At 44.9% G+C, this 58,869-nt stretch overlaps 3 protein-coding genes across 3 annotated transcripts; all 3 read left to right on the top strand.

Annotated features, from left to right (window-relative positions):
* The first annotated feature begins 8,226 nt into the window (after positions 1-8,226).
* Positions 8,227-15,755, top strand: LOC141246646 (histone H3-like centromeric protein A). Its single transcript, XM_073669136.1, has 5 exons — positions 8,227-8,313; positions 10,480-10,793; positions 13,343-13,470; positions 13,561-13,638; positions 15,621-15,755. The coding sequence occupies exons 2-5, from the start codon at positions 10,508-10,510 to the stop codon at positions 15,753-15,755; spliced, it is 627 nt and encodes a 208-aa protein (XP_073525237.1). The 5' UTR covers positions 8,227-8,313; positions 10,480-10,507.
* Positions 15,756-26,701: 10,946 nt separating this feature from the next.
* Positions 26,702-34,590, top strand: LOC141252901 (histone H3-like centromeric protein A). Its single transcript, XM_073670664.1, has 5 exons — positions 26,702-26,788; positions 28,955-29,268; positions 31,818-31,945; positions 32,036-32,113; positions 34,096-34,590. The coding sequence occupies exons 2-5, from the start codon at positions 28,983-28,985 to the stop codon at positions 34,228-34,230; spliced, it is 627 nt and encodes a 208-aa protein (XP_073526765.1). The 5' UTR covers positions 26,702-26,788; positions 28,955-28,982; the 3' UTR covers positions 34,231-34,590.
* Positions 34,591-43,525: 8,935 nt separating this feature from the next.
* Positions 43,526-55,794, top strand: LOC141252900 (histone H3-like centromeric protein A). Its single transcript, XM_073670663.1, has 5 exons — positions 43,526-43,612; positions 50,165-50,478; positions 53,028-53,155; positions 53,246-53,323; positions 55,306-55,794. The coding sequence occupies exons 2-5, from the start codon at positions 50,193-50,195 to the stop codon at positions 55,438-55,440; spliced, it is 627 nt and encodes a 208-aa protein (XP_073526764.1). The 5' UTR covers positions 43,526-43,612; positions 50,165-50,192; the 3' UTR covers positions 55,441-55,794.
* The last annotated feature ends 3,075 nt before the right edge of the window (positions 55,795-58,869 follow it).

The following is a 58,869-nucleotide window of genomic DNA, read 5'->3' as shown; positions in this document are numbered from 1 at the left end:
CTGTCTGGAGGAGGGAACTAGGTAGAGGAAGTGGGTGGAGGAAGTAGTTTAAGGGAGCACACAAGGAATGACTGAAGGTAGAGGGGACCACGTAGAGTGACAGTTAGTGACGTGGGTCACATGACAGACAGTATAAAAAGACAGGTAGAAACATCTAGAAGCGCCCAGTGAGTGAGGACCATTGAGGAGTAGGGTCCAGACAGAGTGAGGACCCAGTTAGAGGGGCCCAGTAGGAGAGAGAATGAGAGGAGCGAGGGAGTCAGAGAAGGGCTCCAGAGACAGAGAAGGGATCCTAGGGCCACGGGAAGTGCGGAGTCCACCTGTGCGCCCGAACTCACACCGACCGTAGTCGGGAGAAGGGATCAGGTCACAGTAGGGGACCGGCCCCAGACTAGTGGAGGACTGCAAGACTCAACTAGCAAACCGGAGGCTGCGGTATCTCTAAGTGCCGTAGCCAAAACCACACACATTCGCTGAAAAGGTGGCCATATAGGACAGAGAGGACAAGGCCTGCGGCCACTGGCTCGGGACACTGTGTGTGAGGCGCAGGGCAGGAGGGCGAAAGCCAGCGCAGAGAGAGACGACCCGAGAAAGGTACACAAGAATGGGGTCCCGATCAAGTGCACTCAAGTTACCTGAGAGTTGGCTGGATCACTTCCCCGGAGGACACAGGACTCGGTGGGCTGTTATAACCTGCTGGCAGTTGTAACATGACTACAAGATGGGGACCGGTATGGGCACATTACTACAAGATGGGGACCGGTATGGGCACATTACTACAAGATGGGGACCAAGATGGAGGACATTATTACAAGATGCGGACAAGGATGGGGACATTACTGCAAGATGGGGACCAGGATGGGGACATTACTACAAGATGGGGAAACTACTACAAGATGGATACATTACTACAAGATGGGGACCAGAATGGGCACATTACTACAAGATGGGGACCAAGATGGAGGACATTATTACAAGATGGGGACATTACTGCAAGATGGGGACCAAGATGGAGGACATTATTACAAGATGCGGACAAGGATGGGGACATTACTGCAAGATGGGGACCAGGATGGGGACATTACCACGAGATGGGGAAACTACTACACGATGGAGACATTACTATGAGAAGTTGGTCAGAATTACTATATGGTGCAAATTGTAAGAACACAAATCACTGTATGTTACCAATTAGGGGAAATAAAAATTGTAAAAACTGTAAAACTGTACCATAGCCCATAAAATGAATGCCATGTAAAAGAATAAAATAAAAAAGCCCAAAAATGATCCAAAAGGTGTATAGAAAAAACAATTTGGTACCATTAAAAATTTAATATCACTCTGCAATGAATGTGGCCCTTCAAATTCACATTTTTTCTGTGCGGCCCATATACTTAGCCGAGTTTGAGACCCCTGATATACAGTATATGGGTTGGTATATATCTACACATGATATGGATATATACAGTTATATGAAAAAGTTTGGGCACCCCTATTAATCTTAAGCTTAATGTTTTATAAAAATTGGTGTTTTTGCAACAGCTATTTCAGTTTGATATATGTAATAACTGTTGGACACAGTAATGTTGCTGCCTTGAAATGAGGTTTATTGTACTAACAGAAAATGTGCACTCTGCATTCAAACAAAATTTGACAGGTGCATAAGTATGGGCACCTCACCAGAAAAGTGACATTAATATTTAGTAGATCCTCCTTTTGCAAAAATAGCAGCCTCTGGTCGCTTCCTGTAGCTTTTAATGAGTTCCTGGATCCTGGATGAAGGTATTTTTGACCATTTCTCTTTACAAAACAATTCCAGTTCAGTTAAGTTTGATGGTCGCCGAGCATGGACAGCCCTCTTCAAATGATCCCACAGATGTTCAATGATATTCAGGTCTGGGGACTGGAATGGCCATTCCAGAACATTGTAATTGTTCCTCTGCATGAATGCCTGAGTAGATTTTGAGCGGTGTTTTGGATCATTGTCTTGCTGAAAGATCCATCCCCTGCGTAACTTCAACTTTATCACTGATTCTTGAACATTATTGTCAAGAATCTGCTGATACTGAGTGGAATCCATGCGTCCCTCAACTTTAACAAGATTCCCGGTGCCGGCATTGGCCACACAGCCCCAAAGCATGATGGAACCTCCACCAAATTTTACTGTGGGTAGCAAGTGTTTTTCTTGGAATGCTGTGTTTTTTTGCCGCCATGCATAACTCCTTTTTGTATGACCAAACAACTCAATCTTGGTTTCATCAGTCCACAGGACCTTCTTCCAAAAAAAAATTGGCTTCTCCAATTGTGCTTTTGCATACCTCAGCCGACTCTGTTTGTGGCGTGCTTGCAGAAACGGCTTCTTTCGCATCACTCTCCCATACAGCTTCTCCTTGTGCAAAGTGCGTTGTATAGTTGACCGATGCACAGTGACACCATCTGCAGCAAGTTGATGCTGCAGCTCTCTGGAGATGGTCTGAGGATTGTCCTTGACTGATCTCACCATTCTTCTTCTCTGCCTTTCTGATGTTTTTCTTGGCCTGCCACTTCTGGCCTTAACAAGAACTGTGCCTGTGTTCTTCCATTTACTTACTATGTTCCTTACAGTGGAAACTGACAGGTTAAATCTCTGAGACAGTTTTTGTATCCTTCACCTGAACAACTATGTTGAATAATCTTTGTTTTCAGATCATTTGACAGTTGTTTTGAGGAGCCCATGATGCCACTCTTCAGAGGAGATTCAAACAGGAGAACAACTTGCAAGTGGCCACTTTAAGTAGCTTTTCTCATGATTGCATACACCTGGCTATGAAGTTCAAAGCTCAATGAGGTTACAAAACCCCAAAAAGTGCTTTAGTAAGTCAGTAAAAAGTAGGTAGGAGTATTTAATACAAGAAAATGATAAGGGTGCCCATACTTATGCACCTGTCAAATTTTGTTTGAATGCAGATTGCACATTTTCTGTTAGTACAATAAACCTCATTTCAAGGCAGAAACATTACTGTGTCCAACAGTTATTACATATATCAAACTGAAATAGCTGTTGCATAAACACCAATTTTTATAAAACATTAAGCTTAAGATTAATAGGGGTGCCCAAACTTTTTCATATGACTGTATATTCAAGTTAAATATCTTATGCGTCTTAAAGTGTTTTATTCTTATGCTGTATAGGGCCTGTGGTTAGGCCCTAAGGGGGATGTTACCCTCTTTAGAAAGCTCGCTTCCGCTAAGGGGATCTATGCTGTGCTGGACGGATGTGGAATTTTTTTTCTCCCCTCCATTGTCTTTCCATTTTTGGGGAATTCCCTGGTGGTTAGGGAGACTATTCTCCATTGGTTTCTGGAGGGAGTCATTCCTGATTGGTTAGGGATTCTGTTCTTTTCTTACTTCTTTCCTTTTTTTCTCTCCTTTTTTACTTTCCCTACTTTTTTCCCTGGTCCCAGATATGACCTCTGTTAAAATCAGTTCACTTAATGTTCGAGGCTTTAATATTCCTCAAAAACGCTCACAGATCCTCTATACTATGCATAAAAAAGGGTTCATATTCTTTTATTACAAGAGACACACTTTAAATCTGAACATAGTCCTAAAATAAAGAACAGATATTTCACTAATTGGTTCCATAGTACTAATGCAGAGTAAAAATCTAATGGTGTTTCAATTGCAGTCCATAAGTCACTAGGATTTTCTCTCATTGATACACTTACAGAAGATCAAGGCAGATACATATTTCACAAATTAAAGACTGCAAATTCATTTTATACCACAGCTAATTGGTACCTTCCTAATAAGGGTCAGATCTCTTCCTGCCGCTCCTTCCTAGCATCACTCTCTAATTTTACAGAGGGTACGTCACGTTGATTGCAGGTGGAGACTTCAAGTTCACTTTTAATCTGCCGGAGGATTCTTCCTCTGGGAGGGGAATAGTTCCAGTAAGACATCTGCGTTCTCTCAAGCGGGTCCTCCATTCCCTCCGACTGACAGATGTGTGGCAGATAATGAATCCTCGGAGTAAGGATTATACATATTTTTCACCTGTGAATAATTCATACAGTCGCATAGACTTTTTTTCTTTTGAGTCATCATGCTTTGTCCTGGCACCCTGAGGCATCAATCGGAGATATATTGTGGTCAGATCATGCTCCGATTTTTTTTTATCCCTTTCTCTTCCTGATTTCTCTCCCAGGGAAGATGGGACGCTGTCTTCCCCGGTTGCCAGGCAACACAGGACGCTGTTTTGTCCTGTACTAAGCAATGGTGAAATTTTGTCCAGTCGGCTGTTGAAGCTAGCAGGAAGTGGTTGTCTGGGGATAATTGGGAGGTATTCAGTACCTGATCATTAAGCAGGCTATATAACCCTGCTCCCTGCTCAGTCCTTTGCTGTTTATTTCAGTTCCCTATGTGCATGGTGGTGAGTGGTGCTAGCATTAGTCTTGCTAACTTTTCAGGGGTTTTCTCATTTTCTCGTCTGGTTTTACTTCCTCGGGTTCTTGCAGTGGTACTCACCTTGGTTCTTGACTAGTCACCAGCTGCGTCACCAGATTCCAGCTGTCTGGCAACAGTAGGCCTAGGGAAGGGCTCTGCCGAAGTCCCTCTTCCATTTACTGCGAGCTGGGAAAAGAGTACTCCCAACCCTAAAGGGCTCGCCTAGCGGGGCAGTTTGAGCCAAGTGCATCTGTGGCCACGCCTTTGCTGGTTCTGTACCAGTATTGCTGAGTCCCTCTGCGAAGCGCATAACAATTATGGTCTCCCACAGCCCTCTGTGTATACAGATGATGGTCTCCTATGGCCCCCTCTGTATACATTATCATGGTCCCACACAGCCTCTTGTGTATACTGATGGTCTCCCACAGCCCCCTCTGTATATAGACGATGGTCTCCCACAGCTCCCTAATATACAGGTAATGTTCTCCCACAACGCAATAATATGAAAAACAATAAAGATTATACTCACCTCATCCAGACTCCCAGCACCGCAGCCTGTGTCTCTGCTTCTGGCTTCTATAGTGGACCTGCAGAAGTGGCGCCTCGTGAGCTGCAGGCTTATAGCACTCTGGGGCTTAGGAAATGGGCAGCAATAGAGAAGGGATATTTTGTTCCCTGCTCTATCACGGGATTCAACTGTATAGGCATCATGTTGACACAGTTCAATGCGGCGGTCACAGGTGATCCGGAGTTCCGGCTAAGAAGTGTAGGGCCAGAGCCACGGATCTTTGATGCTAGCAACACCCCCCTAATTACAATACTCCACCGTGTAAAATAATAACAGCCTGTACTTACTGGCTTGGGTCTATAGTGACGTTATGTTACGTGAGCCCAGCAGCCTATCAGCGACTGATAATGGATCGCTTCACGCTCACTTAGTTCAGACGAAACTGACACACAGAATAAGTGAGAGCTGCTGATACTCTCTCACTCCCTCTGGATATCAGTTATGAACCATCACCGATGTCACTTTAACGGCGCCGGCACTGGATGTGAGTAAAGGCTATTATTATTTTATATGAGAAAATATGGTGATTGAGAAGGAGTTGTCTGAGTAGTGGACAATCCCATTAATAATGACCAATCAATCTGACAACTCCGGTGACTTCGGATCTTGACTGCAATTTGCTGGCATCCAACGGTAGCTTTGTGGGACTGCATCCAAACTGTGGCCTAAAGTACTGGAGGCAAGTAATTCTCGTCTATGAAAAGTGGCAACATTTTTTATATAGACTTTGAATGACAATCCTTAAAGGGTTATTCCCATCTTCACAGATGAACACTGTCAGATAGTGATGGGCCCACAGCAGCCACATGTAATGCAGTGGCAGCAGCTGGATTTGTGTGGGGAAGATGAAGAGCTGGAATGGCTGGTGGAAAATTGGAGACATTACACTGAGGGCTCTTTCACACATCCTGATATTTCGGTACCGGAAAAAAACAGTACCGAAGATATCCAGGTGCACCTGTGTGGCATATGACGCGCCCCCGGGGCCGTGGGGTACTCGGTGCCGGGCCGGTCGTGGCTATGGGAGATGTCACAGTCGCAGTGACCCGGTCCGTGACCCAGAGCGGTCAATCAAAAGCGGGATATTTACAGGGGATTTATAGTTTTTATATATATAGTTTGTGGCGCCACCTGTGGTATGCGGCTATGTGGAGCCGCAGCTGCGGTGCAGAACCTCTGGAGCTGATGTTAGTGCAGCAGGGTTGGTTCAGCTCTCCACAGGCAGAGCTTAGCTCGAGGGCAGTGTAGATGTTGTAGGTGATGCAGATGATGCTGGGCGTTGTAGTGCAGGGGTGATGGCGCACATAATAATCACAGAGAGAGGGGGGTGCAGTCTTCCGAGTTTATTCACAGTTATTAAGTTCCTCAGGTTACAGGTTCCAGACTACAACCTCCCACGTCGTGCTGCGTTCACCAGGCAGGGGTTCAGCAATCCCTCAGGTAATTCAAGAGTGCCTGACAGGACCCCTTTCTATGTGCCTTCCTCAGTCGTCTTCCTGCGCTGGCTCTCGCCCTCCTGCCCTGCGCCTCGCAACCAGTGTCCCAATCTGGTAGCCTCGGGTCTTGTCGGGCGACCTGCAGTCCCCTGGACCCTCTGTGGCCACCTTTTCAGCGATATAATTGCGGATGTGGCCACTGCACCTTACAAGTACAGCAGCCTCCGGTTCCTAGCTGAGCCTTGTAGTTCTCCACTAGTTTAGGGGCCGGTCCCCTCTGCGGCTCGATCCCTCCACCGCCTGGCAGATTTGGGCGTACGAGTGGCCTCCAGCACTTCCCTTACCCCTGGGATCCCTTCTGTTCCTGGAGCCTTTCTCCTGCTCCCTCTCCTCTCTCAGTCCTGGGCCTCTCGGGCTAGGCCCGCCTCCCGAGCAGAGCTCCTGCAGAGCCCCTGATCCTTTCACTTCTCCTCCTCTGACTGGCTTGTCTGCCTAAGATGGCTCCCCTTTTTATACAGCTACTGAAGTGCTTCCCTAAACTACGTCCTCCACCCACACCCACTATATGGTTCCCCCTCACTTGGTTCCCCTCCACTCCAGCCAGGGACCAGGGACTGTGCTCTCCCTTAGGAGCAAACTCGCCCTGCCCTACTGAAGTGGACGTGTTGGATGCAGGTGTTAGGGTCCTGGGCAGCACTCTATCCTTACCTGAGAGTGGGATACCACACCTCTGGGTGAGATGCAATACCTCTGTGGCGACTGTACCCTCAGGGGCGCCACACATACACGTGGCAACCATGTGCCGCATCAGGAACACATGTATTGACGCCTGGGAATCAGTGGTACAGTTAGCGCTGTTTCCAAGTGCCGAACACTGCCCTCATCATTGTCCCCTGCTTGCGCTGCAATCAGCACCAGCAGGGACAATGAGGAGAGAAGTATTCTGCTCCCGCTGTGACCTGGTGTAGAAATAAGAATAAAATCCTAAGTGTCCCCCGCTGTAATCCATACGATCGCTCACACCGAGGAGACTGACTCCTGCAGTGAGTGGACCCCGAAGCTGCGCTGAGCTCATTGAGCGCTATCCTGTCACTCGCAGAGCACAGCTGCGGGGCCCGCTCACTGCAGGGATGGATTACAGCAGGGGACACTTAGGACAGGTGAGTAATTTAAATTTTGTTCTTATTTTTACAGTTGGACACTGCGGGAGCAGACACTACTACTCTCATCATTGTCCCTGTTGGTGCTGATCGCAGGGAACCATGATGAGGGCAGCGTTCAGCACCCAGCGCTCGGGAACAGCGCTAACTGTACGCTGATTCTCAGGTGCCGGTACGTGTCACACAGAAGAAATCCATGTGCGGTACGTGTTTACACGGAGTTATTGACTTGAATGGGTCCGTGTGACCCGTGCTGCCGGCCAAAAACGGACATGTCTATGTGTGGGACATACGGTCCGTGGAAACGCACTGACATGAGCGCAGACCATAGATTAGAATGGGTCTACGTGTGTCAGTGTCTCCGGTATGTGTGGAAACTGTCACCACTCGTACCGGAAATACTGACGTGTGAAAGAGGCCTGAGGCATTCTGGGGGAGAATGTGTGCCCCCCATAGAAGCGTGCACCTTCCTTCCCTGACCTGTGCCACAGCAGGCAACTCTCTGGGCCCCCGCCCTGCCAGTCACCCCCATAGGCTCAGTGTATTTTTGTATCTCCTCTTCCAGAATAATGTTCTCATTGTCTTGTACAATAAAGTCTATTGAGACGAGAGAAAAAATGGGCCGCAGCTATTGGCTGGATGTAAGCCCCTCCCCGTTTCCTAAGCAGCAGCGCGCGGGCCGTAGGTGGAAACTTGTCGGCAGGAGATAGACGCGTCCTGACTGGTGAGGGGGGATTACCGGGGGGATTGCCTGTACGTGCCCACCACTCTATGCAGCAGAGGTCTGCAGCGTGTGGGACTACAACTCCCACCCGACTCCTCACAGATAAGCTGTCATTTTACACTGGAGCTGCTGGGCCTCGCTCAGGCTGTGGCGGCCTCTGCTGGCCTCCCGTGGTTACTGCAGCGCACAAAGCAGTGGTTCCCGGCAGCGGCCGCAACTCCGCCCCCAGATCTGCGCTCAGCGGCTCCGTTCACACTGTACATCCACAGCAAACAATCGTGGGTGTCAGCACCGCCTACTGGTGTTATTCTGCTACATGAGGCTTTATATGTGATGCCAGATATTAGCATTGGGCAAAATAGTGTCAGGGCCGTGCTGTAGAGGCTCCATGCCAGCCCCCCTACCTGCTCCACCCCCGGGTCTCTGCAATGGCTGTTCTGGCCTACTAGTCCTAAGAGGCTCCAGGGATGCCGGCAGCTAGTGAGGCAGTAGCCGGGCCACTACTCCGGGGTCCTGGGAATGGTTTTGCTCAGTGTTACCAGATATTCTTCTTATTTTTCATAACTTGGGGATTTTTAAACAAGGAAAATGGAGGCGGTGGGAATTTATTACTTACTTTTCTATCCCTTCCATCTGTGCTCATGAAATGTTGTATATAGTGCGGGACTTCAGTATGTGGCGATCACGGCCTCGTATGTGGCCCTTGTGGCTCAGCTGTACACGAGTATCAAGAAGGCGGCAACAGTGGCATCAGCAGGGCCCCAGCTGCCATGGTGGCACATCAGCTCTCCGATATCGGATCATGGGGAAGGAACGGAGACGGCCCCAGGACTGTGCCACATAAATGCCTGTCAGGGGTTACAGTGCCATTTAATGGTTAACCAGCAGTGATTGGATCAAGCTACCATCCGCATGGTTCCCACTGTACGTGGTGCTGGCTGTGTGGTGCCCACTTTTAACCTAACACATTTGTAGGGCATTGTTTACTTTCAGACATTGGTAGGACACTCACACATTGGTAGGGCATTGAGTTGGTCAGACATTGTTTAATTAAATTTGTGGTATGTGTTAAAGTAAACTGTACTAATACTAACAACCATGCTCATTTGAGGATACCAAGACACAAATTTAAGAAAATCCCCAAAATAAATGTGTTTCACATCTTGCTGTACCTGTATATATTTTTTTCAAACAAAATCACTACAAAAACTGATTGCTTTATATGGATGAAAAAATGCTGAAAGAATTGACATGCTGCAGTTTTAAAAAACGCAGCAGTTTTCCAATATAGTTGTGGAAAAAAACAAGCCTGTGAATTATATTTCTGAAATCTTTTAACTTTGCTGATACCGTGAAAAGCAGCCTTTTAATTTGAATAAAAAACACAGCAAAAGTTACGCAACATGTGAACATAGCCTCTCAGTGAGATAATCCCATGTGACGTGGCCCTGCGTGTCTTATCTCATCTTCTCTGCTCCTTATTAGAGGATGGGCCAGACTTCTGACAATTCTTACAACTCCTCCAGACAGGAGACCTGAGAACTTTTGCAAAGGTATATGAGGTTAAACAGTTTCACAAACAGATTCGCTGCACCTTAGTGCCTGCTGGACCACAACCCTGCAAGCCTTCTGCTACTCGTGACATTCCCAACACCTCTTCTGCTTAGGAGTCCCCCTCAACATCATGCCTACATTGCGACACAATGTAATTACCCCACAGGGCCTACTAATTAGAAGAGGTAGTTCACAGGACTCTGGTCTAGTGGCCACTGATTACCGAGATTTCTTCCGTGTATCTCCCTTACTCTGGAACACTCTACCCCAACATATCAGACTCTCGCCTACCATGGAAACCTACAAAAGGAACCTGAAGACCCACTTCCGACAAGCGTACAACCTGCTGTAACCACCGCTCCACCATAACGCTGCACTACCAACTCTACCCTCATCTACTGTATCCTCTCCCATCCCTTGTAGATTGTGAGCCCTCGCGGGCAGGGTCCTCTCTCCTCCTGTACCAGTCGCTGACTCTTTTTTTCAATATTATTGGAAGTGTTTTTATTACGTATACCCCTTTTTCACATGTAAGCGCCATTTATTCCATGGCGCTTATAATAATAAATAATAATAATAATTTATGATCCTGTTGAATTGTCTTGTTTGCAGCTTTGATTGTGTCTCAACATTTTACATCATGAAAAATCAGCAGAGCCCTCAACACCGCAGAAAGTTGAAGCAGCCACAAAAGAGGACTGCAGCTTCTCCATCCTCCCAAAGTACAAGGCCTTCAACCTCTCAGTCTCCTCAGAGAAAGAGTTCTGCAACTTCTCAATCTCCCCAGAGTAAAATGCGCCTGTCCTTCCGTAAAGCACCAGAATTTGAAGGGCCCTCAACTTCTCAATCTCCCCAGAGTAAAATGCGCCTGTCCTTCCGTAAAGCACCAGAATTTGAAGGGCCCTCAACTTCTCAGTTGTCCCCAGGTAAAACACAATTGCATCTTTTTTAAATCCTAATGTCTATGCACGCAGATGCAAACTTTTCTGCAGCCACTAGGGGGAGCAGGTTGTGCTGATGTATGCAGGATGACCGTGCTCGTATATAGGAAACATAACTTTGTACCATGTAGCTAGAAAAATATTAAAGATTGAGAGTCCTCAGTGGTTAATATCTTTTAATGGCAGCTTTCTAGATTACTCAGGTCTCTTCATCAGGCTCAGTAGAACATAAAATCTGAGGAGTCACATATTTATACACAGCAGGACACAATAATAATGCAGAAATAAGACAAGTGACGGGAAGCAGAACTACCAATGTGGGACGCAGAGATACTGCTGTGGCAGTAAATAATGGAGTAGATCATGGATAAGGAGTGTGATAGTTTTATTGCGTTCTGATTGTGGTCTGGTCCAGGGTTGTGATTCCCCCAAATAGTTTGAGGAACACATTCCTTAATTGATGTAGAAAGATATAAATTCATGTGACACATTCATTCCTGCTCTCAGTTTGTCATTTGTTATAAGTTTCTACTCCCAGACTCTTCAGGGAGATGCTGGTATTGAACGGTAACTTCACATTTCCCACCACAGAGAGACAAGAGAGTCTGGGAGTACAAACTTATGACAACAAGTGACACACTCAGAGCAGGCATGAATGTGTCGCATGAATTTATGTCTTTCTACATCGTTTAAGAAATGTGCCCCTCAGACCATTTGGGGGTATCACAACTCTGGAACAGACCTCAATCAGAGGACAATAAAACTATCACGCTCCTTATCTATGATCTGCCTCAATATTTACTGCCACAACTGTTTCTCACATTGATAGTTCTGCTTCCCATCACTTGTCTTATTTCTGCATTATCCCTGTTTTCTGTTGTGTATAAATATGTGAGTTAAAAAATCATGGGAGAGGGGAAAAGGAAATGTTCAGCTCTTCAAGTACAGATGGTTTGAAGCCTCCATATGAAGAATGTGGTGTACGGACTTCAGAGCGGCAGCTGGGCAGTAGCAGAGGAAAAAACGAGAGGGTTCCAGCATCCACCAATGATTAGAAATGTAAAACAAGACTTTTAATGAAAAAGGACAAAAAAAGGTTTTTTTTGCAAAAACATATCAATGAAGTTGGGGAAGGGGATGGGGGAGACATGGGGGAGGAAGATAAAAAGGACACTGGTCTATGCGTTTCAAGCTGTGAAATCTTAGTTTTCATGAAAAGTCATGTTTTAAGCTTCTAATCATTGGCGGATGCTGGAACCCTCTCGGTTTTTGCTATTTGTCACCATCTTTTTAGTTAGCCATTAAAAGGTATGAACCACTGAGGACTCTCATTATTTAATACTTTCCTGAGCTCATGTATGAATCTAGAATCAATATCATCCAAAACAGATTCACAATTGTCATGAATATATTAATACAGCCTATTGCCCAAATGATGCAGGCTGTAGTAGATATTCCACTAGAAAACTTCAGTTCTGATAAGAGATATGGAGTCATAATCCAAAAATCTGATCATAATTATTTTTTTTGTACCAATAAACTTTAAACAAAATTGGGCCAAAGACGTATATCACACAATATAAAAAAGCCAGAAATGGCACAAAATCAATCATTCAGTATATCTACACATATCTCATTAAATTGCAGTACCCTATAATGTGCTGGTGCATTTAAAGGGGTTGTCCACTACTTTATATGATCCCCCAATGTATTCCCCCAGGGCCCATAAGTGTTTCTCTAAATACCTTGTGGTGCCTTTTCTGCCTGTGAGCGGCGCTATCACTAACCGCTCACAGGTATCACGTGACCCGCCGCTCAGAGGCACAAAAGGTATTGCAAGGTATTTATAAAAATACTTCTGGACCCCGGGGGGATACATTGGGGGGTTCATATAAAGTAGTGGACAACTTCTTTAAAGTAAATTAGCTGTTAGCTTGTGTCCACTGGGTTACATTATGGGTAAGGTTGCCTCCTTGACTTGTGACTATGGTTCCCCCATTTGATTGTGTGAACAACACTATCTGTGTGCTGCTGCATGTGACCCTGGCCGGGGCTACATGGATCAGCTTATTGGCGTATGTGTTGTGATATATGTCCTAATTTACTTTAAATGCACCAGCACTTTATAGGGTAGAGCAATTTAATGAGATATTTGTAGATATACTAAATGATGATTGATCTTTTGTCAGTACTCCGAAGTGATATAATGGTGATGTAATCTAATCACCGGCTCATGCCACTAATTGGGGATGTGACGATTTTTGACACTAAGGTTGCATACCACCCCTGCCCAATATAATAAGTGGACCAGAAGCTACAAACACCTGTGTCCTTGCTATTTCTGAATGTTTTTATATTGTGTGATATATGTCTTTGACCCGATTTTGTTTCAATTTTTTTGTACCAATAAACTTTAATATTGATCCGATTTTTGGATTATAACTCTATGTCATGTATGAATCTGTATAAAGTGCCCCCCTGTGATAATTGCAAGAAGCATTAAAGCTGTGATGTATTCTTTTCGAACAAACTAGGAAGGGGTGAAGAGGTGGCTCCTACACGGAGAAGACGCTGCTCTCAGCGAACTCGAGCGCTGATGGAAATAAGAAAGTACCAGAAGTCGACGGAGCTGCTCATCCGGAGACTCCCATTTGCCAAACTGGTGAGTGGATTTGATCTTGGTGGCTGCTGTAATGGGTCTTTCGTTTTTAGTGATCAGTAGGAAAAGTCTTATTTCCTTTCATTCCTTTAGGTGAGAGAGATCTGCCTGGAGTATTCCTGCGGCATGCCGTACTCCTGGCAAAGCACAGCACTAACAGCGCTACAGCAGGTCAGTATACCGTCCTAATGCTTGGACACGATAAGTAATTGGGGGCTGAGTAGGGCCACCCTCCATTATACCAATATGCTTATGAATAGGGTTGTTAAGTACTGCATATAAAGCATCCTATAAAATACACTCAACATTGAAATTGTAGCACGAAGAAGGAAAAGTGGTGGAGTCATGGAAATCACAGGATGGATACACGTTACTGATGTGCAAATGATGAAAAAATCAAAGCAAAAGTTTCAAAACATCTCAACTTATGCAGCATCTAGTCTGAGCACAGGAACCCATGTTCCTAAAGCCTTGGCTGCTTTCAATGAGGTTATTAAAGAGAATCTGTCCCCAGAAAAAAACGCTATTAACCTGTAGATATGGGGTTAATTAACCTGCCGGTGCCCGCACTTGGCCGAACACCGCAGGGAGAAATTTGATTTTATTACCCCCGGCAGCGTTCCGGGTTCAGTCACTGCTCTGAGTGCACAGAGCGGCGGCTGTAATCATGTTCTTGGCCCTGACTGACACTCACTCTGCATTGAGGCCGGCTGTCAGGCAGTGCCGAGGGCACGGTTACAGCCGCTTCCCTGTATGCTCAGAGCTGTGACTAAACTGGCGTCACCCCTGTCACTGAAACCTGAATGCTGTGGGGGGAATAAAGTTAAATTTCTCCCCTTAGCGTTCGGCTAAGTGCTTGCACAGGGCAGGTTAATAACTTTATTAACCTGCAGATATCCTCATGGGAAGAGGCCTTCATGAGTGTAAGGTCACACTGGTCCTACTTCAGGGATTATGGTGTGGGATGGCATAATGTACACTATCCAGACACTTGTAGTCTTCATTACACGTAAACTAACAGCTCAGTGTTACATTGATTTGGTTATGGAACCAGTGGTACAGTCATTTCTCAATAAAGCTTCTCATGAGACATTTTTTCAACATTACAAAGCCAGGCCACATTTTGCTTGGAGTAACCCAAAAATGCTGCGTTGGCCTGCAGCGTCTCCAGACTTGTCTCCCATTGAGCACATCTGAGACATCATTAGTTGACAATTGCAAGGAGATCTGCCAGCAGTGGACTTTGATGATTTGCCGAAGAGCATTCTGCTTTGGCAGAACATTCCTGAGACAACTATTAATAACCTTATTGATAGCAGCCAATAGGTGTAAGTTCGGGAATTTCTGGATATGGCGCTCAATACTGAATAAACTGAGATGTCTGCATATCTGTCATGTGTCTATCCATCCTTTCATTTCTATAATTCCACAACTTTTCTGTTTTGGTGTTGCAATTTCAATTTTGAGGAATGTAGATTTATTTTTCCTTGCCATCATCTTTCGCAGTACTTTACATACATCATCACTGTCCCCACTGGGGCTCACAATCTAAATCCCTTATCATTGTGTCTTTGGAGTGTCGGAGGAAACTGGAGGACCCAGAAGAAACCCACGCAAAGACAGGAAGAACATACAAATACAAGAAACAAACATACAAATTCTTTGCAAATGGAGTCTCTGGTGGGATTTAAACCCAGGAGCTCAGCACTGTAAGGCTGCAGTGCTAACCACTGAGCCATCACGCTGCATGTATTTGTTGAGGGATCAGATTACAGCTACTCTTGGAATATATAAAAAGGGGAGGCAGAGAATGTGATGCTGCTTTCTAGTGCAGTACTGGATTCACAGCTGCACTGCTTAGTACTGCATTTTAATATCCTGCATGTTGCTGATGCTTTTTAACATGTTCTGTATATATAAACAGGAGAGCAGGAATTCCTCATGTCTGTATCTGCTGTGTATGTGAGGCATCATAGCAGCTAATCTCCACCCACCAGCTCAGCAAAAACTGAAAATCAGAGAAACCTCAGAGGGGAAACCAGTGAAAATGCTGCATAAAAGTTATATAATGGCCTAAACTAGTGTTAATCCTCATGTGTACACATTCATTATTCAGAATGCTTTAATGCTCATACCTTTTCCTGTATCCGCAGGCAGCTGAGGCCTTCCTCGTGCGGCTCCTTGAAGACTCCTACCAGTGCAGTCTCCATGCCAAGAGAGTCACTCTCTACGCAAAGGACATACAGCTTGCACGCAGAATCCGCGGCATCACGCGTGACATGGGATAATATGTCATGTTACAATCATCATTTCCAAAGTTGTTAATCTTCCCAATGAAAAGTCCCCATGAATAAAAACGTTATTTTCCCAAGTTTCATAAAAATACAGAAGTTTGAAGGTAAGCCAGCTTTAGTGCCCCCTTCTGGCATTAGTTCGGTGCTGGCATGTTTCCATTTATTATGGGGGTAAATGCTATGTGATTTGTAACCAAAGATTTTGCTGGTAGCAATGAGGAATTCTAATGGGATTGGTGTAAAGACTGATGTTAGTCTAATGTGTATGGGGGGCTCTAACACTCATGCGGGGAGGTGCGTTCCGTTCATAAAGTTATTTGTTATTTTGTATCACTTTAATGCTTTATTTTATTCAGTTGTGTTTTGTATATTAATAAAATAAGGATGTTTGTTTATTACTTTGTTGTTACACTTCTGTCTGTTAGGACTCAGCTGTGATCATTGAATGGAGCTTAGCTGCATTGTCCTTTGGAGCAGTAGACAGTGTGAAATCCACCGACTGAGTGATTCAGACTTTTGCTCTTTCCATCCCTTATGCTTTACACTGCCTCTTTGTTTGTTCAGATTGTGCTTATTGAGGTCATTATCTGCAGAGCTTATTTTGGTTGCAGTTGTTACTGTACCATTATACAATACAACAAATTATACCTCCAGTCAAAAAAAGTTCATGAACCCAATAGCATCTTATGAGAGCCTTAACCGCTTGTTTCCTAATCTGTTTCCCTCATTCTGTTGCAGAATCTGCTCCATACTAGGCCTTGTCATATCAAAAGGCTGCAAAAGATACTTTAGGAGAGAAACTGCTCCAACAGCTTCCTAGAAAAGGAGTTTTCTGAGGTGGTTTTTGCATGAAAAACATCATTTTCTAATGGCTCAAAAATCTCCATAATAAATTAGGGACATAGGGCTTTAACCAGATAACATGTGGTTTTAACACCTTAATGACTTAATGACCACCGATACGCATTAGAAAAGGTGATTGTTAAGGGGCCTTATTCCTGATCGCCATTTTAAAACGGCGATTGGGAATAAGGAAATACCGGCAGCTGCAGTTTCTGTGGGTGTCAGCTGTGCATGTTGCAAGACCCTCTTAGTAACCGTCGGAACCTCGCAGTGAGAATCGCGGATCTTAATGGTTACCATTTTACCCTGAGGTCATGTGATGACCCCAGGGTATGGTGGCCTGTGAGATCCAACTATAAGCTGGGTCTCACAGGGTGAGTCAGTGACTCGCTGACTGCTCTCATGCACTGCAGTGTATGAGACCAGAAATCAAAGTAAAAATTATACATGTCCCACAGGGAAAAATTTTAAAAAAGTTAAAATATGTAAAAAAAAAAACGTACACAAATCACGAAAAACCATTTTGGCACTCAAAACGCAGCGTTTGTAATTAAAAAAAACTAAACAAAAAAGTACACCTAATTGGTATCGCCGTGTCTGTAAGATATAAAGTGAAGCAAAATATTCTTAATAAGGCCCGTGGGATGGATTCTATAACCTACCAGGAACATGTTAAACATGATCTATCACACCACGCTCTACAAAAGAGAAGAGCTCTGAGACCTTTATTGGACATATTGCGACATCAAGAAATTCTTTATTCATGGGGTTTTCCCTTCTGTCTACAAGTACGTCATTCTGGTACTTTACATGTTCAGCTCTGCATGGGAGATTTACGGCGTTTACTGCAGGACTTGGTTTGCCTCTTGTTTCAGTGTCATCATCGGACTGGCCAGACCTACCTGTAGGCCCTGGGATGGAAGATGTGCCTCGTCCCCAGCAAAAATTGAGTCACAATTCTAGAGATAATCTGACCCTTCTCCTCCAGACTGATTGGTCTTTTGTATTTGAGTGATTTTTTATTTCCCTCTTCATTCCAATACCTCTCAAACAGGAATAAGCTATGTTGTATAGGAGGTTGATAGTCCTCTATAGTAATCAGTTCAGAACATCTATCTAGTTTCAAGTTCACTGTTTGGTAACAGGCCTAGGTTTGCTTGTATGTATGTTCATATACAGCAAGGGACTCAAATATGCGGCCCGAGGGCCGCATACGGCCCCTGAGGCTGCTTAATGAGGCCAGCAGGCACCGGAGCCCCCGTAATGATTACGACCTGGTTCTGAGGGCCGCCGAAATCCGTGATTCTTTTCAGTTGAATGTTCTACAAGTTAAGGACCAGCATTGGCCTGTAAGGTGCCCCAGCGAGGTAGTCGTGGGCGAGTTGTGGCCCCTGCTCTTTTTGGCTCCTTGCAGACAATTCGTGTCCTCCCTCTGATGTGTGGCAGTGCATGTGACATTCTTCACTTACTTCACACCATCCGGTCGTGGCTGTCTCCAAACATTTCTCTTCTGGGACCAGGGCAGTCATAATTTCAGAGGACACAAAGTTATTAACCATAACTGGGGTTTTACTTGGGGGAAAGGAGTAATTACAATATTTACAGTCTGGTAGATTGGATAAGGCCCAACAGGTTCTTGTCTCCCATACAGTTGCTAAAATCATCTTCAGCCCTGGTGCCCTCTTTAGGTGAGTGTGGCGCCCCTGCGGGTCCAGTCGCCACAGAGGTACTGCATCTCAGCCAGAGGTGTGGTACCCCACTCTCGGGTAAGGAGGGAGCACTACCCAGGACCCACACACCCACATCCAACACCACATCACTCCAGTAGGGAAGGGCGAGATTGTTCTTGAGGGAGAGCACAGTCCCTGTCCCTGTCTGGAGGAGGGAACTAGGTAGAGGAAGTGGGTGGAGGAAGTAGTTTAAGGGAGCACACAAGGAATGACTGAAGGTAGAGGGGACCACGTAGAGTGACAGTTAGTGACGTGGGTCACATGACAGACAGTATAAAAAGACAGGTAGAAACATCTAGAAGCGCCCAGTGAGTGAGGACCATTGAGGAGTAGAGTCCAGACAGAGTGAGGACCCAGTTAGAGGGGCCCAGTAGGAGAGAGAATGAGAGGAGCGAGGGAGTCAGAGAAGGGCTCCAGAGACAGAGAAGGGATCCTAGGGCCACGGGAAGTGCGGAGTCCACCCGTGCGCCCGAACTCACACCGACCGTAGTCGGGAGAAGGGATCAGGTCACAGTAGGGGACCGGCCCCAGACTAGTGGAGGACTGCAAGACTCAACTAGCAAACCGGAGGCTGCGGTATCTCTAAGTGCCGTAGCCAAAACCACACACATTCGCTGAAAAGGTGGCCATATAGGACAGAGAGGACAAGGCCTGCGGCCACTGGCTCGGGACACTGTGTGTGAGGCGCAGGGCAGGAGGGCGAAAGCCAGCGCAGAGAGAGACGACCCGAGAAAGGTACACAAGAATGGGGTCCCGATCAAGTGCACTCAAGTTACCTGAGAGTTGGCTGGATCACTTCCCCGGAGGACACAGGACTCGGTGGGCTGTTATAACCTGCTGGCAGTTGTAACATGACTACAAGATGGGGACCGGTATGGGCACATTACTACAAGATGGGGACCGGTATGGGCACATTACTACAAGATGGGGACCAAGATGGAGGACATTATTACAAGATGCGGACAAGGATGGGGACATTACTGCAAGATGGGGACCAGGATGGGGACATTACTACAAGATGGGGAAACTACTACAAGATGGATACATTACTACAAGATGGGGACCAGAATGGGCACATTACTACAAGATGGGGACCAAGATGGAGGACATTATTACAAGATGGGGACATTACTGCAAGATGGGGACCAAGATGGAGGACATTATTACAAGATGCGGACAAGGATGGGGACATTACTGCAAGATGGGGACCAGGATGGGGACATTACCACGAGATGGGAAAACTACTACACGATGGAGACATTACTATGAGAAGTTGGTCAGAATTACTATATGGTGCAAATTGTAAGAACACAAATCACTGTATGTTACCAATTAGGGGAAATAAAAATTGTAAAAACTGTAAAACTGTACCATAGCCCATAAAATGAATGCCATGTAAAAGAATAAAATAAAAAAGCCCAAAAATGATCCAAAAGGTGTATAGAAAAAACAATTTGGTACCATTAAAAATTTAATATCACTCTGCAATGAATGTGGCCCTTCAAATTCACATTTTTTCTGTGCGGCCCATATACTTAGCCGAGTTTGAGACCCCTGATATACAGTATATGGGTTGGTATATATCTACACATGATATGGATATATACAGTTATATGAAAAAGTTTGGGCACCCCTATTAATCTTAAGCTTAATGTTTTATAAAAATTGGTGTTTTTGCAACAGCTATTTCAGTTTGATATATGTAATAACTGTTGGACACAGTAATGTTTCTGCCTTGAAATGAGGTTTATTGTACTAACAGAAAATGTGCACTCTGCATTCAAACAAAATTTGACAGGTGCATAAGTATGGGCACCTCACCAGAAAAGTGACATTAATATTTAGTAGATCCTCCTTTTGCAAAAATAGCAGCCTCTGGTCGCTTCCTGTAGCTTTTAATGAGTTCCTGGATCCTGGATGAAGGTATTTTTGACCATTTCTCTTTACAAAACAATTCCAGTTCAGTTAAGTTTGATGGTCGCCGAGCATGGACAGCCCTCTTCAAATGATCCCACAGATGTTCAATGATATTCAGGTCTGGGGACTGGAATGGCCATTCCAGAACATTGTAATTGTTCCTCTGCATGAATGCCTGAGTAGATTTTGAGCGGTGTTTTGGATCATTGTCTTGCTGAAAGATCCATCCCCTGCGTAACTTCAACTTTATCACTGATTCTTGAACATTATTGTCAAGAATCTGCTGATACTGAGTGGAATCCATGCGTCCCTCAACTTTAACAAGATTCCCGGTGCCGGCATTGGCCACACAGCCCCAAAGCATGATGGAACCTCCACCAAATTTTACTGTGGGTAGCAAGTGTTTTTCTTGGAATGCTGTGTTTTTTTGCCGCCATGCATAACTCCTTTTTGTATGACCAAACAACTCAATCTTGGTTTCATCAGTCCACAGGACCTTCTTCCAAAAAAAAATTGGCTTCTCCAATTGTGCTTTTGCATACCTCAGCCGACTCTGTTTGTGGCGTGCTTGCAGAAACGGCTTCTTTCGCATCACTCTCCCATACAGCTTCTCCTTGTGCAAAGTGCGTTGTATAGTTGACCGATGTACAGTGACACCATCTGCAGCAAGTTGATGCTGCAGCTCTCTGGAGATGGTCTGAGGATTGTCCTTGACTGATCTCACCATTCTTCTTCTCTGCCTTTCTGATGTTTTTCTTGGCCTGCCACTTCTGGCCTTAACAAGAACTGTGCCTGTGTTCTTCCATTTACTTACTATGTTCCTTACAGTGGAAACTGACAGGTTAAATCTCTGAGACAGTTTTTGTATCCTTCACCTGAACAACTATGTTGAATAATCTTTGTTTTCAGATCATTTGACAGTTGTTTTGAGGAGCCCATGATGCCACTCTTCAGAGGAGATTCAAACAGGAGAACAACTTGCAAGTGGCCACTTTAAGTAGCTTTTCTCATGATTGCATACACCTGGCTATGAAGTTCAAAGCTCAATGAGGTTACAAAACCCCAAAAAGTGCTTTAGTAAGTCAGTAAAAAGTAGGTAGGAGTATTTAATACAAGAAAATGATAAGGGTGCCCATACTTATGCACCTGTCAAATTTTGTTTGAATGCAGATTGCACATTTTCTGTTAGTACAATAAACCTCATTTCAAGGCAGAAACATTACTGTGTCCAACAGTTATTACATATATCAAACTGAAATAGCTGTTGCAAAAACACCAATTTTTATAAAACATTAAGCTTAAGATTAATAGGGGTGCCCAAACTTTTTCATATGACTGTATATTCAAGTTAAATATCTTATGCGTCTTAAAGTGTTTTATTCTTATGCTGTATAGGGCCTGTGGTTAGGCCCTAAGGGGGATGTTACCCTCTTTAGAAAGCTCGCTTCCGCTAAGGGGATCTATGCTGTGCTGGACGGATGTGGAATTTTTTTTCTCCCCTCCATTGTCTTTCCATTTTTGGGGAATTCCCTGGTGGTTAGGGAGACTATTCTCCATTGGTTTCTGGAGGGAGTCATTCCTGATTGGTTAGGGATTCTGTTCTTTTCTTACTTCTTTCCTTTTTTTCTCTCCTTTTTTACTTTCCCTACTTTTTTCCCTGGTCCCAGATATGACCTCTGTTAAAATCAGTTCACTTAATGTTCGAGGCTTTAATATTCCTCAAAAACGCTCACAGATCCTCTATACTATGCATAAAAAAGGGTTCATATTCTTTTATTACAAGAGACACACTTTAAATCTGAACATAGTCCTAAAATAAAGAACAGATATTTCACTAATTGGTTCCATAGTACTAATGCAGAGTAAAAATCTAATGGTGTTTCAATTGCAGTCCATAAGTCACTAGGATTTTCTCTCATTGATACACTTACAGAAGATCAAGGCAGATACATATTTCACAAATTAAAGACTGCAAATTCATTTTATACCACAGCTAATTGGTACCTTCCTAATAAGGGTCAGATCTCTTCCTGCCGCTCCTTCCTAGCATCACTCTCTAATTTTACAGAGGGTACGTCACGTTGATTGCAGGTGGAGACTTCAAGTTCACTTTTAATCTGCCGGAGGATTCTTCCTCTGGGAGGGGAATAGTTCCAGTAAGACATCTGCGTTCTCTCAAGCGGGTCCTCCATTCCCTCCGACTGACAGATGTGTGGCAGATAATGAATCCTCGGAGTAAGGATTATACATATTTTTCACCTGTGAATAATTCATACAGTCGCATAGACTTTTTTTCTTTTGAGTCATCATGCTTTGTCCTGGCACCCTGAGGCATCAATCGGAGATATATTGTGGTCAGATCATGCTCCGATTTTTTTTTATCCCTTTCTCTTCCTGATTTCTCTCCCAGGGAAGATGGGACGCTGTCTTCCCCGGTTGCCAGGCAACACAGGACGCTGTTTTGTCCTGTACTAAGCAATGGTGAAATTTTGTCCAGTCGGCTGTTGAAGCTAGCAGGAAGTGGTTGTCTGGGGATAATTGGGAGGTATTCAGTACCTGATCATTAAGCAGGCTATATAACCCTGCTCCCTGCTCAGTCCTTTGCTGTTTATTTCAGTTCCCTATGTGCATGGTGGTGAGTGGTGCTAGCATTAGTCTTGCTAACTTTTCAGGGGTTTTCTCATTTTCTCGTCTGGTTTTACTTCCTCGGGTTCTTGCAGTGGTACTCACCTTGGTTCTTGACTAGTCACCAGCTGCGTCACCAGATTCCAGCTGTCTGGCAACAGTAGGCCTAGGGAAGGGCTCTGCCGAAGTCCCTCTTCCATTTACTGCGAGCTGGGAAAAGAGTACTCCCAACCCTAAAGGGCTCGCCTAGCGGGGCAGTTTGAGCCAAGTGCATCTGTGGCCACGCCTTTGCTGGTTCTGTACCAGTATTGCTGAGTCCCTCTGCGAAGCGCATAACAATTATGGTCTCCCACAGCCCTCTGTGTATACAGATGATGGTCTCCTATGGCCCCCTCTGTATACATTATCATGGTCCCACACAGCCTCTTGTGTATACTGATGGTCTCCCACAGCCCCCTCTGTATATAGACGATGGTCTCCCACAGCTCCCTAATATACAGGTAATGTTCTCCCACAACGCAATAATATGAAAAACAATAAAGATTATACTCACCTCATCCAGACTCCCAGCACCGCAGCCTGTGTCTCTGCTTCTGGCTTCTATAGTGGACCTGCAGAAGTGGCGCCTCGTGAGCTGCAGGCTTATAGCACTCTGGGGCTTAGGAAATGGGCAGCAATAGAGAAGGGATATTTTGTTCCCTGCTCTATCACGGGATTTAACTGTATAGGCATCATGTTGACACAGTTCAATGCGGCGGTCACAGGTAATCCGGAGTTCCGGCTAAGAAGTGTAGGGCCAGAGCCACGGATCTTTGATGCTAGCAACACCCCCCTAATTACAATACTCCACCGTGTAAAATAATAACAGCCTGTACTTACTGGCTTGGGTCTATAGTGACGTTATGTTACGTGAGCCCAGCAGCCTATCAGCGACTGATAATGGATCGCTTCACGCTCACTTAGTTCAGACGAAACTGACACACAGAATAAGTGAGAGCTGCTGATACTCTCTCACTCCCTCTGGATATCAGTTATGAACCATCACCGATGTCACTTTAACGGCGCCGGCACTGGATGTGAGTAAAGGCTATTATTATTTTATATGAGAAAATATGGTGATTGAGAAGGAGTTGTCTGAGTAGTGGACAATCCCATTAATAATGACCAATCAATCTGACAACTCCGGTGACTTCGGATCTTGACTGCAATTTGCTGGCATCCGACGGTAGCTTTGTGGGACTGCATCCAAACTGTGGCCTAAAGTACTGGAGGCAAGTAATTCTCGTCTATGAAAAGTGGCAACATTTTTTATATAGACTTTGAATGACAATCCTTAAAGGGTTATTCCCATCTTCACAGATGAACACTGTCAGATAGTGATGGGCCCACAGCAGCCACATGTAATGCAGTGGCAGCAGCTGGATTTGTGTGGGGAAGATGAAGAGCTGGAATGGCTGGTGGAAAATTGGAGACATTACACTGAGGGCTCTTTCACACATCCTGATATTTCGGTACCGGAAAAAAACAGTACCGAAGATATCCAGGTGCACCTGTGTGGCATATGACGCGCCCCCGGGGCCGTGGGGTACTCGGTGCCGGGCCGGTCGTGGCTATGGGAGATGTCACAGTCGCAGTGACCCGGTCCGTGACCCAGAGCGGTCAATCAAAAGCGGGATATTTACAGGGGATTTATAGTTTTTATATATATAGTTTGTGACGCCACCTGTGGTATGCGGCTATGTGGAGCCGCAGCTGCGGTGCAGAACCTCTGGAGCTGATGTTAGTGCAGCAGGGTTGGTTCAGCTCTCCACAGGCAGAGCTTAGCTCGAGGGCAGTGTAGATGTTGTAGGTGATGCAGATGATGCTGGGCGTTGTAGTGCAGGGGTGATGGCGCACATAATAATCACAGAGAGAGGGGGGTGCAGTCTTCCGAGTTTATTCACAGTTATTAAGTTCCTCAGGTTACAGGTTCCAGACTACAACCTCCCACGTCGTGCTGCGTTCACCAGGCAGGGGTTCAGCAATCCCTCAGGTAATTCAAGAGTGCCTGACAGGACCCCTTTCTATGTGCCTTCCTCAGTCGTCTTCCTGCGCTGGCTCTCGCCCTCCTGCCCTGCGCCTCGCAACCAGTGTCCCAATCTGGTAGCCTCGGGTCTTGTCGGGCGACCTGCAGTCCCCTGGACCCTCTGTGGCCACCTTTTCAGCGATATAATTGCGGATGTGGCCACTGCACCTTACAAGTACAGCAGCCTCCGGTTCCTAGCTGAGCCTTGTAGTTCTCCACTAGTTTAGGGGCCGGTCCCCTCTGCGGCTCGATCCCTCCACCGCCTGGCAGATTTGGGCGTACGAGTGGCCTCCAGCACTTCCCTTACCCCTGGGATCCCTTCTGTTCCTGGAGCCTTTCTCCTGCTCCCTCTCCTCTCTCAGTCCTGGGCCTCTCGGGCTAGGCCCGCCTCCCGAGCAGAGCTCCTGCAGAGCCCCTGATCCTTTCACTTCTCCTCCTCTGACTGGCTTGTCTGCCTAAGATGGCTCCCCTTTTTATACAGCTACTGAAGTGCTTCCCTAAACTACGTCCTCCACCCACACCCACTATATGGTTCCCCCTCACTTGGTTCCCCTCCACTCCAGCCAGGGACCAGGGACTGTGCTCTCCCTTAGGAGCAAACTCGCCCTGCCCTACTGAAGTGGACGTGTTGGATGCAGGTGTTAGGGTCCTGGGCAGCACTCTATCCTTACCTGAGAGTGGGATACCACACCTCTGGGTGAGATGCAATACCTCTGTGGCGACTGTACCCTCAGGGGCGCCACACATACACGTGGCAACCATGTGCCGCATCAGGAACACATGTATTGACGCCTGGGAATCAGTGGTACAGTTAGCGCTGTTTCCAAGTGCCGAACACTGCCCTCATCATTGTCCCCTGCTTGCGCTGCAATCAGCACCAGCAGGGACAATGAGGAGAGAAGTATTCTGCTCCCGCTGTGACCTGGTGTAGAAATAAGAATAAAATCCTAAGTGTCCCCCGCTGTAATCCATACGATCGCTCACACCGAGGAGACTGACTCCTGCAGTGAGTGGACCCCGAAGCTGCGCTGAGCTCATTGAGCGCTATCCTGTCACTCGCAGAGCACAGCTGCGGGGCCCGCTCACTGCAGGGATGGATTACAGCAGGGGACACTTAGGACAGGTGAGTAATTTAAATTTTGTTCTTATTTTTACAGTTGGACACTGCGGGAGCAGACACTACTACTCTCATCATTGTCCCTGTTGGTGCTGATCGCAGGGAACCATGATGAGGGCAGCGTTCAGCACCCAGCGCTCGGGAACAGCGCTAACTGTACGCTGATTCTCAGGTGCCGGTACGTGTCACACAGAAGAAATCCATGTGCGGTACGTGTTTACACGGAGTTATTGACTTGAATGGGTCCGTGTGACCCGTGCTGCCGGCCAAAAACGGACATGTCTATGTGTGGGACATACGGTCCGTGGAAACGCACTGACATGAGCGCAGACCATAGATTAGAATGGGTCTACGTGTGTCAGTGTCTCCGGTATGTGTGGAAACTGTCACCACTCGTACCGGAAATACTGACGTGTGAAAGAGGCCTGAGGCATTCTGGGGGAGAATGTGTGCCCCCCATAGAAGCGTGCACCTTCCTTCCCTGACCTGTGCCACAGCAGGCAACTCTCTGGGCCCCCGCCCTGCCAGTCACCCCCATAGGCTCAGTGTATTTTTGTATCTCCTCTTCCAGAATAATGTTCTCATTGTCTTGTACAATAAAGTCTATTGAGACGAGAGAAAAAATGGGCCGCAGCTATTGGCTGGATGTAAGCCCCTCCCCGTTTCCTAAGCAGCAGCGCGCGGGCCGTAGGTGGAAACTTGTCGGCAGGAGATAGACGCGTCCTGACTGGTGAGGGGGGATTACCGGGGGGATTGCCTGTACGTGCCCACCACTCTATGCAGCAGAGGTCTGCAGCGTGTGGGACTACAACTCCCACCCGACTCCTCACAGATAAGCTGTCATTTTACACTGGAGCTGCTGGGCCTCGCTCAGGCTGTGGCGGCCTCTGCTGGCCTCCCGTGGTTACTGCAGCGCACAAAGCAGTGGTTCCCGGCAGCGGCCGCAACTCCGCCCCCAGATCTGCGCTCAGCGGCTCCGTTCACACTGTACATCCACAGCAAACAATCGTGGGTGTCAGCACCGCCTACTGGTGTTATTCTGCTACATGAGGCTTTATATGTGATGCCAGATATTAGCATTGGGCAAAATAGTGTCAGGGCCGTGCTGTAGAGGCTCCATGCCAGCCCCCCTACCTGCTCCACCCCCGGGTCTCTGCAATGGCTGTTCTGGCCTACTAGTCCTAAGAGGCTCCAGGGATGCCGGCAGCTAGTGAGGCAGTAGCCGGGCCACTACTCCGGGGTCCTGGGAATGGTTTTGCTCAGTGTTACCAGATATTCTTCTTATTTTTCATAACTTGGGGATTTTTAAACAAGGAAAATGGAGGCGGTGGGAATTTATTACTTACTTTTCTATCCCTTCCATCTGTGCTCATGAAATGTTGTATATAGTGCGGGACTTCAGTATGTGGCGATCACGGCCTCGTATGTGGCCCTTGTGGCTCAGCTGTACACGAGTATCAAGAAGGCGGCAACAGTGGCATCAGCAGGGCCCCAGCTGCCATGGTGGCACATCAGCTCTCCGATATCGGATCATGGGGAAGGAACGGAGACGGCCCCAGGACTGTGCCACATAAATGCCTGTCAGGGGTTACAGTGCCATTTAATGGTTAACCAGCAGTGATTGGATCAAGCTACCATCCGCATGGTTCCCACTGTACGTGGTGCTGGCTGTGTGGTGCCCACTTTTAACCTAACACATTTGTAGGGCATTGTTTACTTTCAGACATTGGTAGGACACTCACACATTGGTAGGGCATTGAGTTGGTCAGACATTGTTTAATTAAATTTGTGGTATGTGTTAAAGTAAACTGTACTAATACTAACAACCATGCTCATTTGAGGATACCAAGACACAAATTTAAGAAAATCCCCAAAATAAATGTGTTTCACATCTTGCTGTACCTGTATATATTTTTTTCAAACAAAATCACTACAAAAACTGATTGCTTTATATGGATGAAAAAATGCTGAAAGAATTGACATGCTGCAGTTTTAAAAAACGCAGCAGTTTTCCAATATAGTTGTGGAAAAAAACAAGCCTGTGAATTATATTTCTGAAATCTTTTAACTTTGCTGATACCGTGAAAAGCAGCCTTTTAATTTGAATAAAAAACACAGCAAAAGTTACGCAACATGTGAACATAGCCTCTCAGTGAGATAATCCCATGTGACGTGGCCCTGCGTGTCTTATCTCATCTTCTCTGCTCCTTATTAGAGGATGGGCCAGACTTCTGACAATTCTTACAACTCCTCCAGACAGGAGACCTGAGAACTTTTGCAAAGGTATATGAGGTTAAACAGTTTCACAAACAGATTCGCTGCACCTTAGTGCCTGCTGGACCACAACCCTGCAAGCCTTCTGCTACTCGTGACATTCCCAACACCTCTTCTGCTTAGGAGTCCCCCTCAACATCATGCCTACATTGCGACACAATGTAATTACCCCACAGGGCCTACTAATTAGAAGAGGTAGTTCACAGGACTCTGGTCTAGTGGCCACTGATTACCGAGATTTCTTCCGTGTATCTCCCTTACTCTGGAACACTCTACCCCAACATATCAGACTCTCGCCTACCATGGAAACCTACAAAAGGAACCTGAAGACCCACTTCCGACAAGCGTACAACCTGCTGTAACCACCGCTCCACCATAACGCTGCACTACCAACTCTACCCTCATCTACTGTATCCTCTCCCATCCCTTGTAGATTGTGAGCCCTCGCGGGCAGGGTCCTCTCTCCTCCTGTACCAGTCGCTGACTCTTTTTTTCAATATTATTGGAAGTGTTTTTATTACGTATACCCCTTTTTCACATGTAAGCGCCATTTATTCCATGGCGCTTATAATAATAAATAATAATAATAATTTATGATCCTGTTGAATTGTCTTGTTTGCAGCTTTGATTGTGTCTCAACATTTTACATCATGAAAAATCAGCAGAGCCCTCAACACCGCAGAAAGTTGAAGCAGCCACAAAAGAGGACTGCAGCTTCTCCATCCTCCCAAAGTACAAGGCCTTCAACCTCTCAGTCTCCTCAGAGAAAGAGTTCTGCAACTTCTCAATCTCCCCAGAGTAAAATGCGCCTGTCCTTCCGTAAAGCACCAGAATTTGAAGGGCCCTCAACTTCTCAATCTCCCCAGAGTAAAATGCGCCTGTCCTTCCGTAAAGCACCAGAATTTGAAGGGCCCTCAACTTCTCAGTTGTCCCCAGGTAAAACACAATTGCATCTTTTTTAAATCCTAATGTCTATGCACGCAGATGCAAACTTTTCTGCAGCCACTAGGGGGAGCAGGTTGTGCTGATGTATGCAGGATGACCGTGCTCGTATATAGGAAACATAACTTTGTACCATGTAGCTAGAAAAATATTAAAGATTGAGAGTCCTCAGTGGTTAATATCTTTTAATGGCAGCTTTCTAGATTACTCAGGTCTCTTCATCAGGCTCAGTAGAACATAAAATCTGAGGAGTCACATATTTATACACAGCAGGACACAATAATAATGCAGAAATAAGACAAGTGACGGGAAGCAGAACTACCAATGTGGGACGCAGAGATACTGCTGTGGCAGTAAATAATGGAGTAGATCATGGATAAGGAGTGTGATAGTTTTATTGCGTTCTGATTGTGGTCTGGTCCAGGGTTGTGATTCCCCCAAATAGTTTGAGGAACACATTCCTTAATTGATGTAGAAAGATATAAATTCATGTGACACATTCATTCCTGCTCTCAGTTTGTCATTTGTTATAAGTTTCTACTCCCAGACTCTTCAGGGAGATGCTGGTATTGAACGGTAACTTCACATTTCCCACCACAGAGAGACAAGAGAGTCTGGGAGTACAAACTTATGACAACAAGTGACACACTCAGAGCAGGCATGAATGTGTCGCATGAATTTATGTCTTTCTACATCGTTTAAGAAATGTGCCCCTCAGACCATTTGGGGGTATCACAACTCTGGAACAGACCTCAATCAGAGGACAATAAAACTATCACGCTCCTTATCTATGATCTGCCTCAATATTTACTGCCACAACTGTTTCTCACATTGATAGTTCTGCTTCCCATCACTTGTCTTATTTCTGCATTATCCCTGTTTTCTGTTGTGTATAAATATGTGAGTTAAAAAATCATGGGAGAGGGGAAAAGGAAATGTTCAGCTCTTCAAGTACAGATGGTTTGAAGCCTCCATATGAAGAATGTGGTGTACGGACTTCAGAGCGGCAGCTGGGCAGTAGCAGAGGAAAAAACGAGAGGGTTCCAGCATCCACCAATGATTAGAAATGTAAAACAAGACTTTTAATGAAAAAGGACAAAAAAAGGTTTTTTTTGCAAAAACATATCAATGAAGTTGGGGAAGGGGATGGGGGAGACATGGGGGAGGAAGATAAAAAGGACACTGGTCTATGCGTTTCAAGCTGTGAAATCTTAGTTTTCATGAAAAGTCATGTTTTAAGCTTCTAATCATTGGCGGATGCTGGAACCCTCTCGGTTTTTGCTATTTGTCACCATCTTTTTAGTTAGCCATTAAAAGGTATGAACCACTGAGGACTCTCATTATTTAATACTTTCCTGAGCTCATGTATGAATCTAGAATCAATATCATCCAAAACAGATTCACAATTGTCATGAATATATTAATACAGCCTATTGCCCAAATGATGCAGGCTGTAGTGGATATTCCACTAGAAAACTTCAGTTCTGATAAGAGATATGGAGTCATAATCCAAAAATCTGATCATAATTATTTTTTTTGTACCAATAAACTTTAAACAAAATTGGGCCAAAGACGTATATCACACAATATAAAAAAGCCAGAAATGGCACAAAATCAATCATTCAGTATATCTACACATATCTCATTAAATTGCAGTACCCTATAATGTGCTGGTGCATTTAAAGGGGTTGTCCACTACTTTATATGATCCCCCAATGTATTCCCCCAGGGCCCATAAGTGTTTCTCTAAATACCTTGTGGTGCCTTTTCTGCCTGTGAGCGGCGCTATCACTAACCGCTCACAGGTATCACGTGACCCGCCGCTCAGAGGCACAAAAGGTATTGCAAGGTATTTATAAAAATACTTCTGGACCCCGGGGGGATACATTGGGGGGTTCATATAAAGTAGTGGACAACTTCTTTAAAGTAAATTAGCTGTTAGCTTGTGTCCACTGGGTTACATTATGGGTAAGGTTGCCTCCTTGACTTGTGACTATGGTTCCCCCATTTGATTGTGTGAACAACACTATCTGTGTGCTGCTGCATGTGACCCTGGCCGGGGCTACATGGATCAGCTTATTGGCGTATGTGTTGTGATATATGTCCTAATTTACTTTAAATGCACCAGCACTTTATAGGGTAGAGCAATTTAATGAGATATTTGTAGATATACTAAATGATGATTGATCTTTTGTCAGTACTCCGAAGTGATATAATGGTGATGTAATCTAATCACCGGCTCATGCCACTAATTGGGGATGTGACGATTTTTGACACTAAGGTTGCATACCACCCCTGCCCAATATAATAAGTGGACCAGAAGCTACAAACACCTGTGTCCTTGCTATTTCTGAATGTTTTTATATTGTGTGATATATGTCTTTGACCCGATTTTGTTTCAATTTTTTTGTACCAATAAACTTTAATATTGATCCGATTTTTGGATTATAACTCTATGTCATGTATGAATCTGTATAAAGTGCCCCCCTGTGATAATTGCAAGAAGCATTAAAGCTGTGATGTATTCTTTTCGAACAAACTAGGAAGGGGTGAAGAGGTGGCTCCTACACGGAGAAGACGCTGCTCTCAGCGAACTCGAGCGCTGATGGAAATAAGAAAGTACCAGAAGTCGACGGAGCTGCTCATCCGGAGACTCCCATTTGCCAAACTGGTGAGTGGATTTGATCTTGGTGGCTGCTGTAATGGGTCTTTCGTTTTTAGTGATCAGTAGGAAAAGTCTTATTTCCTTTCATTCCTTTAGGTGAGAGAGATCTGCCTGGAGTATTCCTGCGGCATGCCGTACTCCTGGCAAAGCACAGCACTAACAGCGCTACAGGAGGTCAGTATACCGTCCTAATGCTTGGACACGATAAGTAATTGGGGGCTGAGTAGGGCCACCCTCCATTATACCAATATGCTTATGAATAGGGTTGTTAAGTACTGCATATAAAGCATCCTATAAAATACACTCAACATTGAAATTGTAGCACGAAGAAGGAAAAGTGGTGGAGTCATGGAAATCACAGGATGGATACACGTTACTGATGTGCAAATGATGAAAAAATCAAAGCAAAAGTTTCAAAACATCTCAACTTATGCAGCATCTAGTCTGAGCACAGGAACCCATGTTCCTAAAGCCTTGGCTGCTTTCAATGAGGTTATTAAAGAGAATCTGTCCCCAGAAAAAAACGCTATTAACCTGTAGATATGGGGTTAATTAACCTGCCGGTGCCCGCACTTGGCCGAACACCGCAGGGAGAAATTTGATTTTATTACCCCCGGCAGCGTTCCGGGTTCAGTCACTGCTCTGAGTGCACAGAGCGGCGGCTGTAATCATGTTCTTGGCCCTGACTGACACTCACTCTGCATTGAGGCCGGCTGTCAGGCAGTGCCGAGGGCACGGTTACAGCCGCTTCCCTGTATGCTCAGAGCTGTGACTAAACTGGCGTCACCCCTGTCACTGAAACCTGAATGCTGTGGGGGGAATAAAGTTAAATTTCTCCCCTTAGCGTTCGGCTAAGTGCTTGCACAGGGCAGGTTAATAACTTTATTAACCTGCAGATATCCTCATGGGAAGAGGCCTTCATGAGTGTAAGGTCACACTGGTCCTACTTCAGGGATTATGGTGTGGGATGGCATAATGTACACTATCCAGACACTTGTAGTCTTCATTACACGTAAACTAACAGCTCAGTGTTACATTGATTTGGTTATGGAACCAGTGGTACAGTCATTTCTCAATAAAGCTTCTCATGAGACATTTTTTCAACATTACAAAGCCAGGCCACATTTTGCTTGGAGTAACCCAAAAATGCTGCGTTGGCCTGCAGCGTCTCCAGACTTGTCTCCCATTGAGCACATCTGAGACATCATTAGTTGACAATTGCAAGGAGATCTGCCAGCAGTGGACTTTGATGATTTGCCGAAGAGCATTCTGCTTTGGCAGAACATTCCTGAGACAACCATTAATAACCTTATTGATAGCAGCCAATAGGTGTAAGTTCGGGAATTTCTGGATATGGCGCTCAATACTGAATAAACTGAGATGTCTGCATATCTGTCATGTGTCTATCCATCCTTTCATTTCTATAATTCCACAACTTTTCTGTTTTGGTGTTGCAATTTCAATTTTGAGGAATGTAGATTTATTTTTCCTTGCCATCATCTTTCGCAGTACTTTACATACATCATCACTGTCCCCACTGGGGCTCACAATCTAAATCCCTTATCATTGTGTCTTTGGAGTGTCGGAGGAAACTGGAGGACCCAGAAGAAACCCACGCAAAGACAGGAAGAACATACAAATACAAGAAACAAACATACAAATTCTTTGCAAATGGAGTCTCTGGTGGGATTTAAACCCAGGAGCTCAGCACTGTAAGGCTGCAGTGCTAACCACTGAGCCATCACGCTGCATGTATTTGTTGAGGGATCAGATTACAGCTACTCTTGGAATATATAAAAAGGGGAGGCAGAGAATGTGATGCTGCTTTCTAGTGCAGTACTGGATTCACAGCTGCACTGCTTAGTACTGCATTTTAATATCCTGCATGTTGCTGATGCTTTTTAACATGTTCTGTATATATAAACAGGAGAGCAGGAATTCCTCATGTCTGTATCTGCTGTGTATGTGAGGCATCATAGCAGCTAATCTCCACCCACCAGCTCAGCAAAAACTGAAAATCAGAGAAACCTCAGAGGGGAAACCAGTGAAAATGCTGCATAAAAGTTATATAATGGCCTAAACTAGTGTTAATCCTCATGTGTACACATTCATTATTCAGAATGCTTTAATGCTCATACCTTTTCCTGTATCCGCAGGCAGCTGAGGCCTTCCTCGTGCGGCTCCTTGAAGACTCCTACCAGTGCAGTCTCCATGCCAAGAGAGTCACTCTCTACGCAAAGGACATACAGCTTGCACGCAGAATCCGCGGCATCACGCGTGACATGGGATAATATGTCATGTTACAATCATCATTTCCAAAGTTGTTAATCTTCCCAATGAAAAGTCCCCATGAATAAAAACGTTATTTTCCCAAGTTTCATAAAAATACAGAAGTTTGAAGGTAAGCCAGCTTTAGTGCCCCCTTCTGGCATTAGTTCGGTGCTGGCATGTTTCCATTTATTATGGGGGTAAATGCTATGTGATTTGTAACCAAAGATTTTGCTGGTAGCAATGAGGAATTCTAATGGGATTGGTGTAAAGACTGATGTTAGTCTAATGTGTATGGGGGGCTCTAACACTCATGCGGGGAGGTGCGTTCCGTTCATAAAGTTATTTGTTATTTTGTATCACTTTAATGCTTTATTTTATTCAGTTGTGTTTTGTATATTAATAAAATAAGGATGTTTGTTTATTACTTTGTTGTTACACTTCTGTCTGTTAGGACTCAGCTGTGATCATTGAATGGAGCTTAGCTGCATTGTCCTTTGGAGCAGTAGACAGTGTGAAATCCACCGACTGAGTGATTCAGACTTTTGCTCTTTCCATCCCTTATGCTTTACACTGCCTCTTTGTTTGTTCAGATTGTGCTTATTGAGGTCATTATCTGCAGAGCTTATTTTGGTTGCAGTTGTTACTGTACCATTATACAATACAACAAATTATACCTCCAGTCAAAAAAAGTTCATGAACCCAATAGCATCTTATGAGAGCCTTAACCGCTTGTTTCCTAATCTGTTTCCCTCATTCTGTTGCAGAATCTGCTCCATACTAGGCCTTGTCATATCAAAAGGCTGCAAAAGATACTTTAGGAGAGAAACTGCTCCAACAGCTTCCTAGAAAAGGAGTTTTCTGAGGTGGTTTTTGCATGAAAAACATCATTTTCTAATGGCTCAAAAATCTCCATAATAAATTAGGGACATAGGGCTTTAACCAGATAACATGTGGTTTTAACACCTTAATGACTTAATGACCACCGATACGCATTAGAAAAGGTGATTGTTAAGGGGCCTTATTCCTGATCGCCATTTTAAAACGGCGATTGGGAATAAGGAAATACCGGCAGCTGCAGTTTCTGTGGGTGTCAGCTGTGCATGTTGCAAGACCCTCTTAGTAACCGTCGGAACCTCGCAGTGAGAATCGCGGATCTTAATGGTTACCATTTTACCCTGAGGTCATGTGATGACCCCAGGGTATGGTGGCCTGTGAGATCCAACTATAAGCTGGGTCTCACAGGGTGAGTCAGTGACTCGCTGACTGCTCTCATGCACTGCAGTGTATGAGACCAGAAATCAAAGTAAAAATTATACATGTCCCACAGGGAAAAATTTTAAAAAAGTTAAAATATGTAAAAAAAAAAACGTACACAAATCACGAAAAACCATTTTGGCACTCAAAACGCAGCGTTTGTAATTAAAAAAAACTAAACAAAAAAGTACACCTAATTGGTATCGCCGTGTCTGTAAGATATAAAGTGAAGCAAAATATTCTTAATAAGGCCCGTGGGATGGATTCTATAACCTACCAGGAACATGTTAAACATGATCTATCACACCACGCTCTACAAAAGAGAAGAGCTCTGAGACCTTTATTGGACATATTGCGACATCAAGAAATTCTTTATTCATGGGGTTTTCCCTTCTGTCTACAAGTACGTCATTCTGGTACTTTACATGTTCAGCTCTGCATGGGAGATTTACGGCGTTTACTGCAGGACTTGGTTTGCCTCTTGTTTCAGTGTCATCATCGGACTGGCCAGACCTACCTGTAGGCCCTGGGATGGAAGATGTGCCTCGTCCCCAGCAAAAATTGAGTCACAATTCTAGAGATAATCTGACCCTTCTCCTCCCGACTGATTGGTCTTTTGTATTTGAGTGATTTTTTATTTCCCTCTTCATTCCAATACCTCTCAAACAGGAATAAGCTATGTTGTATAGGAGGTTGATAGTCCTCTATAGTAATCAGTTCAGAACATCTATCTAGTTTCAAGTTCACTGTTTGGTAACAGGCCTAGGTTTGCTTGTATGTATGTTCATATACAGCAAGGGACTCAAATATGCGGCCCGAGGGCCGCATACGGCCCCTGAGGCTGCTTAATGAGGCCAGCAGGCACCGGAGCCCCCGTAATGATTACGACCTGGTTCTGAGGGCCGCCGAAATCCGTGATTCTTTTCAGTTGAATGTTCTACAAGTTAAGGACCAGCATTGGCCTGTAAGGTGCCCCAGCGAGGTAGTCGTGGGCGAGTTGTGGCCCCTGCTCTTTTTGGCTCCTTGCAGACAATTCGTGTCCTCCCTCTGATGTGTGGCAGTGCATGTGACATTCTTCACTTACTTCACACCATCCGGTCGTGGCTGTCTCCAGACATTTCTCTTCTGGGACCAGGGCAGTCATAATTTCAGAGGACACAAAGTTATTAACCATAACTGGGGTTTTACTTGGGGGAAAGGAGTAATTACAATATTTACAGTCTGGTAGATTGGATAAGGCCCAACAGGTTCTTGTCTCCCATACAGTTGCTAAAATCATCTTCAGCCCTGGTGCCCTCTTTAGGTGAGTGTGGCGCCCCTGCGGGTCCAGTCGCCACAGAGGTACTGCATCTCAGCCAGAGGTGTGGTACCCCACTCTCGGGTAAGGAGGGAGCACTACCCAGGACCCACACACCCACATCCAACACCACATCACTCCAGTAGGGAAGGGCGAGATTGTTCTTGAGGGAGAGCACAGTCCCTGTCCCTGTCTGGAGGAGGGAACTAGGTAGAGGAAGTGGGTGGAGGAAGTAGTTTAAGGGAGCACACAAGGAATGACTGAAGGTAGAGGGGACCACGTAGAGTGACAGTTAGTGACGTGGGTCACATGACAGACAGTATAAAAAGACAGGTAGAAACATCTAGAAGCGCCCAGTGAGTGAGGACCATTGAGGAGTAGGGTCCAGACAGAGTGAGGACCCAGTTAGAGGGGCCCAGTAGGAGAGAGAATGAGAGGAGCGAGGGAGTCAGAGAAGGGCTCCAGAGACAGAGAAGGGATCCTAGGGCCACGGGAAGTGCGGAGTCCACCCGTGCGCCCGAACTCACACCGACCGTAGTCGGGAGAAGGGATCAGGTCACAGTAGGGGACCGGCCCCAGACTAGTGGAGGACTGCAAGACTCAACTAGCAAACCGGAGGCTGCGGTATCTCTAAGTGCCGTAGCCAAAACCACACACATTCGCTGAAAAGGTGGCCATATAGGACAGAGAGGACAAGGCCTGCGGCCACTGGCTCGGGACACTGTGTGTGAGGCGCAGGGCAGGAGGGCGAAAGCCAGCGCAGAGAGAGACGACCCGAGAAAGGTACACAAGAATGGGGTCCCGATCAAGTGCACTCAAGTTACCTGAGAGTTGGCTGGATCACTTCCCCGGAGGACACAGGACTCGGTGGGCTGTTATAACCTGCTGGCAGTTGTAACATGACTACAAGATGGGGACCGGTATGGGCACATTACTACAAGATGGGGACCGGTATGGGCACATTACTACAAGATGGGGACCAAGATGGAGGACATTATTACAAGATGCGGACAAGGATGGGGACATTACTGCAAGATGGGGACCAGGATGGGGACATTACTACAAGATGGGGAAACTACTACAAGATGGATACATTACTACAAGATGGGGACCAGAATGGGCACATTACTACAAGATGGGGACCAAGATGGAGGACATTATTACAAGATGGGGACATTACTGCAAGATGGGGACCAAGATGGAGGACATTATTACAAGATGCGGACAAGGATGGGGACATTACTGCAAGATGGGGACCAGGATGGGGACATTACCACGAGATGGGGAAACTACTACACGATGGAGACATTACTATGAGAAGTTGGTCAGAATTACTATATGGTGCAAATTGTAAGAACACAAATCACTGTATGTTACCAATTAGGGGAAATAAAAATTGTAAAAACTGTAAAACTGTACCATAGCCCATAAAATGAATGCCATGTAAAAGAATAAAATAAAAAAGCCCAAAAATGATCCAAAAGGTGTATAGAAAAAACAATTTGGTACCATTAAAAATTTAATATCACTCTGCAATGAATGTGGCCCTTCAAATTCACATTTTTTCTGTGCGGCCCATATACTTAGCCGAGTTTGAGACCCCTGATATACAGTATATGGGTTGGTATATATCTACACATGATATGGATATATATATTCAAGTTAAATATCTTATGCGTCTTAAAGTGTTTTATTCTTATGTTGTATAGGGCCTGCGGTTAGGCCCTAAGGGGGATGTTACCCTCTTTAGAAAGCTCGCTTCCGCTAAGGGGATCTATGCTGTGCTGGACGGATGTGGAATTTTTTTTCTCCCCTCCATTGTCTTTCCATTTTTGGGGAATTCCCTGGTGGTTAGGGAGACTATTCTCCATTGGTTTCTGGAGGGAGTCATTCCTGATTGGTTAGGGATTCTGTTCTTTTCTTACTTCTTTCCTTTTTTTCTCTCCTTTTTTACTTTCCCTACTTTTTTCCCTGGTCCCAGATATGACCTCTGTTAAAATCAGTTCACTTAATGTTCGAGGCTTTAATATTCCTCAAAAACGCTCACAGATCCTCTATACTATGCATAAAAAAGGGTTCATATTCTTTTATTACAAGAGACACACTTTAAATCTGAACATAGTCCTAAAATAAAGAACAGATATTTCACTAATTGGTTCCATAGTACTAATGCAGAGTAAAAATCTAATGGTGTTTCAATTGCAGTCCATAAGTCACTAGGATTTTCTCTCATTGATACACTTACAGAAGATCAAGGCAGATACATATTTCACAAATTAAAGACTGCAAATTCATTTTATACCACAGCTAATTGGTACCTTCCTAATAAGGGTCAGATCTCTTCCTGCCGCTCCTTCCTAGCATCACTCTCTAATTTTACAGAGGGTACGTCACGTTGATTGCAGGTGGAGACTTCAAGTTCACTTTTAATCTGCCGGAGGATTCTTCCTCTGGGAGGGGAATAGTTCCAGTAAGACATCTGCGTTCTCTCAAGCGGGTCCTCCATTCCCTCCGACTGACAGATGTGTGGCAGATAATGAATCCTCGGAGTAAGGATTATACATATTTTTCACCTGTGAATAATTCATACAGTCGCATAGACTTTTTTTCTTTTGAGTCATCATGCTTTGTCCTGGCACCCTGAGGCATCAATCGGAGATATATTGTGGTCAGATCATGCTCCGATTTTTTTTTATCCCTTTCTCTTCCTGATTTCTCTCCCAGGGAAGATGGGACGCTGTCTTCCCCGGTTGCCAGGCAACACAGGACGCTGTTTTGTCCTGTACTAAGCAATGGTGAAATTTTGTCCAGTCGGCTGTTGAAGCTAGCAGGAAGTGGTTGTCTGGGGATAATTGGGAGGTATTCAGTACCTGATCATTAAGCAGGCTATATAACCCTGCTCCCTGCTCAGTCCTTTGCTGTTTATTTCAGTTCCCTATGTGCATGGTGGTGAGTGGTGCTAGCATTAGTCTTGCTAACTTTTCAGGGGTTTTCTCATTTTCTCGTCTGGTTTTACTTCCTCGGGTTCTTGCAGTGGTACTCACCTTGGTTCTTGACTAGTCACCAGCTGCGTCACCAGATTCCAGCTGTCTGGCAACAGTAGGCCTAGGGAAGGGCTCTGCCGAAGTCCCTCTTCCATTTACTGCGAGCTGGGAAAAGAGTACTCCCAACCCTAAAGGGCTCGCCTAGCGGGGCAGTTTGAGCCAAGTGCATCTGTGGCCACGCCTTTGCTGGTTCTGTACCAGTATTGCTGAGTCCCTCTGCGAAGCGCATAACAATTATGGTCTCCCACAGCCCTCTGTGTATACAGATGATGGTCTCCTATGGCCCCCTCTGTATACATTATCATGGTCCCACACAGCCTCTTGTGTATACTGATGGTCTCCCACAGCCCCCTCTGTATATAGACGATGGTCTCCCACAGCTCCCTAATATACAGGTAATGTTCTCCCACAACGCAATAATATGAAAAACAATAAAGATTATACTCACCTCATCCAGACTCCCAGCACCGCAGCCTGTGTCTCTGCTTCTGGCTTCTATAGTGGACCTGCAGAAGTGGCGCCTCGTGAGCTGCAGGCTTATAGCACTCTGGGGCTTAGGAAATGGGCAGCAATAGAGAAGGGATATTTTGTTCCCTGCTCTATCACGGGATTTAACTGTATAGGCATCATGTTGACACAGTTCAATGCGGCGGTCACAGGTGATCCGGAGTTCCGGCTAAGAAGTGTAGGGCCAGAGCCACGGATCTTTGATGCTAGCAACACCCCCCTAATTACAATACTCCACCGTGTAAAATAATAACAGCCTGTACTTACTGGCTTGGGTCTATAGTGACGTTATGTTACGTGAGCCCAGCAGCCTATCAGCGACTGATAATGGATCGCTTCACGCTCACTTAGTTCAGACGAAACTGACACACAGAATAAGTGAGAGCTGCTGATACTCTCTCACTCCCTCTGGATATCAGTTATGAACCATCACCGATGTCACTTTAACGGCGCCGGCACTGGATGTGAGTAAAGGCTATTATTATTTTATATGAGAAAATATGGTGATTGAGAAGGAGTTGTCTGAGTAGTGGACAATCCCATTAATAATGACCAATCAATCTGACAACTCCGGTGACTTCGGATCTTGACTGCAATTTGCTGGCATCCGACGGTAGCTTTGTGGGACTGCATCCAAACTGTGGCCTAAAGTACTGGAGGCAAGTAATTCTCGTCTATGAAAAGTGGCAACATTTTTTATATAGACTTTGAATGACAATCCTTAAAGGGTTATTCCCATCTTCACAGATGAACACTGTCAGATAGTGATGGGCCCACAGCAGCCACATGTAATGCAGTGGCAGCAGCTGGATTTGTGTGGGGAAGATGAAGAGCTGGAATGGCTGGTGGAAAATTGGAGACATTACACTGAGGGCTCTTTCACACATCCTGATATTTCGGTACCGGAAAAAAACAGTACCGAAGATATCCAGGTGCACCTGTGTGGCATATGACGCGCCCCCGGGGCCGTGGGGTACTCGGTGCCGGGCCGGTCGTGGCTATGGGAGATGTCACAGTCGCAGTGACCCGGTCCGTGACCCAGAGCGGTCAATCAAAAGCGGGATATTTACAGGGGATTTATAGTTTTTATATATATAGTTTGTGACGCCACCTGTGGTATGCGGCTATGTGGAGCCGCAGCTGCGGTGCAGAACCTCTGGAGCTGATGTTAGTGCAGCAGGGTTGGTTCAGCTCTCCACAGGCAGAGCTTAGCTCGAGGGCAGTGTAGATGTTGTAGGTGATGCAGATGATGCTGGGCGTTGTAGTGCAGGGGTGATGGCGCACATAATAATCACAGAGAGAGGGGGGTGCAGTCTTCCGAGTTTATTCACAGTTATTAAGTTCCTCAGGTTACAGGTTCCAGACTACAACCTCCCACGTCGTGCTGCGTTCACCAGGCAGGGGTTCAGCAATCCCTCAGGTAATTCAAGAGTGCCTGACAGGACCCCTTTCTATGTGCCTTCCTCAGTCGTCTTCCTGCGCTGGCTCTCGCCCTCCTGCCCTGCGCCTCGCAACCAGTGTCCCAATCTGGTAGCCTCGGGTCTTGTCGGGCGACCTGCAGTCCCCTGGACCCTCTGTGGCCACCTTTTCAGCGATATAATTGCGGATGTGGCCACTGCACCTTACAAGTACAGCAGCCTCCGGTTCCTAGCTGAGCCTTGTAGTTCTCCACTAGTTTAGGGGCCGGTCCCCTCTGCGGCTCGATCCCTCCACCGCCTGGCAGATTTGGGCGTACGAGTGGCCTCCAGCACTTCCCTTACCCCTGGGATCCCTTCTGTTCCTGGAGCCTTTCTCCTGCTCCCTCTCCTCTCTCAGTCCTGGGCCTCTCGGGCTAGGCCCGCCTCCCGAGCAGAGCTCCTGCAGAGCCCCTGATCCTTTCACTTCTCCTCCTCTGACTGGCTTGTCTGCCTAAGATGGCTCCCCTTTTTATACAGCTACTGAAGTGCTTCCCTAAACTACGTCCTCCACCCACACCCACTATATGGTTCCCCCTCACTTGGTTCCCCTCCACTCCAGCCAGGGACCAGGGACTGTGCTCTCCCTTAGGAGCAAACTCGCCCTGCCCTACTGAAGTGGACGTGTTGGATGCAGGTGTTAGGGTCCTGGGCAGCACTCTATCCTTACCTGAGAGTGGGATACCACACCTCTGGGTGAGATGCAATACCTCTGTGGCGACTGTACCCTCAGGGGCGCCACACATACACGTGGCAACCATGTGCCGCATCAGGAACACATGTATTGACGCCTGGGAATCAGTGGTACAGTTAGCGCTGTTTCCAAGTGCCGAACACTGCCCTCATCATTGTCCCCTGCTTGCGCTGCAATCAGCACCAGCAGGGACAATGAGGAGAGAAGTATTCTGCTCCCGCTGTGACCTGGTGTAGAAATAAGAATAAAATCCTAAGTGTCCCCCGCTGTAATCCATACGATCGCTCACACCGAGGAGACTGACTCCTGCAGTGAGTGGACCCCGAAGCTGCGCTGAGCTCATTGAGCGCTATCCTGTCACTCGCAGAGCACAGCTGCGGGGCCCGCTCACTGCAGGGATGGATTACAGCAGGGGACACTTAGGACAGGTGAGTAATTTAAATTTTGTTCTTATTTTTACAGTTGGACACTGCGGGAGCAGACACTACTACTCTCATCATTGTCCCTGTTGGTGCTGATCGCAGGGAACCATGATGAGGGCAGCGTTCAGCACCCAGCGCTCGGGAACAGCGCTAACTGTACGCTGATTCTCAGGTGCCGGTACGTGTCACACAGAAGAAATCCATGTGCGGTACGTGTTTACACGGAGTTATTGACTTGAATGGGTCCGTGTGACCCGTGCTGCCGGCCAAAAACGGACATGTCTATGTGTGGGACATACGGTCCGTGGAAACGCACTGACATGAGCGCAGACCATAGATTAGAATGGGTCTACGTGTGTCAGTGTCTCCGGTATGTGTGGAAACTGTCACCACTCGTACCGGAAATACTGACGTGTGAAAGAGGCCTGAGGCATTCTGGGGGAGAATGTGTGCCCCCCATAGAAGCGTGCACCTTCCTTCCCTGACCTGTGCCACAGCAGGCAACTCTCTGGGCCCCCGCCCTGCCAGTCACCCCCATAGGCTCAGTGTATTTTTGTATCTCCTCTTCCAGAATAATGTTCTCATTGTCTTGTACAATAAAGTCTATTGAGACGAGAGAAAAAATGGGCCGCAGCTATTGGCTGGATGTAAGCCCCTCCCCGTTTCCTAAGCAGCAGCGCGCGGGCCGTAGGTGGAAACTTGTCGGCAGGAGATAGACGCGTCCTGACTGGTGAGGGGGGATTACCGGGGGGATTGCCTGTACGTGCCCACCACTCTATGCAGCAGAGGTCTGCAGCGTGTGGGACTACAACTCCCACCCGACTCCTCACAGATAAGCTGTCATTTTACACTGGAGCTGCTGGGCCTCGCTCAGGCTGTGGCGGCCTCTGCTGGCCTCCCGTGGTTACTGCAGCGCACAAAGCAGTGGTTCCCGGCAGCGGCCGCAACTCCGCCCCCAGATCTGCGCTCAGCGGCTCCGTTCACACTGTACATCCACAGCAAACAATCGTGGGTGTCAGCACCGCCTACTGGTGTTATTCTGCTACATGAGGCTTTATATGTGATGCCAGATATTAGCATTGGGCAAAATAGTGTCAGGGCCGTGCTGTAGAGGCTCCATGCCAGCCCCCCTACCTGCTCCACCCCCGGGTCTCTGCAATGGCTGTTCTGGCCTACTAGTCCTAAGAGGCTCCAGGGATGCCGGCAGCTAGTGAGGCAGTAGCCGGGCCACTACTCCGGGGTCCTGGGAATGGTTTTGCTCAGTGTTACCAGATATTCTTCTTATTTTTCATAACTTGGGGATTTTTAAACAAGGAAAATGGAGGCGGTGGGAATTTATTACTTACTTTTCTATCCCTTCCATCTGTGCTCATGAAATGTTGTATATAGTGCGGGACTTCAGTATGTGGCGATCACGGCCTCGTATGTGGCCCTTGTGGCTCAGCTGTACACGAGTATCAAGAAGGCGGCAACAGTGGCATCAGCAGGGCCCCAGCTGCCATGGTGGCACATCAGCTCTCCGATATCGGATCATGGGGAAGGAACGGAGACGGCCCCAGGACTGTGCCACATAAATGCCTGTCAGGGGTTACAGTGCCATTTAATGGTTAACCAGCAGTGATTGGATCAAGCTACCATCCGCATGGTTCCCACTGTACGTGGTACTGGCTGTGTGGTGCCCACTTTTAACCTAACACATTTGTAGGGCATTGTTTACTTTCAGACATTGGTAGGACACTCACACATTGGTAGGGCATTGAGTTGGTCAGACATTGTTTAATTAAATTTGTGGTATGTGTTAAAGTAAACTGTACTAATACTAACAACCATGCTCATTTGAGGATACCAAGACACAAATTTAAGAAAATCCCCAAAATAAATGTGTTTCACATCTTGCTGTACCTGTATATATTTTTTTCAAACAAAATCACTACAAAAACTGATTGCTTTATATGGATGAAAAAATGCTGAAAGAATTGACATGCTGCAGTTTTAAAAAACGCAGCAGTTTTCCAATATAGTTGTGGAAAAAAACAAGCCTGTGAATTATATTTCTGAAATCTTTTAACTTTGCTGATACCGTGAAAAGCAGCCTTTTAATTTGAATAAAAAACACAGCAAAAGTTACGCAACATGTGAACATAGCCTCTCAGTGAGATAATCCCATGTGACGTGGCCCTGCGTGTCTTATCTCATCTTCTCTGCTCCTTATTAGAGGATGGGCCAGACTTCTGACAATTCTTACAACTCCTCCAGACAGGAGACCTGAGAACTTTTGCAAAGGTATATGAGGTTAAACAGTTTCACAAACAGATTCGCTGCACCTTAGTGCCTGCTGGACCACAACCCTGCAAGCCTTCTGCTACTCGTGACATTCCCAACACCTCTTCTGCTTAGGAGTCCCCCTCAACATCATGCCTACATTGCGACACAATGTAATTACCCCACAGGGCCTACTAATTAGAATCATAGAATGGTAGAGTTGGAAGGGACCTCCTGGGTCATCTGGTCCAACCCCCTGCTCAAAGCAGGATTCACTAGATCATCTCAGACAGATGTCTGTCCAGCCTCTGTTTGAAGACGTCCATTGAAGGGGAACTCACCACCTCTCGTGGCAGCCTGTTCCACTCATTAATCACCCTAACTGTCAAAAAGTTTTTTCTAATATCTAATCTGTGTCTCCTCCCATTTAGTTTCATCCCATTGCTTCTAGTCTTTCCTTGTGCAAATGAGAATAAAGATGATCCTTCTACAATGTGACAGCCCTTGACATATTTGTAGACAGCTATTAAGTCTCCTCTCAGTCTTCTTTTTTGCAAGCTAAACATTCCCAAATCCTGCAACCGTTTCTCATAGGACATGGTTTGCAGACCAGTCACCATTCTGGTCGCTCTTCTCTGAACTTGCTCCAGTTTGTCTATGTCTTTTTTAAAATGTGGTGCCCAAAACTGTACACAGTATTCCAGATGAGGTCTGACCAAAGAGGAGTAAAGACCGATAATGAATTCACGTGATCTAGACTGTATGCTTCTGTTAATACATCCCAGAATTGTATTTGCCTTTTTTGCTGCTGCATCACACTGTTGACTCATGTTCAGTCTATGATCTATTAGTATACCTAAGTCTTTTTCACATGTACTGTTGCTTAGCTCTATTCCTCCCATTCTGTATATGCTTTTTTCATTTTTATTGCCCAGATGTAGTACTTTGCATTTTTCCCTGTTAAAAACCATTCTGTTGGTTGCTGCCCACTGCTCCAGTTTATTTAGGTCTTTTTGAATCCTCTCTCTCTCTTCTCTAGTATTAGCTATCCCTCCTAGCTTTGTGTCATCTGCAAATTTAATCAGTTTACCCTCAATTCCTTCATCTAAATCATTGATAAAGATGTTGAACAATACAGGTCCCAGGACGGAGCCCTGTGGTACCCCACTTGAGACATTCATCCAGCTGGATGTGAAGCCATTTACAACCACCCTTTGAGTCCGATCACTAAGCCAGTTATGAATCCACCTAACAGTTGCCTGGTCCATTGCATACTTGGTCATTTTTTCAATAAGGATGGTGTGAGATACTTTGTCAAATGCTTTGCTGAAGTCAAGATATACTATATCTACAGCATTTCCCTGATCCACCCAGTCAGTGATTCTGTCATAGAAGGAAATTAAGTTAGTCTGACATGACTTGTTAGTTACAAACCCATGCTGACTCTGGTTAATCACTTCATTCTTATCCATGTACTTACATACATGTTGTTTAATAATTTGTTCAAAGATCTTTCCTGGTATAGAAGTCAGACTCACCGGCCTATAGTTCCCTGGGTCCACCTTCTTCCCCTTTTTGAAGATAGGAACAACATTTGCTCTTCTCCAGTCTTCTGGGACTTCTCCTGTTCTCCAAGAATTTTCAAAGATTATGGAGAGTGGTTCTAAAATTTCTTCTACGATCTCCTTCAGTACTCTGGGGTGTAATTCATCTGGACCTGGAGACTTGAACTCATTTATGTTAGCTAAATATTCCCTCACAATCTTTCTGTTTACAGATAACTTGGATTCCTCTATTCCTTTAAAAGGACAGTGAAGATCAGTTGATGTTACATTTTCTTTCTGAGAGAAAACAGATGCAAAATAGGAATTAAAAAGTTCGGCCTTCTCAACATCCTCTCTTACCATTTCTCCATTTTCATCCTGTAAAAATCCTATAGCATCTTTGACTTTTCTTTTACTTTTGACATACCCCCAAAATCCTTTTTTATTGCTTTTGACATCTCTTGCAAGCCTTAATTCATTGTCAGCTTTAGCTAATCTGATACGTGCCCTGCAGGATCTGCAGACTGCATTATAATCTTCTTTAGATATGCCTCCCTCTTTCCATTTAATAAACATTTCTTTCTTTCTTTTTAGCATGTGTTTAAGTTCTGTGTTCATCCATCCTGGTTTCCTTAAATGCTTCCCATTCTTCCTACTTTTCGGGATTGTTAACGATTGTGCTTTGAGAATCTCATTTTTAAAAATTTCCCATCCTTCCTGGACATTTTTGTCCTTAAGGACATCCAGCCATTGGATCCCTCCTATTCTCTTTCTGAGTCTCTTAAAATCTGCCTTTCTAAAATCTAACCTTGAAGTTTGAGTCTTCACATGTCTTCCTCCTCTAGTTATCCAAAATTCTATAATAGCATGATCGCTGCCTCCTAGGGTCCCAGCCACCTTTACCTCCTCAACCATTTCCTCCCTGTTTATAAGGATTAGATCCAAAGTAGCAGATCCCCTTGTTTTCTCCCCTACCTTTTGGAAGATAAAGTTGTCAGCAAGAGAGGATAAGAATTTGCTTGACCTGTTAGTTTTACTTGAGAGAGATTCCCAACAAATGTCTGGATAGTTGAAATCTCCCATGACCACTACGTCATATTTTTTGGAGAACTTGGTCATTTGATACATAAAGAGTTCATCCATATCTTCAGCTTGCCCAGGTGGCCTGTAGTAAATGCCTACAATGGTGTCCTTTCCGTTGTTCTCTCCTTGTATTCTTACCCAAACAGTTTCCACAGAACTCCCAGTCTCTGAAGCTTCAATCTCTGTGCAGATATACGCTTTTCTAACATACAATGCAACACCTCCTCCTCGTTTATCAAGTTTGTTTCTTGCAAATAAGTTGTATCCTTTTAGCCTTTTATTCCAATCATGTGTATCGTCCCACCAAGTTTCAGTGATTCCAATGACATCATATTCCTTTTCCTGCATTAGTAGTTCCAATTCTCCTTGTTTGATGCCCATGCTTTGTGCATTTGTATAAAAACATTTTAGTTTGTGATTGGTTTCTCTTCCTCCCATATTTTTATTATTTAAATTGTTTTCTTTGTTCTTCCTTTCCACTTCCAGTAGCAGAGATCTCAATAGTATTTGTCAGCTGTATGGCTTTTTCTGGCCTTTTGCTTCCCTTCCCACATTGTTCTAGTTTAAAGCTTTTCTGATGAGTGTAGCAAGGCGACTTCCAAATACATGTTTTCCAGTCTTCGTAAGGTGCACCCCATCTCTAGCAAGTAGTCCATCATATAGGTAATTCATTCCGTGATCCAGAAATCCAAATCCTTGTTGACGGCACCATCGACGTAGCCAGTTGTTCACCTGTAGAATCTTATTCCACCTCATTGTTCCATGGCCATCCACTGGGAGGATGGATGAGAAGACCACCTGCGCTCCCAATTCTTTCACTTTCTTGCCTAAGTCTTCAAAGTCACTGCAGATGGTTTCCAGGTCCTTTCTTGCGGTGTCATTTGTCCCCACATGTATTAGCAGGAATGGGTAGTGATCTGTAGGTCTGAAGAGTCTTGATATCCTGTCAGACACATCTTTAATTTTTGCTCCTGGAAGACAGCACATTTCTCTTGAGGTTATGTCTGGTCTGCAGATAGCGGCCTCTGTTCCTCTTAACAGGGAATCCCCCATGACCACCACTCTCCGTTTTTTCTTCACAACATTCTTCTTTCTCCATCCAGGAGGATTCTGAGGGCTTACAAGGTTATTCATTGCTGGCAAAGTCTTATTTTGCTGTATTTCTTCATGGTTCTCCTGCGTGAGAGCCTGGTACTGGTTCCTGAGCAGTATGGGTGCTGACTGCCTCTCGATCCTCCTGCTTCTGTGGGTCACATGCTTCCATTCCTCTGTTTCGTCAGGTGCAGTTCGAATTTCTTCTCTTTCTGAATCATGAAGAGATAATTCTGCTCTGTCTAAGAACTCTTCACCTTCCTTAATGATTTTCAAGGTAGTTAACCTCTCTTCTAGATTTCGCAACTTTTCCTCCAACAGGGACACAAGCTTGCATTTCTGGCATGTGAAGTTTGGCTTTTCCACTGGCAAGTCTGTGAACATGTAGCAGGATATGCAGCTCACCAAATGGCTCCTGGACTCTTCCATGTTCTTATTGTTAATGTTCTGAAAACAGTGAAAAAAGCTTAAAAAAAAAGCGCGGTTTACCGATGTCCTCTTTTCAGCTCCAACAGCCAAAATCCAGTGTTCTTTGAGCTCGCGGAGACTCTTCACTTACCCCAAAATGCAGTGGGAATATGCAAATTATCTCCTCAGGACTCCTCCCCTGGTTTGCCGATGTCCTCTTTTCAGCTCCAACAGCCAAAATCCAGTGTTCTTTGAGCTCGCGGAGACTCTTCACTTACCCCAAAATGCAGTGGGAATATGCAAATTATCTCCTCAGGACTCCTCCCCTGGTTTGCCGATGTCCTCTTTTCAGCTCCAACAGCCAAAATCCAGTGTTCTTTGAGCTCGCGGAGACTCTTCACTTACCCCAAAATGCAGTGGGAATATGCAAATTATCTCCTCAGGACTCCTACCCTGGTTTGAAGAGGTAGTTCACAGGACTCTGGTCTAGTGGCCACTGATTACCGAGATTTCTTCCGTGTATCTCCCTTACTCTGGAACACTCTACCCCAACATATCAGACTCTCGCCTACCATGGAAACCTACAAAAGGAACCTGAAGACCCACTTCCGACAAGCGTACAACCTGCTGTAACCACCGCTCCACCATAACGCTGCACTACCAACTCTACCCTCATCTACTGTATCCTCTCCCATCCCTTGTAGATTGTGAGCCCTCGCGGGCAGGGTCCTCTCTCCTCCTGTACCAGTCGCTGACTCTTTTTTTCAATATTATTGGAAGTGTTTTTATTACGTATACCCCTTTTTCACATGTAAGCGCCATTTATTCCATGGCGCTTATAATAATAAATAATAATAATAATTTATGATCCTGTTGAATTGTCTTGTTTGCAGCTTTGATTGTGTCTCAACATTTTACATCATGAAAAATCAGCAGAGCCCTCAACACCGCAGAAAGTTGAAGCAGCCACAAAAGAGGACTGCAGCTTCTCCATCCTCCCAAAGTACAAGGCCTTCAACCTCTCAGTCTCCTCAGAGAAAGAGTTCTGCAACTTCTCAATCTCCCCAGAGTAAAATGCGCCTGTCCTTCCGTAAAGCACCAGAATTTGAAGGGCCCTCAACTTCTCAATCTCCCCAGAGTAAAATGCGCCTGTCCTTCCGTAAAGCACCAGAATTTGAAGGGCCCTCAACTTCTCAGTTGTCCCCAGGTAAAACACAATTGCATCTTTTTTAAATCCTAATGTCTATGCACGCAGATGCAAACTTTTCTGCAGCCACTAGGGGGAGCAGGTTGTGCTGATGTATGCAGGATGACCGTGCTCGTATATAGGAAACATAACTTTGTACCATGTAGCTAGAAAAATATTAAAGATTGAGAGTCCTCAGTGGTTAATATCTTTTAATGGCAGCTTTCTAGATTACTCAGGTCTCTTCATCAGGCTCAGTAGAACATAAAATCTGAGGAGTCACATATTTATACACAGCAGGACACAATAATAATGCAGAAATAAGACAAGTGACGGGAAGCAGAACTACCAATGTGGGACGCAGAGATACTGCTGTGGCAGTAAATAATGGAGTAGATCATGGATAAGGAGTGTGATAGTTTTATTGCGTTCTGATTGTGGTCTGGTCCAGGGTTGTGATTCCCCCAAATAGTTTGAGGAACACATTCCTTAATTGATGTAGAAAGATATAAATTCATGTGACACATTCATTCCTGCTCTCAGTTTGTCATTTGTTATAAGTTTCTACTCCCAGACTCTTCAGGGAGATGCTGGTATTGAACGGTAACTTCACATTTCCCACCACAGAGAGACAAGAGAGTCTGGGAGTACAAACTTATGACAACAAGTGACACACTCAGAGCAGGCATGAATGTGTCGCATGAATTTATGTCTTTCTACATCGTTTAAGAAATGTGCCCCTCAGACCATTTGGGGGTATCACAACTCTGGAACAGACCTCAATCAGAGGACAATAAAACTATCACGCTCCTTATCTATGATCTGCCTCAATATTTACTGCCACAACTGTTTCTCACATTGATAGTTCTGCTTCCCATCACTTGTCTTATTTCTGCATTATCCCTGTTTTCTGTTGTGTATAAATATGTGAGTTAAAAAATCATGGGAGAGGGGAAAAGGAAATGTTCAGCTCTTCAAGTACAGATGGTTTGAAGCCTCCATATGAAGAATGTGGTGTACGGACTTCAGAGCGGCAGCTGGGCAGTAGCAGAGGAAAAAACGAGAGGGTTCCAGCATCCACCAATGATTAGAAATGTAAAACAAGACTTTTAATGAAAAAGGACAAAAAAAGGTTTTTTTTGCAAAAACATATCAATGAAGTTGGGGAAGGGGATGGGGGAGACATGGGGGAGGAAGATAAAAAGGACACTGGTCTATGCGTTTCAAGCTGTGAAATCTTAGTTTTCATGAAAAGTCATGTTTTAAGCTTCTAATCATTGGCGGATGCTGGAACCCTCTCGGTTTTTGCTATTTGTCACCATCTTTTTAGTTAGCCATTAAAAGGTATGAACCACTGAGGACTCTCATTATTTAATACTTTCCTGAGCTCATGTATGAATCTAGAATCAATATCATCCAAAACAGATTCACAATTGTCATGAATATATTAATACAGCCTATTGCCCAAATGATGCAGGCTGTAGTGGATATTCCACTAGAAAACTTCAGTTCTGATAAGAGATATGGAGTCATAATCCAAAAATCTGATCATAATTATTTTTTTTGTACCAATAAACTTTAAACAAAATTGGGCCAAAGACGTATATCACACAATATAAAAAAGCCAGAAATGGCACAAAATCAATCATTCAGTATATCTACACATATCTCATTAAATTGCAGTACCCTATAATGTGCTGGTGCATTTAAAGGGGTTGTCCACTACTTTATATGATCCCCCAATGTATTCCCCCAGGGCCCATAAGTGTTTCTCTAAATACCTTGTGGTGCCTTTTCTGCCTGTGAGCGGCGCTATCACTAACCGCTCACAGGTATCACGTGACCCGCCGCTCAGAGGCACAAAAGGTATTGCAAGGTATTTATAAAAATACTTCTGGACCCCGGGGGGATACATTGGGGGGTTCATATAAAGTAGTGGACAACTTCTTTAAAGTAAATTAGCTGTTAGCTTGTGTCCACTGGGTTACATTATGGGTAAGGTTGCCTCCTTGACTTGTGACTATGGTTCCCCCATTTGATTGTGTGAACAACACTATCTGTGTGCTGCTGCATGTGACCCTGGCCGGGGCTACATGGATCAGCTTATTGGCGTATGTGTTGTGATATATGTCCTAATTTACTTTAAATGCACCAGCACTTTATAGGGTAGAGCAATTTAATGAGATATTTGTAGATATACTAAATGATGATTGATCTTTTGTCAGTACTCCGAAGTGATATAATGGTGATGTAATCTAATCACCGGCTCATGCCACTAATTGGGGATGTGACGATTTTTGACACTAAGGTTGCATACCACCCCTGCCCAATATAATAAGTGGACCAGAAGCTACAAACACCTGTGTCCTTGCTATTTCTGAATGTTTTTATATTGTGTGATATATGTCTTTGACCCGATTTTGTTTCAATTTTTTTGTACCAATAAACTTTAATATTGATCCGATTTTTGGATTATAACTCTATGTCATGTATGAATCTGTATAAAGTGCCCCCCTGTGATAATTGCAAGAAGCATTAAAGCTGTGATGTATTCTTTTCGAACAAACTAGGAAGGGGTGAAGAGGTGGCTCCTACACGGAGAAGACGCTGCTCTCAGCGAACTCGAGCGCTGATGGAAATAAGAAAGTACCAGAAGTCGACGGAGCTGCTCATCCGGAGACTCCCATTTGCCAAACTGGTGAGTGGATTTGATCTTGGTGGCTGCTGTAATGGGTCTTTCGTTTTTAGTGATCAGTAGGAAAAGTCTTATTTCCTTTCATTCCTTTAGGTGAGAGAGATCTGCCTGGAGTATTCCTGCGGCATGCCGTACTCCTGGCAAAGCACAGCACTAACAGCGCTACAGGAGGTCAGTATACCGTCCTAATGCTTGGACACGATAAGTAATTGGGGGCTGAGTAGGGCCACCCTCCATTATACCAATATGCTTATGAATAGGGTTGTTAAGTACTGCATATAAAGCATCCTATAAAATACACTCAACATTGAAATTGTAGCACGAAGAAGGAAAAGTGGTGGAGTCATGGAAATCACAGGATGGATACACGTTACTGATGTGCAAATGATGAAAAAATCAAAGCAAAAGTTTCAAAACATCTCAACTTATGCAGCATCTAGTCTGAGCACAGGAACCCATGTTCCTAAAGCCTTGGCTGCTTTCAATGAGGTTATTAAAGAGAATCTGTCCCCAGAAAAAAACGCTATTAACCTGTAGATATGGGGTTAATTAACCTGCCGGTGCCCGCACTTGGCCGAACACCGCAGGGAGAAATTTGATTTTATTACCCCCGGCAGCGTTCCGGGTTCAGTCACTGCTCTGAGTGCACAGAGCGGCGGCTGTAATCATGTTCTTGGCCCTGACTGACACTCACTCTGCATTGAGGCCGGCTGTCAGGCAGTGCCGAGGGCACGGTTACAGCCGCTTCCCTGTATGCTCAGAGCTGTGACTAAACTGGCGTCACCCCTGTCACTGAAACCTGAATGCTGTGGGGGGAATAAAGTTAAATTTCTCCCCTTAGCGTTCGGCTAAGTGCTTGCACAGGGCAGGTTAATAACTTTATTAACCTGCAGATATCCTCATGGGAAGAGGCCTTCATGAGTGTAAGGTCACACTGGTCCTACTTCAGGGATTATGGTGTGGGATGGCATAATGTACACTATCCAGACACTTGTAGTCTTCATTACACGTAAACTAACAGCTCAGTGTTACATTGATTTGGTTATGGAACCAGTGGTACAGTCATTTCTCAATAAAGCTTCTCATGAGACATTTTTTCAACATTACAAAGCCAGGCCACATTTTGCTTGGAGTAACCCAAAAATGCTGCGTTGGCCTGCAGCGTCTCCAGACTTGTCTCCCATTGAGCACATCTGAGACATCATTAGTTGACAATTGCAAGGAGATCTGCCAGCAGTGGACTTTGATGATTTGCCGAAGAGCATTCTGCTTTGGCAGAACATTCCTGAGACAACCATTAATAACCTTATTGATAGCAGCCAATAGGTGTAAGTTCGGGAATTTCTGGATATGGCGCTCAATACTGAATAAACTGAGATGTCTGCATATCTGTCATGTGTCTATCCATCCTTTCATTTCTATAATTCCACAACTTTTCTGTTTTGGTGTTGCAATTTCAATTTTGAGGAATGTAGATTTATTTTTCCTTGCCATCATCTTTCGCAGTACTTTACATACATCATCACTGTCCCCACTGGGGCTCACAATCTAAATCCCTTATCATTGTGTCTTTGGAGTGTCGGAGGAAACTGGAGGACCCAGAAGAAACCCACGCAAAGACAGGAAGAACATACAAATACAAGAAACAAACATACAAATTCTTTGCAAATGGAGTCTCTGGTGGGATTTAAACCCAGGAGCTCAGCACTGTAAGGCTGCAGTGCTAACCACTGAGCCATCACGCTGCATGTATTTGTTGAGGGATCAGATTACAGCTACTCTTGGAATATATAAAAAGGGGAGGCAGAGAATGTGATGCTGCTTTCTAGTGCAGTACTGGATTCACAGCTGCACTGCTTAGTACTGCATTTTAATATCCTGCATGTTGCTGATGCTTTTTAACATGTTCTGTATATATAAACAGGAGAGCAGGAATTCCTCATGTCTGTATCTGCTGTGTATGTGAGGCATCATAGCAGCTAATCTCCACCCACCAGCTCAGCAAAAACTGAAAATCAGAGAAACCTCAGAGGGGAAACCAGTGAAAATGCTGCATAAAAGTTATATAATGGCCTAAACTAGTGTTAATCCTCATGTGTACACATTCATTATTCAGAATGCTTTAATGCTCATACCTTTTCCTGTATCCGCAGGCAGCTGAGGCCTTCCTCGTGCGGCTCCTTGAAGACTCCTACCAGTGCAGTCTCCATGCCAAGAGAGTCACTCTCTACGCAAAGGACATACAGCTTGCACGCAGAATCCGCGGCATCACGCGTGACATGGGATAATATGTCATGTTACAATCATCATTTCCAAAGTTGTTAATCTTCCCAATGAAAAGTCCCCATGAATAAAAACGTTATTTTCCCAAGTTTCATAAAAATACAGAAGTTTGAAGGTAAGCCAGCTTTAGTGCCCCCTTCTGGCATTAGTTCGGTGCTGGCATGTTTCCATTTATTATGGGGGTAAATGCTATGTGATTTGTAACCAAAGATTTTGCTGGTAGCAATGAGGAATTCTAATGGGATTGGTGTAAAGACTGATGTTAGTCTAATGTGTATGGGGGGCTCTAACACTCATGCGGGGAGGTGCGTTCCGTTCATAAAGTTATTTGTTATTTTGTATCACTTTAATGCTTTATTTTATTCAGTTGTGTTTTGTATATTAATAAAATAAGGATGTTTGTTTATTACTTTGTTGTTACACTTCTGTCTGTTAGGACTCAGCTGTGATCATTGAATGGAGCTTAGCTGCATTGTCCTTTGGAGCAGTAGACAGTGTGAAATCCACCGACTGAGTGATTCAGACTTTTGCTCTTTCCATCCCTTATGCTTTACACTGCCTCTTTGTTTGTTCAGATTGTGCTTATTGAGGTCATTATCTGCAGAGCTTATTTTGGTTGCAGTTGTTACTGTACCATTATACAATACAACAAATTATACCTCCAGTCAAAAAAAGTTCATGAACCCAATAGCATCTTATGAGAGCCTTAACCGCTTGTTTCCTAATCTGTTTCCCTCATTCTGTTGCAGAATCTGCTCCATACTAGGCCTTGTCATATCAAAAGGCTGCAAAAGATACTTTAGGAGAGAAACTGCTCCAACAGCTTCCTAGAAAAGGAGTTTTCTGAGGTGGTTTTTGCATGAAAAACATCATTTTCTAATGGCTCAAAAATCTCCATAATAAATTAGGGACATAGGGCTTTAACCAGATAACATGTGGTTTTAACACCTTAATGACTTAATGACCACCGATACGCATTAGAAAAGGTGATTGTTAAGGGGCCTTATTCCTGATCGCCATTTTAAAACGGCGATTGGGAATAAGGAAATACCGGCAGCTGCAGTTTCTGTGGGTGTCAGCTGTGCATGTTGCAAGACCCTCTTAGTAACCGTCGGAACCTCGCAGTGAGAATCGCGGATCTTAATGGTTACCATTTTACCCTGAGGTCATGTGATGACCCCAGGGTATGGTGGCCTGTGAGATCCAACTATAAGCTGGGTCTCACAGGGTGAGTCAGTGACTCGCTGACTGCTCTCATGCACTGCAGTGTATGAGACCAGAAATCAAAATAAAAATTATTCATGTCTCACAGGGAAAAAGTTAAATTAAATTATGTAAAAAAAAACAACCCACAACTCACAAAAAGCGTGACCTGGCTATAGAGGAGTGAGGATGCATGTTGTTTTTAACGCTTTTACCCCCGACGGTGTTTTGCACGTTAATGACCGGGCCAATTTTTACAATTCTGACCACTGTCACTTTATGAGGTAATTACTCTGGAACGCTTCAACGGATCCCCCTGATTCTGATTCTGTTTTTTCGTGACATATTTTACTTCATGATTGTGGTAACATTTCTTTGATATCACTTGCGTTTATTTGTGAAAAAATTGGAAATCTGGCGAAAATTTAGAAAATTTTGCAATCTTCAAAATTTGAATTTTCATGCCCTTAAATCAGAGAGATATGTCACACAAAATAGTTAATAAATAACATTTCCCACATGTCTACTTTACACCAGCACAATTTTGGAACCAAAATTTTTTTTATTAGGGAGTTATAAGCGTTAAAAGTTGACCAGCGATTTCTCATTTTTACAACAAAATTTACAAAACCATTTTTTCAGGGGCCACATCACATTTGAAGTGACTTTGAGGGGTCTATATGACAGAAAATACCCAAAAGTGACACCATTCTAAAAAACTGCACCCCTCAAGGTGCTCAAAACCACATTCAAGAAGTTTATTAACCCGTCACGTGCTTCACAGCAATTAATCGAACGTGAAAGTAAAAAATGAACATTTAACTTTTTTTCACTAAAATTTTCATCTAGACCCCAATTTTTTTATTTTCACAAGGGTAATAGGAGAAATTGAACCCCAAAAGTTGTTGTGCAATTTCTCCTGAGTACGCTTATACACCATACGTGGGGGAAAGCCATTGTTTGGGGGCACGGCAGGGCTCGGAAGGAAAGGAGCACCCTTTGACGTTTTCAACGCAAAACTCACTGGAATTGACAGCGGACGCCTTGTCACGTTTGAAGAGCCCCTGATGTGCCTAAACAGTGGAAACCCCCCACAAATGACCCCTTTTTGGAAACTAGACCCCTTAATGAACTTATTTAGATGTGTGGTGAGCACTTTGATCCCCAATGTGTTTCGCAAAAGTTCATGACGTAGAGCCGTGAAAAAAAAATCATTGTTTTTCCACAAAAACGATGTTTTAGCCGCAATTTTTTTATTTTCACGAGGGTAACAGGAGATATTGGACCCCAAAAGTTGTTGTGCAATTTCTCCTGAGTACGCTGATACCCCATGTGTTCGAGAAAACTACTGTTTGGGCACATATCAGTGCTCGGAAGGGAAGGAGTGACGCTTTGGAATGCAGACTTTGATGGAATGGTCTGTGGGCAGCATGTCACGTTTGCAGAGTTCCTGATGTGCCTAAACAGTGGAAAAGTCCAAAAAGTGCCCCCCTTTTGGAAACTAGACCCCCAATTAATTTATCTAGATGTGTGGTGAGCACCTTGAACCCCCAGGTGCTTCACAGAAAATTATAATGTTGACTTTTGAAAATAAAAAAACAAAACATTTTTTCCACAAAGATGTTAAAAAAAAAATATTTTCACAAGGGTAACAAGAGAAATTGCACAACAGATTTTGAGGTCAACTTTTTTCTGAGTACGCTGATACCCCATGTGTTGGAGAAAACTACTGTTTGGGCGCATGTCAGGGCTCGGAAGGGAAGGAGTGATGCTTTGCAATTCAGACTTTGATGGAACGGTCTGCGGGCGTCATGTCATGTTCTCAGAGCCCTGATGTGCCTAAACAGTTGAAATGCCTAACAAGTGCCCCCCTTTTTGGAACTGATACCTGATTTGTGAAGTTTATAATGTAGCGTCATATGTCAGTTGTGCAGGACAACCTGACGAACACTACACAACCGAATTATGACAGCCTGATGAACACTACACAGTGTGTAGTGTTCATCAGGTTGTCATACATCTGCAATTAATTTAGTAGTGCATGGAAGTATGGTACCTTTTGAAGCATTCTTTCATAACAGGCCAGGTTTGTCGAGGCTGGTGTTGCATTGATAAGTGGTATCCTTGCTTATTCCCCTTTTGTAACACACTCGGCACCTCTTTTGTGACTTAACTTTTTTTGCGACTTGAGGGACCTTCCCTGGGAACTACTGGCCTGGTACAATTCAAGG

This window comes from Phyllobates terribilis, unplaced genomic scaffold (genome assembly GCF_046119375.1).
Source record: "Phyllobates terribilis strain yellow unplaced genomic scaffold, ASM4611937v1 Scaffold_2__4_contigs__length_985480577, whole genome shotgun sequence".
In the NCBI taxonomy this organism is placed as follows: domain Eukaryota; kingdom Metazoa; phylum Chordata; class Amphibia; order Anura; family Dendrobatidae; genus Phyllobates; species Phyllobates terribilis.
The sequence above is the reverse complement of the archived record's forward strand: the minus strand, read 5'-3'. Positions and strand labels throughout refer to the sequence as shown.

Coding starts and splice junctions, on each gene's coding strand:
- LOC141246646 (XM_073669136.1), top strand. CDS start 10,508: ATGAAAAATCAGCAGAGCCCTCAACACCGCAGAAAGTTGAAGCAGCCA. Junction 13,471..13,560: donor GACTCCCATTTGCCAAACTG/GTGAGTGGATTT, acceptor TCATTCCTTTAG/GTGAGAGAGATCTGCCTGGA. Junction 13,639..15,620: donor CACTAACAGCGCTACAGCAG/GTCAGTATACCG, acceptor CTGTATCCGCAG/GCAGCTGAGGCCTTCCTCGT.
- LOC141252901 (XM_073670664.1), top strand. CDS start 28,983: ATGAAAAATCAGCAGAGCCCTCAACACCGCAGAAAGTTGAAGCAGCCA. Junction 31,946..32,035: donor GACTCCCATTTGCCAAACTG/GTGAGTGGATTT, acceptor TCATTCCTTTAG/GTGAGAGAGATCTGCCTGGA. Junction 32,114..34,095: donor CACTAACAGCGCTACAGGAG/GTCAGTATACCG, acceptor CTGTATCCGCAG/GCAGCTGAGGCCTTCCTCGT.
- LOC141252900 (XM_073670663.1), top strand. CDS start 50,193: ATGAAAAATCAGCAGAGCCCTCAACACCGCAGAAAGTTGAAGCAGCCA. Junction 50,479..53,027: donor AACTTCTCAGTTGTCCCCAG/GTAAAACACAAT, acceptor CGAACAAACTAG/GAAGGGGTGAAGAGGTGGCT. Junction 53,156..53,245: donor GACTCCCATTTGCCAAACTG/GTGAGTGGATTT, acceptor TCATTCCTTTAG/GTGAGAGAGATCTGCCTGGA.